The 69,258-nt window shown below is 46.1% G+C and overlaps 1 protein-coding gene and 3 long non-coding RNA genes across 9 annotated transcripts; 1 reads left to right on the top strand and 3 right to left on the bottom strand.

The window, feature by feature from the left end:
* Window positions 1-29,333: 29,333 nt before the first annotated feature.
* On the bottom strand, window positions 29,334-36,429 carry LOC123162094 (uncharacterized). Of its 3 annotated transcripts, none has more exons than XM_044579896.1 (2): window positions 32,567-36,429; window positions 29,334-29,583 (listed from the first exon to the last, which is right to left on the bottom strand). In XM_044579896.1, exon 1 carries the CDS (start codon window positions 34,781-34,783, stop codon window positions 33,755-33,757), a length of 1,029 nt encoding a protein of 342 aa, XP_044435831.1. In that variant the 5' UTR covers window positions 34,784-36,429; the 3' UTR covers window positions 29,334-29,583; window positions 32,567-33,754. The 3 variants fall into 3 exon arrangements, with proteins under 3 accessions (XP_044435831.1, XP_044435830.1, XP_044435832.1); XM_044579895.1 differs by lacking the exon at window positions 29,334-29,583 and adding an exon at window positions 31,063-31,167; XM_044579897.1 differs by lacking the exon at window positions 29,334-29,583 and adding an exon at window positions 31,106-31,163.
* A 6,686-nt stretch (window positions 36,430-43,115) lies between these two features.
* LOC123160429 (uncharacterized) lies at window positions 43,116-48,024 on the bottom strand. The gene is made up of 5 exons (XR_006480201.1): window positions 45,793-48,024; window positions 45,236-45,307; window positions 45,005-45,058; window positions 44,278-44,933; window positions 43,116-43,568 (listed from the first exon to the last, which is right to left on the bottom strand). It is a non-coding gene; the product is annotated as an uncharacterized lncRNA (long non-coding RNA).
* A 1,897-nt stretch (window positions 48,025-49,921) lies between these two features.
* LOC123156622 (uncharacterized) lies at window positions 49,922-55,567 on the top strand. Of its 4 annotated transcripts, XR_006478271.1 has the most exons (8): window positions 49,949-50,140; window positions 50,436-50,451; window positions 50,585-51,110; window positions 52,133-52,377; window positions 52,831-52,955; window positions 53,348-53,533; window positions 54,284-54,487; window positions 55,174-55,567. It is a non-coding gene; the product is annotated as an uncharacterized lncRNA (long non-coding RNA). The 4 variants fall into 4 exon arrangements; XR_006478268.1 differs by lacking the exon at window positions 50,436-50,451 and having other exon boundaries at window positions 49,922-50,140; XR_006478270.1 differs by lacking the exon at window positions 50,436-50,451 and having other exon boundaries at window positions 49,947-50,140; window positions 51,332-52,377.
* On the bottom strand, window positions 55,394-56,096 carry LOC123156624 (uncharacterized). Its single transcript, XR_006478272.1, has 2 exons — window positions 55,751-56,096; window positions 55,394-55,628 (listed from the first exon to the last, which is right to left on the bottom strand). It is a non-coding gene; the product is annotated as an uncharacterized lncRNA (long non-coding RNA).
* Between the last annotated feature and the right edge of the window lie 13,162 nt (window positions 56,097-69,258).

The raw sequence follows: 69,258 nt of genomic DNA, 5'->3' as shown, positions 1-69,258 counted from the left end.
TAATCTACGCGATCGCCCTCAACCCTCTTGATCTCGCTCACCTTGTCCACAATGGGTGCGACAAGGGTCTTGAGAGCTTCCAGATCAGCTTCCGGCGGCAAGGTCCTGAGGACGTTGGTGAGGTTGAGGCCTGGGTTGCGAAAGGCCACCTTTACCAACACCTTTTGAAGAGCTCCCGCGCAGATCTTGCGCGACTCGTCGGCCAGCTGCTTTGGGATCCTCTCCTGGAGCCGCTGGAGGGCCGTCACCACGCCTTTGAAGAACAAGCTAAGCTTGGCGCTGGGTTGGAGGTTCTCATAGGAGGGATACCCGAGGTCCTCCATCCCCAGCTGCGCCAGCTCCCTGTCGATGGATGTGGCAACTTCCACAAGACCCTCCGTCCAGTGCTCCACATTCTCCCTAAAAGTGTTCTGGGTCTCGGCAGCCCTCGCCAGCAGCGCCTCGTCGGCCTTGATCTCCTTTTTCAAGGCCACCTCCTGCTCCCTGGCGTCGTCCAGCGTCTTGGTCAAAGTACTCAGCTTCAACTCAAGATCTGCGTTGGACTCCTTGGCAGCGCTAAGCTCCTTGCCCTTCTCGGCGAGACGACCCTGCAGCTCGCCAAAGGTGTAGGCGTCCTTCTCGCGCTCACGCTTGAGCGCGGCAAGCTCTTCACCCCTCGCCTTGAGATCGGCTTCCAGCTGCGCCACCTTCGTCTCCAGCTCCTTCTTGGCGGCCTCAGCAGCTACGGCAGCATCCTTTGCTTCCTTGAGAGCCCCGCCGAATGTTTGTTCACGCGCAGCAAGTTCCTCCTCGTAGCTGTCAAGGTTGACCTTCCGCTGCGCCAACTCGCCCTCCCGTGCAGACAGCTCCTCGGCGGCAAGCTGCTGTTGCTCTTCAACTTTGGCCTTCTCAAGGAGGAAGGCTTTCCGCTCCTCGGCGAGTTGCTCCCGCTCCTCTGCCAGGGACCGGAGAGCTTCCTGGTTAAGACCCCGGAGCTCCTCCGCGCGCTTCTCGATGTCCACTCCCGCCTTCGCGACAAGCGCTTCTCGAGATTCCACCTTGGCCTGCCGAGCGCGGTAGAGCGACACCAGCTTCCGCAGCAGCCGCTCTTCCTCAGGCTCGCCGCTGCTGCTATTCGGCGCGTCAACCAGCGTCAGCCCAGCGGAGGCGAGAACTTCTCCATCAAAGATTTCTCCTTCGACCGGCGCCCTGGAGCTTGACGCCCAAAGGAGCTTGATGAAGACGTCATCGCCGGCCTTCAGATAGGCGCCGGGCTAGGGCTCTTCGGAGCCTGACGCTGCGGAAGTGGCGGAGGGATCGGCGGTCGGCGTAGCGCCTGACGCTCCTGCGGCCTCGGGGCCATCAGTGCGATTGCCAGACCCCTCGCCGGCTTCTGCGGCGGCAGCTTTGGCGGCCTCTTCGCCGGCGGGATCTTCAGCGCCGGCTGCTTCTTCGGTGGCAGCGGCGTCGTCGGTATTGTCGCGCGCGTTCTCCTCGCCAGCAACCTCGATCTCCATCGGCTCCGTGGCAGAGGGATCTGACGGCCCGAAAAGGGAGAAAAGTCAAGCAAATATCCAAAAAGAAAATCAGAAGAAGAAGAACCCAAGGGAAGTTTTCAAGCGAGAGGATTACCTGTACTGGGCTCTACAGTCACAGTCTCCGCCACCGGGGGGTTGCTGGTGTTGTCCCTTGCCGGAGAACTCTCCCTTGCCGGAGACTTCTCCCTTACCGGAAAATTCTCCCTTGCCGGAGAATGCTCCCTTGCCGGGGAATCCTCCCTTGGCGGTGTAGTCGAAGCAGATGGCATGTCGGGGGCGGCTTCCGGGCGCTCCTGGTGAGGCTGCTCTGCTCCTACACAAACCAATAGTCAGATATCAGCAAAGAAAGAACACCCATGCGCGCCTAACAACGGGGAGTAAACCATATACTTACGCTGGGGGCTGCTTTGGGGAATAGTTGTCGGGTCCGGCAAGGTGGTCTCGGACACGCCCCCTGCTGTCGCGGTGGGTTCGTCCTCGATGACAATCACCGGGACCTTGAATCTCTTCGCCGCTCTCTGGGTCAGAGTCCTGAAAAGGAATGGATTCGGAGTAAAGCAAATCAGATACAAGACAAAACAGCAAGAATTGAAGAACTACAAGTACAGCAAAGAACCTTACTCTTCTTCTTCCTCGTCAGAGCTGAGCGCGGAGAGGTCGAAGTCCGGCCCACCTCCGGCGCGACGAGGCGGAGGAGTAGTTTCCCTTGGCCGCTTGGCGGGGGCAGTGGCGGTGGTCTGAGACGACCCAGCTCCGGCCGCCGCCGCGGCGTGAGAAGCGGCAGGAGCAGAAGCGGTGGTCCGGGAGGACCCCGCTCTAGTTGCCGCATCGGTGTGAAGCGCTCCCGCGGCAACGGTGCTTGCCACGGTGGAGCGTGTCACGCGGTGCGGCGGCTGTTGACTCGTCTGCAGCTCTGCTACGTCCTCGGCCTTGCGGAGACGCCCTCTTGGTGGAGCTGGAGGCTCTGCTTGCGGCGAGCTGTCTGAAGATGAGGAGGAAGAGGAGTCGATCTTCAACGAGCCGCTCGCACCCTCGGCGGGCTCGCTCAACTCGACTTCAGGCCCGGCAAGCTCTCCTCGCCAGCAAGCCCCTCTCGCTCGGCAAGGCTTGCCGCCTCTCCTGCTTCTGCTGCCTCTGCCTCCTCCATGGTGAATCCAAACTCGCCCGCGGCAGCGGCTGCCGCCGCCTCTTCCAGCCTAGTGGCGATGCGCTTCATCTCCGCATCGGTGGTATCACGAGTAAGGCTTCTTTGTTCATCGGAGCGGATCAGCACTTCCACCAAGCCGTCAAAGAACGCCTGCACGACGTCATCTGCAGGCTCTTGCCAAGTTGGGACAATTCCATGCGAATCGCACAGCGGCATCATTGCCCGGATGCGGTCGAGCGAGGAGTTGTTGCACAGCGAAACGACACCCTTCGGCAACCTGAACACTTCGGGATGATCAGGGTCGTACTTGAACAGCTCCTGGAGCATCGCGGTAAGCTCTAGGACAGTGAAGTTGAAATTGAGGCCCGGGCACAGCCTCATGATGTCCGCAGCATTCTGGAACTCCCAGGCGGGTCTCCTCCTCTCCTGCAGGGGGGCGATGCGGCGGCGAAGAAAATCTGCGCCAACAGCGCCTACAGTGAGTCCGGCAAGCCTGAGGCGTTGGATCCGGGTGACGGCAATCTTCAGCCTATCGTCTTCCGGGGCCATGTTGCTCCAATCGTTGCCACGCACTACTGGAGCTTGGCGCTGGGCGGTAAACGGCTGCGGGTTCTCCTCGACGATCCAGCACCAGTTTGCTCTCCATTCCTCCCACTTGCCACGAAACTCTCCCTCCAGATAAGCCTCCTTCTTTCCAGCTCTCGAAATCCAGGCGATTCCGCCGGATAAAGGCTCTCCTCTCTCAACTCGGGGCATGAAGAAGTGGCGAAAAAGGGCTACATTTGGATAGACTCCGACAAAGTTTTCGCAGAGATGTGCGAAAACTGCCATGGTCAGAACGGCATTGGGGGTGAAGTCAAGGAGGCGGAACCCGTAGGTGTTCATTATGTCGCAGAAAAACTCAGAGAAAGGCGGGCAGAGCCCGCAGTTGAAGAACAACGCGAAGAAGGGATATCCATTCGGAGCCTTTTCCAAAGCGGCGGCTGAGAGTACCTTCGTGCGCGGATGCGCTCGCGTCTCCGTCGACCAGAAGAGGTAGTAATACTCCCTCAGCTCCTTCGCGGCGAGCTTGGGGGGAAGATTGCCCGCTCCTTTCGCAGTGCCGCGAGCCGCTGCGCCTCGGTCGACTTCACGCCCTTCCCCTTGTCGGCTTTCGGAGCCATGGCGGAGGTGGTGGGGGAGATCGACGGCGTTGGTGGTGCTGGTGGCGATGGGGGGCGGAGCGCTGCTCTCTCTCAGCTTTGGAAAGAAGGGGGAAGCGGCGGAGGTTTTTGAGATTGGAATAGCAACCGGCGAGATGGGCGAACTGCCCCTGTTTCCCCTGCTTATAAAGAGGGAGGGGCGGACGTTCCGCCTTTCCGAATAAAGAAACCACCCACGATCTCTCCCACGACGCCGCATTCGACGCGTGCCGTTCGGGGAGGGCGCGGTGGATACGGAGTAAGATACGGCGTAACCCAGGCCGCGCGTGCCCGTGCCCTGTTTTGGGCCTGACCCAACAGCGCTCGGCACCGTGTGTGGCCCAGGCCCGGGGGCTCCTGTCGGTGTACTAGAGTAGGGGTACCCTAGTATCCCGAACTTGTGCACGGGCAGTCGCAGCGCCCCGTGGCAAGGCTTGCCGGGTGACCGCCAAGGTCCTCCGTGGTTCCTTTCGAGCCATTCAAGAACAAAGTATTCAAGCCAAGGAGACAAGACCCCGGCAAGAGGAGCTTGCCGGGAAGGCTAACCAAGGCATCTCAAGGAACTTGTCGCGATGCGCCGCGCGTCCCGGCAAGGCCCGGTGAGCGACAAGCTTCCAGACGCGACAAGACAACAACCGCGGCAAGGCGCTTGCCGCGGCAAGCTACCACTCTGTACGCGCGCTCCAGCACATCCACCAACGTGTCGCCCTGGGACCTTTCCAGTCGCGCGTGGCAAGAGGCTGTGCAGCTAGCGATGCGCGGTGGCAAGCGGCGTTGACAAGATTACCATCGTGGCAAGCGGTGGCGTCCCTGACGGTCCCTTTTTGCACTGTTTGGGCGACACAGATGGGCATTTAATGCCTTTGTCCCCTGCCGTCAGGGTTAGGTATGATACACTGTACAGGTAGTTGTACCAACCGCAACACCTTTCCATTTTTACCCTTGTCTACGTTGCCACCTGTTGGTGACCCCTTGAGCATATAAAAGGAGGCCCATGCGCAACGTAGAGGAGGTTAGGAGGTTAGAAGGCAGAAAAACACTCACTCTCGGTCTCGTTAGCAGCTAGTGTGTACTGTAGCACTCAGCGCTCCCGAGCAAGAACTCAATACAATCAGACATGCAGCAGTAGGAGTATTATCTCTCCGGAGAGCTCCGAAGCTGGGTAAACCGCTCGTGTGCTTTGCCTCGATCTGCTCTTTGCGCGATCTCCGCCCCCCGCCGAACCGAAAGGGGCTCGGTCCGCCAGTCCCATAGGTGTTCGTGGATCAGCTTCCCCGACATTATGAGGTTATCTAGGTATGATCATGTATATAGGCATCACGTCCGTGACAAGTAGATCGAAACGATTCTGCATCTACTACTATTACTCCACTCATCGACCGCTATCCAACATGCATCTAGAGTATTAAGTTAAAAACAGAGTAACGCCTTGGGCAAGATGACATGATGTAGAGGAATAAATTCATGCAATATGATAAATACCCCATCTTGTTATCCTCGATGGCAACAATACAATACGTGCCTTGCAACTCTTTCTGTCACTGAGTAAGGACACCGCAAGATTGAACCCAAAGCCATGCACTTCTCCCATTGCAAGAACTACCAATCTAGTTGGCCAAACCAAACGGATAATTCGAAGAGACTTGCAAAGATAACTCAATCATACATAAAAGAATTCAGAGAAGATTCAAATATTATTCATAGATAAGCTGGATCATAAACCCACAATTCATCGGTCTCAACAAACACACCGCAAAAAGAAGATTACATCGAATAGATCTCCACGAGAGAGGGGGAGAACATTGTATTGAGATCCAAAAAGAGAGAAGAAGCCATCTAGCTACTAGCTATGGACCCGAAGGTCTGAAGTAAACTACTCACACTTCAGCGGAGGGGCTATGGTGTTGATGTAGAAGCCCTCCGTCGTGGATGCCCTCTCCAGCGGAGCTCCAGAACAGGCCCCAAGATGGGATCTCGTGGATACAGGAAGTTGCGGCGGTGGAATTAGGTTTTTGGCTCCGTATCTGGTCTATTGGGGGTATGTAGGTATATATAGGAGGAAGGAGTACGTCGGTGGAGCTCCGAGGGGCCCACGAGGCAGGGGGGCGCGCCCTCCACCCTCGTGACCTCCTCGGAAGCTTATTGGAGTAGGGTCCAAGTCTCCTGGATCACGTTCGGTGAGAAGATCACGTTCCCGAAGGTTTCATTCCGTTTGGACTCCGTTTGATATTTCGTTTCTTCGAAACACTAAAATAGGCAAAAAAACAGCAATTCTGGGCTGGGCCTCCGATTAATAGGTTAGTCCCAAAAATAATATAAAAGTGGAAAATAAAGCCTAATATAGTCCAAAACAGTAGATAAAGTAGCATGGAGCAATCAAAATTATAGATACGTTGGAGACGTATCAGGCATCCCCAAGCTTAATTCCTACTCGTCCTCGAGTAGGTAAATGATAAAAAGAAGAATTTTTGATGCAGAGTGATACTTTGGCATAATTTCAATGTAAATCTTCTTAATCATGGTATGAATATTCAGATCCGAAAGATTCAAGATAAAAGTTCATATTGACATAAAAATAATAATACTTCAAGCATACTAATCAAAGCAATCATGTCTTCTCAAAATATCATGGCAAAAGAAAGTTCATCCCTACAAAATCATATAGTTAGGCTATGCTTCATTTTCGTCACACAAAGATGTACCCAACTTCTATACCCCCGATGACAAGCCAAGCAATTGTTTCATACTCAAATAATCTCAAACTTTTTCAACCTTCACGCAATACATGAGCGCGAGCCATGGATATAGCACTATGGGTGGAATAGAATATGATGATGGGGATTGTGTGGAGAAGACAAAAAAGGAGAAAGTCTCATATTGACGAGGATAATCAACGGGCTATGGAGATGCCCATCAATTGATGTCAACATGAGGAGTAGGGATTGCCATGCAACGGATGCACTAGAGCTATGAATGCTCAACAAAAGAAAACTAGTGGGTGTGCATCCAACTTGCTTGCTCATGAAGACCTAGGGCATTTGAGGAAGCCCATCGTAGGAATATACAAGCCAAGTTCTATAATGAAAAATTCCCACTAGTATGAACAAGACAATATATGAGACTCACTATATGAAAAACATGGTGCTACTTTGAAGCACAGATATATGAGACTCACTACATGAAGAACAAGGTGCTACTTTGAAGCACAAGTGTGGTAAAAGGATAGTAACATTGCCCCTTCTCTCTTTTTCTCTCTTTTTTTGGGCCTTCTCCTTTTTTTTCATTTGGCCTTTCTTTCTTTTATTTTTCGTCCGGAGTCTCATCCCGACTTGTGGGGGAATCATAGTCTCCCTCATCCTTTTCCTCACTAGGGCAATGCTCTAATAATGATGATCATCACACTTTTATTTACTTACAACTTGATATTACAACTCGATATCTAGAACAAAGATATGACTATATGAATGCCTCCGGCGGTATACCGGGATGGTGCAATGAATCAAGAGTTACATGTATGAAAAATAATGTATGGTGGCTTTGCCACAAATACGATGTCAACTACATGATCATGCAATAGCAATATGACAAAAGTAAAGTATGTCATGATGAACGGAACGGTGGAAAGTTGCATGGCAATATATCTCGGAATGGCTATGGAAATGCCATAATAGGTAGGTATGGTGGCTGTTTTGAGGAAGATATAAGGAGGTTTATGTGTGAAAGAGCGTATCATATCACGGGGTTTGGATGCACCGGCGAAGTTCGCACCAACTCTCAATGTGAGAAAGGGCAATGCACGGTACCGAAGAGGCTAGCAAATGCGGAAAGGTAAAAGTGCGTATGATCCATGGACTCAACATTAGTCAAAAGAACTCATATACTTATTGCAAAAATTTAGAAGTCATCAAAAATCAAGTGCTACGCGCATGCTCCTAGGGGATAGATTGGTAGGAAAAGACCATCGCTCGTCCCCGACCGCCACTCATAAGGACGCACAGGCCAGGTACACTTCATGTTTCAAATTTGTTACACAACTTTAACCATACGTGCATGCTACGGGATTTGCTAACTTCAACACAAGTATTTCTCAAATTCACAACTACTCAACTAGCACGACTTTGATATTATCACCTCCATATCTCAAAATAATTATCAAGCATCAAACTTAATTTAATTCACTCTAAAAGAAAGTTTCACATATCTTGATCACTAAGTATATTAACATTGAGCAAATTACCATGCTATTAATGACTCTCAAAATAATCTAAGTGAAGCATGAGAGATCAAGTTTCTTTAAAACAAATCCACCACCGTGCTCTAAAAGATCTAAGTGAAGCACTAGAGCAAAAATTATCACGCTCAAAAAGATATAAGTGAAGCACTATGAGCAAAACTATCAAGCTCAAACGATATAAGTGAAGCACATAGAGTATTCTAACAAATTCCAAAACATGTAAGGCTCTCTCAAAAGGTGTGTACAGCAAGGATGATTGTGGTAGACTAACAAGTAAAGACACAAATAATACAAGACGCTCCAAGCAAAACACATATCATGTTGGTGAATAAAAATATAGCTCCAAGTAAATTACCGATGGAAGTGGACGAAAGAGGGGATGCCTTCCGGGGCATCCCCAAGCTTTGACTTTTTGGTGTCCTTGGATTATCTTGGGGGTGCCATGGGCATCCCCAAGCTTAGGCTCTTGCCACTCCTTGTTCCATAATCCATCAAAAGAATTCACCCAAAACTTGAAAACTTCACAACACAAAACTCAATAGAAATCTCGTGAGCTCCGTTAGAGGAAGAAAACAAAAGAATACTTTAAGGTACTCTAATGAAATCATTATTTATTTATATTGGTGTTAAACCTACTGTATTCCAACTTCTCTATGGATCATAAACTATTTTACTAGCCATAGATTCATCAAAATAAGCAAACAACACACACAAAACAGAATCTGTCAAAGACAGAACAGTCTATAATAATCTGTAACTAACGCAAACTTATGGAACCCAAAAAATTCTACCAAAATTAGACGACCTGGGAAATTTGTTTATTGATCAGCAGCAATTGGAATCACTATTTTATCACGTTCTGGTGATTTTTAACAATTCGGGCACTGATCGCAAAGATTCTGGAAATTACAGCAAGATCAAATAACTATCTTCCAAGAAGATCTAATAGGTTTAACTTGGCACAAACACTAATTAAAAGATAAAACCACATCTAAATAGAATCTAGATGGATTATTTATTCCTAAACAGAACCAAAAACAAAAAACAAAAAATAAAATTGGGTTGCCTCCCAACAAGCGCTATTGTTTAACGCCCCTAGCTAGGCATAAAAGCAAAGATAGATCTAGGTGTTGCCATAGTAATAAGATAGATCGGTGAAACTCATTTCATATTCTCTACGTTCGACAGCAAGTTTTCTTTGAAGCAAGCAAAAGTAATCAAAATGGCTAAATTTAATAGGACAAAAGTCCCCAAGATCAATTTTAGGAGGTATAGGTTCCTCTTTCGGCCCTTCATAATGCACAACCAATTCATCATTATAAGCGTTCTTCTGACAGAACCTTGTGAGTCTACACTCAAGAGAGTATCCTAACTCATTATTTTGAATAGCCAATCATCATTAAGCTCAGAGATTCTATCAATTAAAATATTGGTAGGCACTTTTTTTCTAAGATTTTCATTGAAAGCAACATAGTCGATAGATTGAAAATGCATTATTTCTTCTTGATAAAAAAGGATAGATTCTATGGGAGGACGGCCAGCGTCTACCCTATAATGCGCAAAGATTTCTTTGGCTTCTTTTATTATAAATCTGAATTCATGAGCCAAAAAGATAGTAGCGGCACGTTCAACAGAGGAGTGTTCAATATTAGAAAATTCTAGGAAAATTCTTTGTATAGAAGGGTGCATATGCATAAATTGCCTTTCAAGTTCAACGATAAGCATGGCAATAGCGTCCGCAAGACTACTAGTTCTATGGAGAATAGAACCACCCATAGAGGGCAAAGCACTAGCACAAGTAAAGAAATCTTGTATAACTCCTTTTCCAATAATATTACCACTACCGACTCGAAATCTTTTTGTGTGATAGTGTCACACCCTAGCTAGTTCATGCATTAGAGTGTTGCATCATGTTATTTCATTCAACATAAACCTGAAATGGGGATGACAGAACCCCCAGCCCCTCTGAATCCAACTAGGGTTTACTAAAATTATTTTCAATGAACCTGAAATGCCCTTCTAAAATGTCCATCATTTTTGCCTTGGTTCAGAACCTCTGCCAAAAGTGGTGCACAATTTCCTAGGTCATCTTAAGGTCTTTGAATTAAATCATAAGTATTTGAATTTGGGCATTTAAAATTTATAAAATATTTTAAATGTCCAAATAATCCTAAACTAAAATGTTCCATGTTGTTTATATTCTAAATAGTGGGCATGAGCAGTTTGGGAATTTTTGGAGCTGTTTAGCTATTTTAAATAAGTCCACAAAGTTACAGAAGAAAATAGAAAACAGAAAATAAAAGAGAGAGAGGGAACTGACCTGGCAGCCCACCAGCTGGCCCACCTAGCCGGCCCAGCCCAGCCCAGCCGCCGCTCCAGCGAGCAGCTTGGCCTCGCCAGGCAGGCAGCCAAGGTGCTCGTCGTCGGCACCGCAGCGCGCCACGCAGCTGCTCGCCGCCCTACTTGCTCCCCTCGCCGCTCTGCCGCCCTGAGACGATCGGCCACATCCCCCTCGAGCTCGCAGAGACGCTCTCTCCTCCCCAGCTTCTCTCCCTCGCTCGCCCGCGCCATGGCCGACGCCACCGTCGCCGTCCCGCCGCCGTAGTCGCGCCCACCGCCGTTCCTGTGCCGCACCACTGTGTCTAGCCGTTTCGCCATCGTCGACTACCCCAAGCAGGCCGAGCCCCGAGTGCTCACGAGCCCTGCTACGTCTTCTTCAACCTTGCTTTCACCGAGCCCCGCCGGAGATCACCTTCGACACCGCCGCCGCATCAGCTCGTCCCCGACCACGCCGTCTACCTCTACGCGACCGCCGTGAGCTGCTGCACCTCCCCATCCTCTCCGTTTGCCCTCTCGTGCACCGTAACAACTGCACGAAGCTCACTCGCACGCACCGCCGCGGAGCTCGTCGCTGACGTGACTCCGGCCAACCACCGGCCACCCCGCCGTGTCTAACGCACTCACCACGTCCCCAGGGGCCCAACGCACCTCACCACGTGCCTCGCCGTGCCCCGCAGCCTCGGATTCGTCTTCACCCGACTCCGGCGACCGCCAAAGTCGTCGCCGGCGACGTCTCCGGCCACCCTGAGCTCAACCACCTCCACCAGAAGCTGCGGCTCGTTCCCAGCTGCACGTAGATGCTCTTCGCCGCTCGAATGGTCGCCGGAATGCACAAAACCACTCACTCCGCCGTGTCTGGCCTCGCCGGCGGCTAGACGCCGGCGAGTTTGACCTCTAACTTTGACTGGGGTGGGTCCAGGTTGACTCCCCTGAGTCTATGACACGTGGGGCCCCCTGCTAATTAACCCAGATTAGCTCAACTAAATTTAGTTAGTTTATTTAACTGCTGACATGTGGGACCCACTGGTCAGTTTGACCTGGACCAGCTCCGCTGACCACTGACGTCATCCTGACGCATAGCTGACGCAATAAGTTAATTACTGGAATTATATTTACACAGGAAATTCCAGAAAATGCTACAAACTTCAAAAAATCATAGAAATTAATTTGTAGCTCCAAATGCAAAGTGTTATATATGAAAAATGATCAGAAAAATCCAATCTATCCATCTGTACTAGTTTCATGCATGAGTAAACAAGCTAACCTGCTGTTTATCACAGAACAAGATAAAGCACTTTAAATGGCCACATATGAGTTTGGAATTTGAATCTTTGATTCAAAATAGTTCAAACCCATCTGGTCTTAGTTGCATTAGCCCAATACACGCATTTTGCCATGTTTCATGCATGCATCATATTGTTGCATATTGATTGGTGATGATTGTGTATCGGTGCTCTCTACGGCAGGTTCTGCCCCCGAGGAGTACCGTGATTACCCCAACGAAGAACAATACCAGTGCACCGATCCATCAGGCAAGCAACCAACCATTTGATCATATCGATACAATCCCATGTTCTCGCTCCTGCTCTCTTTTACTGCATTAAGACAACGCGTTTCAAACTGCTGGGTGCTGCGGTAGTTGAACCCATTTCCTCTGCATGACCTGTCATTGCCACAGTAACTAGATGAAACCCACTAGCATGTGTAGGAGTTGATTGAGCCATATGATTGTGTTGTTCCTACCATGCTATGCCTGCTATGCTTAGAGTCGTGTCAGGTCTGGTTCATCTGGATGATGGGCTAGAGTGAAATGATCATGTCAGTATGAGAGTAATGTGTTGAACACGATTTGGTAAAGGTATCGATGAGAGGCCATGTAGGAGTACATGGTGGGTTGTTTCATTGAAGCTGTCCTTAAGCACTGAGATCTGTATGTGTGATTTAAGATTCAGTTACTACCATGCATTGGGCCCGAAACCAATGGACCCTCTCGGCTTCTTACTCTCCCTAGTTCTCTGTCCAGGAGTTGCAAGTAGTTTCTGGTGTTTGTAGCCTACTGGAGGTCGTGGACAGCGCTGACCATGGGGTGGGCTGTGTTGCGGTAGGTACGTGGCACGGTGTACCGGATACCCGTTAGGTATCTCGGGAACCCTGTTCACATCGTTCGGGGCCGTATGTGGAAACCTCGGCCGGACTCCCAGCGGATGGAATCTGAATAGGCGATAAACCTGGACTAGAGACTTAGGTGTTTAGGTAGGTCGTGGCCGACACCCACGTTGGGCTTTCGCTTGAAGGTTGCCAAGTACATGTCATGTAAACGGCGGTAAGTGGTGAGAGCGTGTATGAAGAAGTACACCCCTGCAGGGTTAACATCATCTATTCGAATAGCCGCGTCCGCGGTAAAGGACTACTTGGTTGCCTATACAGTTCATAGATAAGTAAATGGAAACTACTAAAAGCCTCAAGATAAGCATGAGTGTCGAGGATGGCTCTACCGTAGGAAGACGGAGGTGGATCCTCGGTGGTGTATTGAAGTGGTGAGTAGTGGACTCGAGTGCGCAAAACTATTTCAAGTTGGAGTCTCGTAGGATAGTTTAGCCAAGAGTCAAAGCTGGCTTGCTGCAATAACTCCACCAACCCTTCTTGATAATGTGCATGTATGTAGGATCTGATGTAAGTCTTGCTGAGTACCTTTGTACTCATGTTGCTTCAATTTATGTTTTACAGAAGATGCCACAACCCCTTCTGACGGGTTCTTCGTAGACGTTGACATCGATGAGTAGACTAAGGCCCAGGTGGTGATCCTGAGCATGTGAAGGACCATGTAGTATGGCTAGGCTTAACCAAGCCTCCTTTATTTTACTAGTTGTCTGTACTCAGACAAGTTACTTCCGCTGTTGGCTTGTATGTTTGTATGACTTGAATGTGGGTCGTGAGACTCGTACTTGTGTGTATGTTATGTATGGCTCTCTGAGCCTTTAAATAAAGTACTTGAGTTGTAGAGTTTTGTTGTGATGCCATGTTGTATGTACTCATATCGGGCATATTGTGTGTATGTTTGAAATGCTTGGTATGAGTGGGATCCGATAATCTAGTTGTTTATCCTTGGCAGCCTTTCATATGGGGAAATGTAGTCTAGTGCTTCTGAGCGATTGTAGTCCACTACAGCCCGGTTCACCGGAGTCCTGCTAGCCCAGCACTACTGCTCTGGACACTTGACTGGCCGGCATGTGATTCACTTCGTTCCTGTTTCTGTCCCTTCGGGGAAATGTCACGCGGTGGCATCCGGAGTCCTGCCTAGCCTGCTACAGCCCGGTTTACCGGAGTCCTGTTGGCCCAGTGCTATAGCCCGGATGTATACGTTGATGACCGACATGCTCGATGTGATTCATGTATGCCTGTCTCCATAGGTTAGCGCCGCTTTGGGTTCACGACTAGCCATGTCGGCCCGGATTCTCTGTCATATGGATGCTAGCAACACTATCATATACGTGAGCAAAAGGCACAAACGGTCCCGGGCCATGGTAAGGCGACACCCGTGGGTTACCGTGCGTGAGGCCGCAAAGTGATATGAGGTGTTACCGGCTGGATCGATGTGACTTGGAATCGGGGTCCTGACAGATAGGTAGGGGATTCTTTAGCAGAAGCTTCAGAATTTTCCATACTATTATCACCCATATCGGCGATAAATTCCCCAATTTCAGACATAGCGACAAGCAAGCAAACTAACACACGAGCAAACAAAAGGCAAAGGGTGAAGTGGGGGAGAGGAAAACGAGAGGCAAATGGCAAATAATGTAATGCGAGAGATAGGGATTGTGATGGGTACTTGGTATGTTGACTTTTGTGTAAGCCTCCCCGGCAACGGCGCCAGAAATCCTTCTTGCTACATCTCGAGCTTGCGTTGGTTTTCCCCGAAGAGGAGGGGGTGATGCAGCACAGTAGCGTAAGTATTTCCCTCAGTTTTTGAGAACCAAGGTATCAATCCAGTAGGAGGTCACGCGCAAGTCCCTCGTACCTGCACAAAACGATAGCAACTCGCAACCAACGCTTAGGGTTGTCAATCCCTTCATGGTCACTTACGAGAGTGAGATCTGATAGAGATAATATTTTTGGTATTTTTGGTATAAAGATGCAAAGTAAAAAGTAAAAGCAAAACAAGTAAATAAAGTGATGGAGATTGATATGATGAGAATAGACCCGGGGGCCATAGGTTTCACTAGTGGCTTCTCTCAAGAGCATAAGTATTCTACGGTGGGTGAACAAATTACTGTTGAGCAATTGATAGAATTGAGCATAGTTATGAGGTTATCTAGGTATGATCATGTATATAGGCATCATGTCCGTGACAAGTAGATCGAAACAATTCTGCATCTACTACTATTACTCCACTCATCGACCGCTATCCAGCATGCATCTAGAGTATTAAGTTAAAAACAGAGTAATGCCTTAAGCAAGATGACATGATGTAGAGGAATAAATTCATGCAATATGATAAATACCTCATCTTGTTATCCTCGATGGCAACAATACAATACGTGCCTTGCAACTCTTTCTGTCAATGAGTAAGGACACCGCAAGATTGAACCCAAAGCCATGCACTTCTCCCATTGCAAGAACTACCAATCTAGTTGGCCAAACCAAACGAATAATTCGAAGAGACTTGCAAAGATAACTCAATCATACATAAAAGAATTCAGAGAAGATTCAAATATTATTCATAGATAAGCTGGATCATAAACCCACAATTCATCGGTCTCAACAAACACACCGCAAAAAGAAGATTACATCGAATATATCTCCACGAGAGAGGGGGAGAACATTGTATTGAGATCCAAAAAGAGAGAAGAAGCCATCTAGCTACTAGCTATGGACCCGAAGGTCTGAAGTAAACTACTCACACTTCATCGGAGGGCTATGGTGTTGATGTAGAAGCCCTCCGTGGTGGATGCCCTCTCCGGCGGAGCTCCGGAACAGGCCCCAAGATGGGATCTCGTGGATACAGGAAGTTGCGGCGGTGGAATTAGGTTTTTGGCTCCGTATCTGGTCTATTGGGGGTACGTAGGTATATATAGGAGGAAGGAGTACGTCGGTGGAGCTCCGAGGGGCCCATGAGGCAGGGGGCGCGCCCAGGGGGGTGCGCCCTCCACCCTCATGACCTCCTCAGAAGCTTCTTGGAGTAGGGTCCAAGTCTCCTGGACCACGTTCGGTGAGAAGATCACGTTCCCGAAGGTTTCATTCCGTTTGGACTCCGTTTGATATTCCGTTTCTTCGAAACACTGAAATAGGCAAAAAATAGCAGTTCTGGGCTGGGCCTCCGGTTAATAGGTTAGTCCCAAAAATAATATGAAAGTGGAAAATAAAGCCCAACATAATCCAAAACAGTAGATAAAGTAGCATGGAGCAATCAAAAATTATAGATACATTGGAGACGTATCAGTTCACAACTCCTTTGGATGAGGCAAACTTTAAAGGATTAGTGACAAAGTGCCTCTTTGGTGTGACAATGAAAGTGCCATCAAGATTTCTCTCAACCGGGTGCAACACTTCAAGACGAAGCATATTGAGATTCGGTATCACTTCATCCGGGATCACATTAGGCGAGGGGAGATCGAGCTCAACTACGTCAACACTCATGATAACCTTGCAGATATTTTCACCAAGCCATTGGATGAAGCAAGATTTCGCGAGTTAAGGCATGAGCTAAATATCATTGATTCGAGCAATGTTGCTTGAACCCTTGCACACCCCACCATACTCAACTTGTTGTCTTGTTTAGATGTAGGCATGGACATAGGGGGAGTGTTGTTCGCTCAATGAACTCTCCCTCCCCCCATTATGCATAAATTGATCAATTCTTCCACATTAGCCATTTTTTATGGTACTTGTGCTTCAAAGACGAGTTTTGCTCATGGGCCCAAGGATAATTCTTCGTGGTGCCATACCAATTGACTCAAACATAGGTGGCTCCGGCCACCGCCCTCTCCTTGGAGAGGTTGTATCGCGTGGTTGATCCTTGTTGTCTCTTGCCTTTCTTTCTTCGTGCTGAGCGTGTTCTTGTGGTGTCTCGTTTGCTTGAAGTTTCCTTGCTGATGTGTACTATGCGACCTTCTTCTTGTAGACGTTGTTGGGCCTCCAAGTGCAGAGGTTTGTAGGACAGTAGCAAATTTCCCTCAAGGGGATGACCTAAGGTTTATCAATCTGTGGGAGGCGTAGGATGAAGATGGTCTCTCTCAAACAACCCTGCAACCAAATAACAAAGAGTCTCTTGTGTCCCCAACACACCCAATACAATGGTAAATTGTATAGGTGCACTAGTTCGGCGAAGAGATGGTGATGCAAGTGCAATATGGATGGTAGATATAGGTTTTTGTAATCTGAAAATATAAAAACAGCAAGGTAACTAATGATAAAAGTGAGCACAAACGGTATGGCAATGCGTTGAAACAAGGCCTAGGGTTCATACCTTCACTAGTGCAAGTTCTCTCAACAATAATAACATAATTGGATCATATAACTATCCCTCAACATGCAACAAAGAGTCACTCCAAAGACACTAATAGCGGAGAACAAACGAAGAGATTATGGTAGGGTACGAAACCACCTCAAAGTTATTCTTCCAATCAATCCATTGGGCTATTCCTATAAGTGTCACAAACAGCCCTAGAGTTCATACTAGAATAAAACCTTAAGACACAAATCAACCAAAACCCTAATGTCACCTAGATACTCCAATGTCACCTCAAGTATCTGTGGGTATGATTATACGATATGCATCACACAATCTCCGATTCATCTATTCAATCCAACACAAAGTACTTCAAAGAGTGCCCCAAAGTTTCTACCAGAGAATTAAGACGAAAATGTGTGCCAACCCCTATGCATAGGTTCATGGGCGGAACCCGCAAGTTGATCACCAAGACGTACATCAAGTGAATCACGTGATATCCCATTGTCACCACAGATACGCACGGCAAGACATACATCAAGTGTTCTCAAGTCATTAAAGACTCAATACGATAAGATTACTTCAAAGGGAAAACTCAATCCATTACAAGAGAGTAGAGGGGGAGAAGCAACATAAGATCCAACTATAATAGCAAAGCTCGCGATACATCAAGATTGAATCACTTCAAGAACACGAGAGAGAGAGAGATCAAACACATAGCTACTGGTACATACCCTCAGCCCCGAGGGTGAACTACTCCCTCCTCATCATGGAGAGCGCCGGGATGATGAAGATGGCCATCGGTGAGGGATCCCCCCTCCAGCAGGGTGCCGGAACAAGGTCCCGATTGGTTTTTGGTGGCTACAGAGGCTTGCGGCAGCGGAACTCCCAATCTATTATGTTCCCCGAAGTTTTTAGGGTATATGGGTATATATAGGAGGAAGAAGTACGTCAAGGGAGCCACGAGGGTGGAGGGCGCCCCTAGGGGGCGGGCGCGCCCCCCTGCCTCGTGCCTTCCTCATTGCTTTCTTGACGTGGACTCCAAGTCTCCCGGGTTGCTTTCTTTCCAAAAATAACTTCTCCAGAAGGTTTCATTCCGTTTCGACTCCGTTTGATATTCCTTTTCTTTGAAACACTGAAACAAGGGAAAAAACAGGAACTGGCACTGGGCTCTGGGTCAATAGGTTAGTCCCAAAAATAATATAAAAGTGTTCAATAAAGCCCATAAACATCCAAAACAGATAATATAATAGCATGGAACAATCAAAAATTATAGATACGTTGGAGACGTATCACTTGCGAAGACCATTTCTCTTGTGTTTGAAACGTGCATCTTCTTGAGCTCACGGTACTACCACGGCCTGCCATGAGACTACCGCATGTGGAGCGCACGGTACTACCGCACCCAGCGGGTCAGTAATTTTTTACTGCCGCCTGGGGGAGCGGTACTACCGCTTCAGTGCGGCACTTCCGCCCGAGCGGTACTACCGCGATGAGGCGCGGTACTACCGTGCTGACGAGTGCGCGTGGGGGTTAAGACCCGGGCAGGGAGAGTTCCAACTCCCACATACCCATTCGTTTGTCTCTCTCCCCGTCGCCTCTTTCTCTCTCCTGCTCAAGAACAGTGCCGAAGACCCTCACCGGATCTCCGTCTCTGGCCACTCTCCTCGGATTTCGACCGGTGGGATCGTTCCCCACCACTTACTCTTGCCATGGAACAAGGTTTCTCCGCAAATCCCTCTCTCTCTTGTTTGTTCTTTTGCCTCTAGGTTTTTGGGGAGATGCATGTGTTCTTGAGATTTTAGGCCAAATCTATGCAAGATAGGATGTAGGAGAGTAGTGTTGCGTAGAAATTATACTTGATAAGTTGTCCCGTGGTACATTTGATCAACTGTAGTACCACCGCATTTTCGCGGTTCTTCTCAGATTCAAAGTGGTTCGGAACTAACGCCGTGCGATACTAACGCACCTCTGGTGCGGTACTATCGCTGGTCCGGTACTACCGCACGTGCTGTGGTAATAAGGTCCTACTACCGCTCCGAGCCCCGGTACTACCGTGTCTTCACGCGGTACTACCGCGACTAGGAGCGGTACTAAAATTTTAGTACTGCGCGAACTGGCAGTACTACCGTTGTTGTCCAATCTTCTTCTTGGCCGTTACCACGTATGCTTCCTACATGTTTCCCTTGTTTTGCTGAGGTCTTTGCATTGATTCTTCTCGCTTGTCGTGTGTGTTTTGTGCTTTGTGTCTTAGGTGGTGGCTCTGGTGCTCCTGCTCGCCGTTCCAATCCCAGTCGTGACACTAGCTCCAAGCGTCTGCGCAATCAAGATGAAGCTCCAGAGGGCTCCAGTGCCCCCAAGCGCAATGTCAAGTCCTCCGCTAGCAAGTACAAGGAACCCGTAAAGGGAATGGATGAGATACCACTTTCTGAGTTTATCTCTCGAAGGCAGATCAACCTGTATGTGAATGCCCGTGCTTTTTGGACCAAGCAACAGACTCTCATTTATCTGGATGTGATCAAGGCCAAGAAAAACACCTATGTGGATGTCAAGTGGATTGACATGAATCATATGAGGCAGGACAAGCACCGTGATTACTTTGGAGAGGCTCTGGACTCGGTGGAGCAGTTTGGCATTGAAGATGTGATCTCCTTTACCTGGACTATGACCCGGAGATTATTTGCCAGTTCTTTGCCTCAGTTCACTTTCACTATGGGGAGGACCAAAGGATGATCTGGATGACCAATGGATGTCAGTTGACTGCTACCTGGAAGGACTTCATGGATCTGCTCCACGTACCTGATGAGGGGCTCAACACACCCGTTGGTGTTCGCCCTCATGCCAACCCTGAGTCAGCTAGCAAGAACAGGATACAGCAGTATTATGTTGCGAAGACGCTTCCGAGTGGCAAGACGACATGGGTGCTGAACCCATTTCTGGACATCATGCATCGCATTTTCCGCAACTCTCTTTTCCCTCGCATTGGTGACAAGGACAAGGTGTGTGCCTATCTGGTGGATATGATGCTCCTGTGCGAGGAGGAGCGTGTGTCTCGGTCTTAACCACTTGATGTCTCACATATCATGTGGTGTGAGCTTCGGTTCGCGGTGTTCAACTGCAAGGTACCCATCTATGGACCGTACTTGTTTCTATTGATCTCCAAGACTTGGGAGAAGCTGTTCTCCGGTGATGAGTTCCTTGCTCCAGACTAGATTCGTCATGAGTCCATCAGTCTCCGTGTCAAGCCCAAGTGGGCCAACACTACTACTCGTGCTGAGGCGACGACTGCTAAGAGGGCTGTTGATGGGGAGGAGGCTGAGGCGGAGCATGCTAGTGAGGACCGCGCTGCTGGGTTTGCCCCTCGCTCATCTGATCCCTCGTGGGCCAAGAAGCTGAAGGACAAGATGAAGACTCTGTTCTGCATGCAGGCAAAGGGACAGTACAGGACTCACATTGCCTCCAAGGAGAGTCGCCGCCGTGTAAGTGCATCTAGTGCCCCTTAGTGATTTTGGTGTATTGAAGACTTATAGGTTAAGTATCTAATGCGTTCATGAGTGTACACAGGTCTATAAGTCCATGAGGAGTTTGATATTTACAGAGAAAGTCGACCCCTAAAAATGAAGTTCTTCGACTGAAGACTTTGGTATTCTGAAGACTTTCTGAAGACTTTGAAAGTGAAGAAATTGGTGTGACCTTGAAGACTTAGTAGTCATTTGAGGAACATGAAGCGTGAATACTTTTGTTTTTGTAGTTTCGTTTTCTCTTTCTTGAGTCATAGGAAATACCGTACTGTTAAAGGGGGTCGAGGAAATACTAAGGAAAAATTTCCAAGTGATGCTCAACTCAAAATCCTACACCTATCAATCCCTAAGCCATTGGAAATCTCATACAGCTCAGTCAATTTCTTCAGTGACAGAGACGAAGTTCTTCTGGTCTCTGAGGAATTTGTCCTGACTGAGGAGTTAGGAATTCGCCAGTGCGGATTGCCTACACAGTGAGGAACATGATAGCCCTGAGGAATTTGAGCCTCAAATTTCTGACCGTTGCTGTGCTACGCGCCAGATGTCCCAAAATATCTTATCCACCTAACGGTCATATCATTGAAGGGCATTTATGTCTTATCATGTTGGGCTGCTCCCTAGGCTATAAATAGCCGCCACCTACAACCACTAGCTGGTTGGCTGCTCTGAGAGAAACTGACACTTGTCATTTGAGAGCAACCCATCCTCCGAGGACTTTGAGCGAAAATCATTGAGTGAGGAAAAACCCAAACCCAAACACCTACAAACCCAAAGTGATTGAGCATCACTGAAGAGATTTATCCTGCGTGGATCCGATGCTTGTTACCTTTGAAGACTGTGCTTCTTCCAGACGGTTAGGCGTCATGGTCTAGAGCATCCAAGAAGAATTGTGGATCACCGACTGACCGAGTTTGTGAAGGTTCGAAAGTCACCTGAAGACTTACCACGAGTGATTGGACGAGGTCTGTGTGACCTTAGTTCAAGGAGAATACGGTGAGGACTAAGTGTCTTGGACTGCGTGTTCAGGACTGGGTGTCCGGGACTGTGTGTCCTTGAGTTTAAATACTCAGCCGCTCCAACCAGATGTACAACTGAGACAACAGTTGGAACTGGTCTACCAAATCATTGTCTTCACCAAGCCAACTGGTTCTATTTCCTCAACTCTTTCATTTCATCATTACTGTGTTGTGTGCTTGTCATATCTGTGTTTGAAGACTTTGACTAAAGACTTTCTCAATTTCCTCAGTTCAATTTCTTCAGTCTGTTTGTCTTCATCCTTTGTTATCCTGTGATTACGCTTTCTATACTCTGTGCTTGTCTTCATTTCATCATGATGACCATGCTTGTGTTTAGTTATGTTTACTTCTGAGTATTTATTCCGCTGCTAGTAGTTCTTCGCTAAGGAATTTCCTCACTGGCAAATTTCTCAGTGAAGAATTCATGAAAATTGCCTATTCACCCCCCTCTAGTCGATATAACACACTTTCAATTGGTATCAGAGCAAGGTACTCCCTTGTTCTATGTGATTTTGGTTTAACCGCCTGGAGTTTTAGTTATGTCGACCGCAGGTATGATCAAGGTCTCTGCTGGGTGCCCTACCTTTGATGGGACATACTGCCCCTACTGGAAGAATAAGATGCGAATGCATCTTGAGGCAATTGATAACGATCTCTGGTATGTTGTGGAAAATGGTGTTCCCTCAGTCACACCTTCTCTGAATGCTGCTGATGTGAAGAGATTCAAGCAACTCGATTCTCAAGCGAAGAATATCATATGTGGCCATCTGAGCAAAGGACAGTATGGAAGAGTGAGTGCTTTGGAAACTGCTAAGCTTATCTGGGATAGGTTGTCCAAAGTCAATGAAGGAGTCTCAACACAGTGTGACTCTCGAGTTGATGTTCTTCGCAATCTCTTCAACCGCTTCAAAAGACTCGACAATGAAAATGTTCAGCAAACCTTCGATCGCCTCACTGACATCTCAAATGAGCTTCAAGCACTTGGTGCCACTGACATCACCGACCATGAGGCGGTGAAGAAATTGCTGAGATCGCTTGGTTCCTCATTTGATACTCTGGCATTGATGATACAAGAACATGCTGATTACAAGTCACTTGATCCTGATGATATCCTCGAGAGGCTAAATACTCATGAGTTCCAGCTTGTTGAAAAGATAGATCTCTATGGTTTGAGCTATGGCGGATCACGTGCACTGAAGGCCAAGGCAATATCTGAGTCCAAAGATGAAGACTCTGGTAGCAGCCTTGGTGACCCTGAAGAACTGAGCCATGAGCTAGCACTGCTCGTGAAGAAATTCCAGAAGTTCTCAAGATATGGTCGCTTTGGAAGACCCTCAAGGAGCAATGATTCCTCATCCAGTGACTACAAGAAGAGGCTCTGTCACAAATGCAAGAAACCTGGACACTACATTCAAGATTGTCCTCAGTGGGAAAAGGAATCAAAGAAGAAGAAATACAAGGATTACAGTTCTGATGATGCAAAGAAAAAGAAGAAATCCTCAAAATCTTCATCATCAAAATCCTCAAAGTCTTCATCTCACAAGAAGAACAGCTCCAAGAAGGCTCAGGCATTCATTGGCAAGGAAATGGACTCTGAGGCTAAATCTGAAGAAAATGAGGAAGAAGAGGCATCTGAGGACTCCGAGTCTGGTGTGGCGAGCCTAGCCCTCGCTACTGCTTTCGTCAGCAAGTCTATCTTCAACTCTGAAGAAAATGACCTCACCAACAAGGCCGATGAAGACAATTATGACTACGCTCCCACCTATTGCTTCATGGCAAAGGGTGCCAAGGTACTCAAATATGCCTCCTCTGAATCTAGTGAGGATGAATCTGATGAAAATCTTAAGCCCAGCTACTCTAAACTTGCTAAGATTGCTGTACAACAACAAAGGGCTTTTGAAAAGGTTCAAAACATGCTAGACAAAAGTGATGATATGTTGGGTGAAGAAATGGATCGCACTAAAACCTTGACTGAAAATACCTTCAAGGTCATCATAACACTCTCTTATCTGATCATGAGAAACTTTCTTATGAATTTCTTCAAAGAAAGCAAGATCTTGAGAAGCTAAGAGTGAGTTATGAAGATCTTCAGAAGGAGCGTGATTCATTACTTGCTCAACAAATCAACGCTGCTCAGGAAGAATTTGTTCCTCCATGTATGAAATGCATTGAACGTGAATCTGCTAATTCTTCACCTGAATGTTCAAATGCTTCTAATGTTACAAATTCTTCACCTGCCTCTGCTATCACTAATTCCTCATCTGAGGACATCGCTACTATTACTGACGATGCAGGGCTGAAGGAACTGTACATGACAGGCATGCACAAAAGACTCAAAGGGCATCAGACTCTTTGTGATGTGCTTAAAAAGCAGATCCTCAACAAGAACCCTAGGAAAGAGGGTATTGCCTTTGAGAGGAAACTCAATGCTGATGGTACATATTGGAAGCCTAAGCAGTACCCCAAAACCTCATGGGTTGCTGCAAAGGGACCTCTAGTTGATCCATCTAATTTATCTGGCTTTACATGTGAATCTTCTCATTCTTCTTATGAGTCATTTGACTCCAACTATAAACTGTTCAAAAATCAGAATGGTGAAGTATTTGCTAGATATGTTGGGACTAAACGGTTCCCCTATGAAGAAAATCTGGGTTCCCAAAAGGTGCCTTGAAAGTCTTCAGGTGAATGTCCTCATGACACCACCTGTGAAGAATAGGAACCCCAGATCAAGTTCTTCATATGGACCAAATTCTTCATATGGGTCCAAGTCCTCATACGGACCAAATTCCTCACGTGGATCAAATTCCTCAAAAGGATCAAAGTCCTCATATGAATATCATCGTGCTAACAACTCTGTTTCGCAGGGAAGAGACAAGGGCTATGAATATGAGCTTTATTCTTCTAACCATTATGTTCATAAGTCCTCGAAGAATTTCTCTGCTTATTCATATGCTTATCCTAACTCCTCTTATGTGAAACAAAATGGATTGGCTTCTATGCCACCTTTCTCGTATGGAGCTCGCAGAGTGATGAACTCTTTGCCACCCATTCAGATGTGGTGGTGAGGAAAAAGAACTAATCTCTTCTGCAGGGTCAGGTCTCCAGACGTGCGTAAACGTCTGAAGAATTTGCCGGAGACCTGAAAATGCATGAAAGGACGCACGCTAATCATGAAGAAATGAACTTTCATTTCTCACATCCTCATACTGCTTTATCCGTTCTATTACATGATGAAATTGATCTGATGAATTTGATGTCATATTCTTCACTGGTGAAGTATATGAAGTTCGTAAACTGCACTAATTCATCTGCAGGATGATCAACCAAAAGCCACTGAGTGGGTCCTCGATAGTGGATGTACAAATCACATGACTGGTGACAAGAATCTATTGATGGATGCTCGCTTATCACCATCGCATCTGAAGCATATCATCTTCGCTGACAAAGGCAGAAGTCAGGTATTGGGTCTAGGTAAGGTTGCGATCACAAAGGATCGACACATGGACAAAGTCATGCTTGTCGAGTCCTTAGGATACAACCTTATGTCTGTCTCAATGCTTTGTGATCTTGATATGGTTGTTGTCTTTGGCAAGTATTGTTGTGTTGTGGTTATGGAAGCTGACAATTCCAAAGTCTTCGAAGGCTTTAGGAGAGGAGACTTGTATATTGTTGATTTCTCTACAGGACTGCAACCAGCCATGTGCCTACTTGCAAAAGCTTCAGAAGGTTGGCTATGGCATCGACGACTTGGTCATGCAGGCATGAGGAATTTGCACACGCTTGCGAAGAAGAAGCATGTCATTGGCATTGAAAATGTCAAATTCCTCAAGGATCACTTATGCGGAGCCTGTGAAGCTGGAAAAATGACCAAGGCTAAGCATCCAGCGAAGACTATCATGACCACTACTCGACCATTTGAATTGCTCATATGGATCTCTTCGGTCCTAATCATTACTCAGCAGTCACTAACGATGCTTCTCTATATGGTCTTGTTATTGTTGATGATTACTCTCGTTACACATGGGTACACATTGTTACTTACAAACATGAAGTGCAGGAAGTCTTCAAACAATTTTCCTCGAGGGCTTCAACCAACTTTGGTGTGAAGATCAAGCACATCAGAAGTGACAATGGAACTGAGTTCAAGAATTCAGGTCTCGATGACTATCTTGATGAACTTGGTATTACTCATGAGTTATCTGCTCCTTATACTCCTCGGCAAAATGGCGTCGTGGAGCGCAAGAACAGAACTCTTGTTGAGATGGCTCGCACTATGCTTGATGAGTACAAGACGCCTCGTCACTTCTGGATTGAGGCAATTTATACTGCGTGCCACATCATCAACAGGGTATATCTTCACAAATTCTTCAAGAAGACTGCCTATGAACTCCTCACTGACAAGAAACCCAATGTGAGTTATTTCAAAGTCTTCAGTGCTAAATGTTGGATTAGAGATCCTCATCAAAATGCTAAATTTGCACCAAAAGCACATGAAGGTTTCATGCTTGGTTATGGAAAGGACTCGCACACCTATAGAGTCTTCAACAACATTCTTCACAAGGTTGTTGAAACTGTAGATGAGCGGTTCGATGAAACTAATGGCTCGCAAAAAGAGCACCTACCTTCTATGATAGATGAACCAGCACCTGAGGAATCTATCAAGTTCAAGGCTACTGAGGACGTCATTCCTACCGAAGAATCTACTGAAGAATTCGTTCCAGATCGTGAAGAACGTCGAGCTGATGCACCTGAGGAAAATGCTGAAGAAAGTGGTGCTGAAGAAATTGCCGATCAAATTCCTCGACGAAAACTAGCTCATCCTCGCGTTGCAAAAGATGTGCAAGTTGAAAAGATCATCGATGACATTGAAGCACCAGGTCCTCTCACACTCTCAAAAGCTTCACATTTATCTAACTTTTGTGGGCACTATGCTTTTGTCTCTATCACAGAGCCCACTAAGGTAGATGAAGCATTTCTGGAGCCTGAGTGGATTCAGGCCATGCAAGAAGAATTACATCAATTCGAGCTCAACAACGTCTGGGAATTGGTTAAACGTCCAGATCCTCGCAAGCACAATATCATTGGCACAAAGTGGATCTACCGCAACAAGCAAGATGAAAATGGCCTTGTGGTGAGGAATAAGGCACGACTTGTAGCTCAAGGCTACACACAGGTTGAAGGAATTGATTTCGATGAAACTTTTGCACATGTTGCTAGACTTGAGGCTATTCACATATTACTTGCTTGTGCTAACCATCATGACATCACTTTGTATCAAATGGATGTGAAAAGTGCATTCCTCAATGGTAAGTTTGAGGAAGAAGTATATGTTGCTCAACCCCCAGGTTTTGAAGATCCAAAGAATCCTGACAAAGTCTTCAGACTCAATAAGGCCCTCTATGGCCTCAAGCAGGCCCCTCGGGCGTGGTACGATACTTTGAAGGAATTCCTCATGAAGAATGGCTTCACACCCGGTTCACTCGATCCTACTCTCTTTACTAAATCTTATGATGGTGAACTGTTTGTGTGCCAAATATATGTTGATGATATTATCTTTGGCTGTACTGACCAATGTTATAGTGATGAATTTGCCTATATGATGAGTGAAGAATATCAAATGTCTATGATGGGAGAGTTGAAATTCTTCTTAGGTCTTCAAATTCATCAACAACGCAACGGCATATTCATATCTCAGGAGAAATACCTCAAGGATGTACTGAGGAAATTCGGCATGCAAGATTGCAAAGGAGTCAAAATTCCTATGCCCACAAATGGCAATCTGTGCACTAATGAAAATGGTATTGACTTCGATTGGTTCTTTATTGTATTTATGTGCATCTAGGCCAGATATAATGCTTAGTGTTTGCATGTGTGCCCGATTTCAAGCTACACCGAAGGAATCACACCATAAGGCTGTGAAGCATATTCTTCGAATGTTCTTTGAATAGGATACTCATCCTAACACTTATGCAAAATTGATGACTTAGATGTGCAACACATGAAGAAACGTTTTTTCTTCAATCAATGAAGAATAACACTCTAAGTGTGAAGAAATTAACGAATAATTTGATTCTCAAAACCCTATGACAATTGTACGCGGTGTCTGAAATCATCATTCTTATACGGTGGGTCACGCCACCACAAAAGTTGAAAATCTTCAATTTGAGTTTTTCCTCAGTTTTGAAATTCCTCAGTTGTTCATATTCTTCAACTTTGCATTTTCTTCACTGTTTCCGTCGTTTTTCTTCATTGGCTATATATATATGAGTTTATGTCCTCTACAACATTCACTTATGGCTAATTCTTCAAGTTGGTTTTTTTGCTAAGTGAATGTGATCGGACCCTTCCCCCTCTATGCTATACTCAATCCAATCTATTCACAAATTCTTCATGTGCGTTCTATTTGAAACTCGTTCAAAATCTTCACTGTGACCTTGTCAGCTGAAGAATTTGCGAACGGAACGTTAAAACTTATCTTATCCAAAACATTCATTTTGCCGCTCAAACCGTTCCGCTTCCCACGATATACTTATCTATTCACCCACGATCTAACACGATCTCCACTTTTCAGTACGTGGGTGACACATGTCATGCGAAGGAGAAGGGTCAGGGGCATGTTCGTCCTAATTCTTCGGGCGAACAGTTTTTCACCGTGGCTATAAATACCCCCTCTCCCCTTCCTCACTTCCTTTACTCCGCTCGAACTCTCTCTCTCGCTCGAGCTTCTCAAACCCTAGCGTCGCCGCTACTCCATCGTCGCCGGTGAGGAAGGGCTTCACTGCCTCGACCTCGTCGCCGTCGTACTCGCGCCGGCCGCGGAAATCTTCACTCCGCCGTCGCCGTAGACGTCTTCCTCCACCGAGTTAGGGCGTGGAAGATCTACACAGACGAACTTCACCTCTCCACCTCACTGTTCGTCGTGTTCTTCATCTAGGGTAAATTAAAAGTTACTTTTACTTCCCTCCTTGATTTGAATGTTTTCTACAAAATCTTCAAAGGTGTTTTTCTTCAAATCCTCACACACTAAACACCTCACAAGTCATCTGTTCTTGACTCGTAAGCATCATTTTTCTTCAAGATTCCTCAATTGTGTGGATCTTCGATCTATACAACTCTGGAACCTAAGACAAAGAACACTTAGTGAAATTCTTCAAGACTCATCTGGTCTAATTCCTCAAACTTGTTCTTTTTGAAAAACCTTCTGAGAACACATATGACCTCTCCAAATTCCTCGTAACTATACTCTGTTCACAGGTACTCATGTCCGCTGCTAAATCACTAGGTTCTCATCACCTTAACTCATTTGCAACATTCCTCGAAGAAAAGTTGCATACTTCTTCAGAGAATTCAATTGTTCAAATTCCTCAACTGAAGAATATGGCAGACGGAAAGAGGCCACAGAAAGGAGGAAGAAGCCTGAGGTCATGACTGCCTTTGAGATCCCTGATGATATATATAAAGAATATTGCACTCCTGATGAGGCCAAGTTTGGTAAGGAAAATAAAAATCAGCGCAAGGTGCGCATCTAGAGGATTGAAAGGAGATGGGCAAGAGAATGGAGGGAGTACAGGTATGTAACTCCAAAGTACATGAAGAAATTCGCTGTCAATCCTCCATGCCCAAGAGCTCCATTGGCACCTGGCCAAGTAGCAGATCCCACCAGCCTCAAGCGTGGTGAGGACTTTCCTGAAGAATGGGCCAAGCGCCAAGCCAAGTTGGCTAGACAAGCCAAAGAAGCAGTGAGAAAATTCAATGAAGACTCTGCTGCTGCTGCTGCCACTAAGGCCTTGTGACGCCCCCGATTCGACCGTACACTAATCATACACGCAAACGTGTACGATCAAGATCAGGGACTCACGGGAAGATATCACAACACAACTCTAGACACAAATGAAAGTCATACAAGCTTCATATTACAAGCCAGGGGCCTCGAGGGCTCGAATACATAGCTCGAAAGCACAAGAGTCAGCGGAAGCAACAATATCTGAGTACAGACATAAGTTAAACAAGTTTTGCCTTAAGAAGGCTAGCACAAACATCAACGATCGAAGAGGCAAGGCCTCCTGCCTGGGACCTCCTAACTACTCCTGGTCGTCAGCGGGCTCCACGTAGTAGTAGGCACCCTCGGGGTAGTAGTCGTAGTCGGCAGGGGTGGCATCTAACTCCTGGGGGCCACCATCTGGTTGCATTAACCGGAAAGGAGAAGGAAGGGGGAAAAGGGGGAACAAAGCAACCGTGAGTACTCATCCAAAGTACTCGCAAGCATCAGATCTACACTAAGTATGCATTGGTATCAAATGGAAGGGCTATATCTGTGGACTGAACTGCAGAATGCCAGAATAAGGGGGGAAGGCCTAGCCTATCGAAGACTAGCATCTTCAAGTAGCTCCAAGCATCTTGCAGCATGTAGAAGAGTAAAGAATAGCAGTTTAATTAACAAGCATGTTGTAACATTAAGGCCCAAAGATCCTTCCTCGACTCCCTGCGAGAAAGCAATCCCGGAGCCACATATCCATCATATATCAAGTATCCATTTCTAGTTGTATAAGATCAGGATATACGTCTAAACGTCCGTTACCGTGGACACGGCTATTAATAGATAATCTTCCCTGCAGGGGTGCACCACGTTTTCCAACACGCTCGATCACTCTGGCCGGACACACTTTCCTGGGTCATGCCCGGCCTCGGAAGATCAACACGTCGCAGCCCGACCTAGACTCAGCAGAGAGGTCCCCGCCGGTCTACATCCTAAGCACTCCGGGGTCTGGGCCCATCGCCCGGTGCACTCCGGGTCGTTACGTGCAGGGCGATACAGGCCACCTCCACTGGGGCGCCGACCGGGCCGTGCCGCAATGCTGAACTGGACGTCTGACAAAGCTTCGGCTGATACTACGACGTCGAGGCCCATAACTATTCTCGCGTGGTGGTTGGTGCGTAAAGGCCAAAGGCCAACTCAGAACAAATACCCAAACCTATTAGTGCATTATTAGAAGGAGTGACGGCTGTCGGGACAAGTCTGGAGCTATCACCCCCTCCCGGGTGATATCGCTAAACAGCCAGCCGCCACTGTCACATCGCACGGGTGCTCCCCGGGCCCGCTCGGCTTTCACAATGGTCTCTAGTAAATTCAAGGTAACTGTGCGTCCAGACATCAAGGGGAAAACCCAAGGAATCACCCTCGGAGGATTCCACTCGATGTAATCATCAAGGTGAATGTAAGAGGAACCACCCTCGAGGTTCACACTTGAGGTGTTGCACGACAGAGCCATATCGGGAATGGTGAAAGAGGAACCACCGTCGATGACCACACCGAATAGCTACAATACAGAATTAACATCAGGAGTGCGTTTAAGAGGGATCACCCTCGGCACTCAATAGTAGCTCTGCAGAGTCGAGCAACTAAAAGGGCGTGATGTGATGTGAGGTGTCAGGCTCTCGTCGTCGATCACGCTGATCGAGGCGTCGATGATGAAGCAGGGGCAACAAGGACAAGTGGGGGTCACTGATGGATCACTAACCAATCTATACTAAGCAGTTTAGGATAAACAGGTAGGTAACAATAAGAAGGTACAAAAGCAGGCTATGCATTAGAATAGGAGCAAACAATATCAGTAGCAAAATCTAATGCAAGCATGAGAGTATAGAATGGGCGATATTGGGATGATCAAAGGGGGGGCTTGCGTGGAAGCTCCGCTGAAACAGAAGAAGGGTCGTCGTCGACGTAGTCGATCACAGGGGCATCAGCAGCGGTCTCGGGGTCTACCTGAGAGAAGAGGGGGAAGAAACAGTAAATACAGGCAAACATATGCACAACGTGATTACAAGCGGGGCTAGAGGTGTTCTAACACAGTGCTAGGCTTTACTGGCGAAGGGAGAAACATCCGGGAAAGTTTTCTCGGTCCCGGACGTGAGTCAGACAGATGAACCGAAAGGGAAAGCTTGCAGGTTTGCTATGCTAGAGACGTGTGGCAAACGAACGGACTGCGTATTTGAATTCGTCTCGAAATTCTGAGCAACTTTCATGTAGAAAACTTTTTCATCCGAGCAACGGATTATTTTATATTAATTTCTAAAGTTTAAAGGATTTTTTTAATTTTTTTAATTCAAATTATAAACAGTGAAATGTTTTTTTAACGCAACAGGGGACTAGTCACACTCAATGACATGTGGTGTCAAGGAGCTGGGTTGACTCAGTCAACACCTTACTAGTCAACCAATAAACAGTGCACCGGGCCCTACTTGTCATTGGCACACACTATTAACTAGGCTTTTAAAAATAAGAGGCCACATGTCATCTGTACATAGACAATTCTAGCCATTAATTAACACCTAATAGTCTAAGCAAGGGCCGGCCACTACTCCGGCCACGTGCACGACGCACACACACAGGACACACAAGTTAGTAGGCTAGGAGTTATTAACATAAGATGTCATTTTGTGATTTTTGTAGGATTTAATCTATTCATCAGATGGATTTGGTCTAGTGAGGTAAAATGGAGTTTGTCAAGTAGACTACCTACTCATATTATCTTTACCCCTGTTAGCAGTTGTTTAACTGCTGATTATAGGCTGCCAAGGGGGTTACTCAATGTAAAATTCATAAAGCTAACCATACCTATAGTAATTACCAGCAGCAAGGCAACTACGGGCAGCAGCAACTAGCAGAAAATAGCAGCGGCAAGCAGTAGCAGAGCAGCAGACAACAACGACGCTAGGCAGGTCACGGGCGGGGAGCTACGGCAAGGCGGCGGCTGCAGCGAGATGTGGCGACCTGCAGGGGGCAGCGGCGTCGCGGGGCTGCGGTGGAGCAGCAGCAACGCTGCGGGCGGCTGCAGCCGCGGGTGCGGCATGCGGCACTTGGAGGCGAGGCCAGGGGCGGCCATGGCGCTCGGGCGTGGCTGCGGCGGCCGTGCGCGGTAGCAACAGCAGCAGTGACTATCGGCGGGAGCAACACCAGCAACGGCAAACGGCGAGCAGGGCGACGGCGGGGCTGACGACGGCGAGGCCATCGCGGGCGGACGGTGCGAGCGGCTCGGGGCCGGGGCTAACAGGGGCGGCCGGGAGCGGGGCAACGCGTTCATTCGAGGCGCAACCCGGCACGGGCAGAGTTCTACGGCGCTAGATATGGAGGGGTAGGAGGAGGGGGAGCACGCGGTGCTCACCGAGGAGCACAAGGAGGCTCGTTGTGAGGTTTAGGAGCAGCAGAGGGCGCCGGAATCGACGATGGCGCCGCGGTGGCCGGAGTGGAAGAAGATCTCGTTCCGCTCGACTCGGCGCGTTCCAGCTCGATTCGTGGACGTAGACGAAGTGGTGGACGATGAGGGAGAAGATGGACGAGGTCTCAGGTGCCGGAGAGCTCGGTGGGCACGAGGACGAGGTCGGCCATGGCGGGCGGTGGAAATCGCGGGCGGATCTGAACGATGAAGACCAGGGGGAGGGGAACGGGGTAGCTAGGGTTCGGGGGCGCGAGGGAGAGGTGTCGGGGCCGCCTTATAGCCCCGGGGAGACGGCAGATGGCCGCCACGGCGATGGTCGATGCCGTGGCGGGCATCGGTGCTGCTCACGATCCCCCCGTGAACAGGAAGGGGGGAGGCAGTGCGCTGGTGGGCTGGCTAGGGGCTAGTTGGCCCAAGGCCCAGAGGGAGGCACGGGAGTTTGCCCGTTTTTTTTTTTTGTGTGTGTGTTTTTCTTTATTTTTTTATTTCTCCTTTACTGTTTTATTTACTAGTAGCATATTGTAGTTTTATAAAATATGAGACCAACATCTAAATTAATGTTTTAGTTTAACCCTCAGCCACAAAAAGTTCAACTCCCAAATAAAAATAGTTTGCTAATTTTTATCTTAGGAAAGGCATTTAATTAAATATGATTATCACTGTCTTAATCACAAAGAGCATTTAAGTATTTTTACAAAAATGTTGGGTTAGCACCATAATTGGTTATGGAATATTTACCACACTTTGAACATTTTATTTTTGACATTTGAAAAACTTTCGTTGTTTGACTTTATTTTAAATTTGAAATTTGAATTGGTTTGAACCAACGTGGGACCTAGCAATAGTAAAAGTGATGACATGGTATCATTAGCATGGAATTACTGTAGCTTAATTATCCGGGCGTTACAAATCTCCTCCACTACAAGAAATCTCGTCCCGAGATTTAGGAGGTAGAAGGAAACAAAACGGGGTATTTAGCTCGAAGACGATCCTCGAGTTCCCAGGTGGCTTCATCTTCAGAAGGATTTGACCACTGAACCCTTTTAGAATTTTGAAAGCCCTCTGACGGTGCGACGTTCAGCTTGACTGAGAACGCGGACCGGACAGATACTTCAGGCTTCGAGGTAGTGTTTTTCACGCATCCAAGGAATAAATCCGTGCCTCGGCATTCCGAACAAGGTGAGCATGGTAGCTCACTATCTCACTTAGTAGATGCACGGTTTTAGTGGTGCAAATGATAGAAGCGGTATGTGTTTTCAACCATTCCATTCCTAGAATGAGGTCGATATTGGACGACTTCAAAACAATGGGGGAAACATGGAATTCCAGCCCTTCAATTTCAACAGGGACATTGAGGCTAACCATGGTGGTCCGACATTGGCCCGCGGGGGTGTGTACCACTAGCGGGTTGTTCATTACTGCGAATTTAAGGCCATGCATGGATGCAAAATCTTCAGAAATGAAAGAATGCGATGCTCCTGGATCGAATAAAACAGAAGCTGGTACTGAGTTAACAAGAAGAGTACCCAACACCGTAGCAGGCTGGTCTTGAGCTTCATTCAGATCAATGTGGTTGGCTTGACCACGACCATAAGGCCTGACATTGTTGTTGCGGGGCTGATTGTTACCACGGCTAGTTTGAGGAAGTGCAAGCCGGTACTGATTCTGAGAGCAGTCCCTGGCACAGTGTCCTGGTTGACCACACTTGAAGCATAGCCCATCATTGGGACGGGAAGCAGGAGCTTGAAGTCTCGGCTGTCCAGGTGGTGGAGGAGGAAGACGAGGTGCAGCATGGGTCTGTCTTGGTGCAGGGGCAGCTGGTGGATACATGCTGTGGGGGATCCATATCTTACGCTTCTGCGATGACGGGCCCGAAGATGAACCCGCATCACGGTTGCGCCTGAGGGATCCGAGGTGCTCCTGCAGACCAGTTTCGACCTGAATGGCCTTGTTCGCCAAGGTGGCGAAATCAGCAAAGTCATGCATGAGGAGCGCTAGTTTGATATCAGCTTGAAGTCCATCACGAAACTTTTCTTGTTTACATGCATCAGTGGCAATGTCATCTTCAGCATAGCGGGACAGGTCAAGGAACTCCCGCTGATAAGCATCCACAGTCTTGTTACCTTGGGTGAGGTTGCGGAACTCGCGCTTCTTCCTGTCCATAGTTCCTTGAGGAATGAAGCGGGCATGGAAAGCAGCTTGGAAATCTGGCCAAGTGATGACCGTTCCAGCGGGTAAAGAGCGTCTGTGGTTGTCCCACCATTGAGCAGCGGGACCCTTCAGATAATATGCCGCAAAGGTGACATAGCTGGCAGGGGCTACACCAGCAGACTCTAGCTCAAAAGTGATGTCACGTAGCTAGTCGTCAGCATCAAGTGGCTGAGTTGAGCTGCAGTAGATGCTTGTGTTGAGATGTGCAAAGTCGTTCAGTGTCACAGTTGCTGGCTGCTGGTTCAAGTTGGGGCGAGGAAACTGAGCTATCACTCCTTCCATGAATTGGCGGTTCAGCTCAAACTGTTGGATCATACCAGCCATGTATTCAGACGGTGGTGGGGCGTTGCCACCACGACCACGACCAGCGGGTCTAACCATCCTGCTAACATGTAACATGGGTAGTTCAGCATGAAGAAATTTGCAAAGATAATGATCCATTCACGACGAAACATGCATACTGAAAGAAGTTCGATAGATACTACATAGTAGCCAAACACGACATACAGATCCATACATAAGTTCGGTTACAAGCCATAAGTAGTAGTTCAAAAAGGAAAGGTAGTCTAGACCAACTAGGCGGCGCACAGGCACGTGGTGGAGGGATACAACAACGCGACATAGCGATATGCTACATCAACGTCGGGGAAAACCTCTGAAGTCTGGCAGCTGTCGATGAAGAAAAGCCTGGCGGTGCTCGAGGGAAGGAGGCTGCATGCCGTGGCGGCTCTGGTGTACCAGCTGATCTCCAGGCGGAAGAGGAGGTCCACGAGCAGGAGTATCACCCCCAACCTCAGGCCACACAAGACCTGGTGGCATCTCCGTCCTGCGCGGGTAAGGAATGAACGAAGGAAGAACCGCTGCCGTACCCAGTGGACGCATCCGCTCCAGAGTGTCGTTGTGGCGCGCATGCGTGGCGTACAACTCAACAGTCAGAGCTCGAACAGTGCGATCCAGAACCTCAATGTATCAAACCATATACTGAGGGTCGTACCGACGGCTCACGTAGGGGGTACACACAGCAGTGTACCACCTAGTATCATCCCCAGCTGGTGGGTACAGAAAGTATCTAAACCCAGTCTCCTCCAAGCGTGGATGCTCTCTACGGAGGCTGGTGATAGCAACATAGGCAACCTCCTGTACTGCCATCTCGACAGTCACTCCAATACCCTCAAAGGTATGCAAATCGTGGGTGGAGTTGTTCTGCCGATCATAGATATCAACCTTAGCGTGATACATCTCCTGGTTGAACTCGCGGTAGATCTCGTACACAGTGTACTGAGGATACCAGCGATATCCCAGCAGGGTCAAGAGGTCGACCAGAATGGCCGGGAACCCAGGCGTGTCGACCGCCATAGTCTGGCGGACGATCTGTGTTGCGGGACGCATCTGATATAAGGAAGTTCAAGGATGTCAAATGATGATGTGAGTATTATTCAAAATACAATTCAAGGGAATAGTTGTAGATAATCCAGCTCTCCGTGTGAATATGATTACGAGATCCTAATGTTGGGGTTAGTAAAATCATTTAACCCGAGTAGAAGAGAGGTCAGAGTCCCAGAGTATAGACGAGGAGTAAAAGATCCTAATACCACCCATTGGCGACGTGGGCCCGTAAGCCACACAGCCATGTTAGTAAAACAGTTCTTTCAAAGACTAGACTCAACTTCGGCCAAGGAGCTGGAAAGGGGGATTCCTACAGGCAGTCGGCTCTGATACCAACTTGTGACGCCCCCGATTCGACCGTACACTAATCATACACGCAAACGTGTACGATCAAGATCAGGGACTCACGGGAAGATATCACAACACAACTCTAGACACAAATGAAAGTCATACAAGCTTCATATTACAAGCCAGGGGCCTCGAGGGCTCGAATACATAGCTCGAAAGCACAAGAGTCAGCGGAAGCAACAATATCTGAGTACAGACATAAGTTAAACAAGTTTTGCCTTAAGAAGGCTAGCACAAACATCAACGATCGAAGAGGCAAGGCCTCCTGCCTGGGACCTCCTAACTACTCCTGGTCGTCGGTGGGCTCCACGTAGTAGTAGGCACCCTCAGGGTAGTAGTCGTAGTTGGCAGGGGTGGCATCTAACTCCTGGGGGCCACCATCTGGTTGCATCAACCGGAAAGGAGAAGGAAGGGGGAAAAGGGGGAACAAAGCAACCGTGAGTACTCATCCAAAGTACTCGCAAGCATCAGATCTACACTAAGTATGCATTGGTATCAAATGGAAGGGCTGTATCTGTGGACTGAACTGCAGAATGCCAGAATAAGGGGGGAAGGCCTAGCCTATTGAAGACTAGCATCTTCAAGCAACTCCAAGCATCTTGCAGCATGTAGAAGAGTAAAGAATAGCAGTTTAATTAACAAGCATGTTGTAACATTAAGGCCCAGAGATCCTTCCTCGACTCCTTGCGAGAAAGCAATCCCGGAGCCACATATCCATCATATATCAAGTATCCATTTCTAGTTGTATAAGATCAGGATATACGTCTGAACGTCCGTTACCGTGGACACGGCTATTAATAGATAATCTTCCCTGCAGGGGTGCACCACGTTTTCCAACACGCTCGATCACTCTGGCCGGACACACTTTCCTGGGTCATGCCCAGCCTCGGAAGATCAACACGTCGCAGCCCGACCTAGACTCAGCAGAGAGGTCCCCGCCGGTCTACATCCTAAGAACTCCGGGGTCTGGGCCCATCGCCCGGTGCACTCCGGGTCGTTACGTGCAGGGCGATACAGGCCACCTCCACTGGGGCGCCGACCGGGCCGTGCCTCAATGCTGAACTGGACGTCTGACAAAGCTTCGGCTGATACTGCGACGTCGAGGCCCATAACTATTCTCGCGTGGTGGTTGGTGCCTAAAGGCCAGAGGCCAACTCAGAACAAATACCCAAACATGTTAGTGCATTATTAAAAGGAGTGACGGCTGTCGGGACAAGTCCGGAGCTATCACCCCCTCCCGGGTGATACCGCTAAACAGCCAGCCGCCACTGTCACATCGCACGGGTGCTCCCCGGGCCCGCCCGACTTTCACAATGGTCTCTAGTAAAGTCAAGGTAACTGTGCATCCAGACATCAAGGGGAAAACCCAAGGAATCACCCTCGGAGGATTCCACTCGATGTAATCATCAAGGTGAACGTAAGAGGAACCACCCTCGAGGTTCACACTTGAGGTGTTGCACGACAGAGTCGTATCGAAAATGGTGAAAGAGGAACCACCCTCGATGACCACACCGAATAGCTACACTACAGAATTATCATTAGGAGTGCGTTTAAGAGGGATCACCCTCGGCACTCAATAGTAGCTCTGCAGAGTCGAGCAACTAAAAGGGCGTGATGTGATGTGAGGTGTCAGGCTCTCGTCGTCGATCACGCTGATCGAGGCGTCGATGATGAAGCAGGGGCAACAAGGACAAGTGGGGGTCACTGATGGATCACTAACCAATCTATACTAAGCAGTTTAGGATAAACAGGTAGGTAACAATAAGAAGGTACAAAAGCAGGCTATGCATTAGAATAGGAGCAAACAATATCAGTAGCAAAATCTAATGCAAGCATGAGAGTATAGAATGGGCGATATCGGGATGATCATAGGGGGGCTTGCCTGGAAGCTCCGCTGAAACAGAAGAAGGGTCGTCGTCGACGTAGTCGATCACAGGGGCATCAGCAGCGGTCTCGGGGTCTACCGGAGAGAAGAGGGGAAAGAAACAGTAAATACAGGCAAACATATGCACAACGTGATTACAAGCGGGGCTAGAGGTGTTCTAACACAGTGCTAGGCTTTACCGGCGAAGGAAGAAACATCTGGGAAAGTTTTCCCGGTCCCGGACGTTAGTCAGACAGATGAACCGAAAGGGAAAGTTTGCAGGTTTGCTATGCTAGAGACGTGTGGCAGACGAACGGACCGCGTACTCGAATTCGTCTCGAAATTCTGAGCAACTTTCATGTAGAAAACTTTTTCATCCGAGCTACGGATTATTTTATATTAATTTCTAAAGTTTAAAGGATTTTTTAATTTATTTAATTCAAATTATAAACAGTGAAATGTTTTTTTAACTCAATAGGGGACTAGTCACACTCAATGACATGTGGGGTCAAGGAGCTGGGTTGACTCACTCAACACCTTACTAGTCAACCAATGAACAGTGCACTAGGCCCTACTTGTCATTGGCACACACTATTAACTAGGCTTTTAAAATTAAGAGGCCACATGTCATCTGTACATAGACAATTCTAGCCATTAATTAACACCTAATAGTCTAAGCAAGGGCCGGCCACTACTCCAGCCACGTGCACGACGCACACACACAGGACACACAAGTTAGTAGGCTAGGAGTTATTAACATAAGATGTCATTTTGTGATTTTTGTAGGATTTAATCTATTCATCAGATGGATTTGGTCCAGTGAGGTAAAATGGAGTTTGTCAAGTAGACTACCTACTCATATAATCTTTATCCCTGTTAGCAGTTGTTTAACTGCTAATTATAGGCTGCCAAGGGGGTTACTCAATGTAAAATTCATAAAGCTAACCATACCTACAGTAATTACCAGCAGCAAGGCAACTACGGGCAGCAGCAACTAGCAGAAAATAGCAACGGCAAGCAGTAGCAGAGCAGCAGACAACAACGACGCTAGGCAGGTCACGGGCGGGGAGCTACGGCAAGGCGGCGGCTGCAGCGAGACGTGGCGACCTGCAGGGGGCAGCGGCGTCGCGGGGCTGCGGTGGAGCAGCAGCAACGCTGCGGGCGGCTGCAGCCGCGGGTGCGGCATGCGGCACTTGGAGGCGAGGCCAGGGGCGGCCATGGCGCTCGGGCGTGGCTGCGGCGGCCGTGCGCGGTAGCAACAACAGCAGTGACTATCGGCGGGAGCAACACCAGCAACGGCAAACAGCGAGCAGGGCGACGGCGGGGCTGACGACGGCGAGGCCATCGCGGGCGGACGGTGCGAGCGGCTCGGGGCCGAGGCTAACAAGGGCGGCCGGGAGCGGGGCAACGCGTTCGTTCGAGGCGCAACCCGGCACGGGCAGAGTTCTACGGCGCTAGAGGAGGGGTAGGAGGAGGGGGAGCACGCGGTGCTCACCGAGGAGCACAAGGAGGCTCGTTGTGAGGTTTAGGAGCAGCAGAGGGCGCCGGAATCGACGATGGCGCCGCGGTGGCCGGAGTGGAAGAAGATCTCGTTCCGCTCGACTCGGCGCGTTCCAGCTCGATTCGTGGACGTAGACGAAGTGGTGGAGGACGACGGAGAAGATGGACGAGGTCTCAGGTGCCGGAGAGCTCGGTGGGCACGAGGACGAGGTCGGCCATGGCGGGCGGTGGAAATCACGGGCGGATCTGAACGATGAAGACCAGGGGGAGGGGAACGGGGTAGCTAGGGTTCGGGGGCGCGAGGGAGAGGCGTCGGGGTCGCCTTATAGCCCCGGGGAGACGGCAGATGGCCGCCACGGGATGGTCGGTGCCGTGGCGGGCATCGGTGCTGCCCACGATCCCCCCCCCCCCCCCCCCCGTGAACAGGGAGGGGGAGGCAGTGCGCTGGTGGGCTGGCTAGGGGCCAGTTGGCCCAAGGCCCAGAGGGAAGCACGGGGGTTTGCCCCTTTTTTGTGTGTGTGTGGGTGTGTGTGTTTTTCTTTATTTTTTTATTTCTCCTTTACTATTTTATTTACTAGTAGCATATTGTAGTTTTATAAAATATGAGACCAACATATGAAATGTTTTAGTTTAACCCTCAGCCACAAAAAGTTCAACTCCCAAATAAAAATAGTTTGCTAATTTTTATCTTAGGAAAGGCATTTAATTAAATATGATTATCACTGTCTTAATCACAAAGAGCATTTTTAAGTATTTTTACAAAAACGTTGGGTCAGCACCATAATTGGTTAGGGAATATTTGCCACACTTTGAACATTTTATTTTTGGGGACATTTACATCTGTGCCCCTAACTCGAACCCACTACTCAGATATGCCCCTAATTTTGAAGCATGCTCAAATTTGCCCCTCCGCTGTTAAGTCACTACTCAGAAATGCCCTTCCGTACAGTACTGTAGCACTTTCTGTCCAATACTGTAGCACTTTCCATCTGCTATAGTACACGTGGGCCTTTGACGGTCAAAGGCCTTTGACTGGACGGAAGGGCATTTCTGAGTAGTGACTTAACGACAGAGGGGCAAATTTGAGCATGCTTTGAAATTAGGGGCAAATCTGAGTAGGTGGTTCGAGTTAGGGGCAGAAATGCAAATGGCCCTTATTTTTGACATTTGAAAAACTTTCGTTGTTTGACTTTATTTTAAATTTGAAATTTGAATTGGTTTGAACCAACGTGGGACCTAGCAACAGTAAAAGTGATGACATGGTATCATTAGCATGTAATTACTGTAGCTTAATTATCCGGGCGTTACAGGCCTCTGTCAAGCCTAAGAAATCTATGGCAAAGAAGCCTGCACGCAAGCCAAGTGCTTCACCAACAGTGCCCTCAAGGCCAAGTTCCTCAGCTATGCCCTCTCGGCCAAAATCTTCAAGGTCCTCAAGGCCAATTCCTCATGCTGCTCCTGCTCCTCCAAAATCCTTAGCTCCTCCAAAGCCTCAGCTGTTCCGACAAAGTCCTCAGCACCTGTGCATCTTGCCATGTGCCAAAGGACTACAGGCATCTCCATTGCCTCCGGTGTCTCCGCTGGTTCCTCAGCTGCTCCAAGTTCCTCAGCTGTCCCCTCTCTGCTGAAGACAAAGGCAACTGCTGGACGAGGTCCTCGCCCTAGTCCTAAGAAGAAGCAGGTCGCCTTCCAAGTACCGTCTGATGAAGACGAAGCTGATGATGATGAACTTGCAGAAATCATCAGAGACAGGCAAGCCAAGGCCGCTAGTGCCAAAGGAAGCAACGTGCCACTACTTTTGGATCCAAGGTTGATCCTGGATTTCATTGATCTATGGCACAAAGATCCCAACACCCCTTTGCCGGAGATGAACCTCACTCCTGGTCAAAGTCATGTCTTAATTGCTTTCATTGAAGAAGAAAAATGGAAGTATGAGAAGGCCAGACAAATCAAGAAATCATAGTACAGAAAAGAGAAACTGCTGAAGAAAAATGTTGTCAAAATGACAACTGAAGAACTCGTCAAGATGCAGGCTGACATCAAAACCCTCTGTGATGAATTTGATACTTATTATGCTGATTGGAAAGGAGCCAAAGTCAGGTTTGTTAAACTGACTGAGAATATCACCAATGTTGCAGCTCCATCGCAACAAGAAATTCCTCAGGCTGCAGCATCTGCTCAGCCTACTGAAGAATATGCCAGCACCGCCGATGACTTTCAGGTTGCTGAAGAAAATGTGAGTTCCAGGGCTGATGACTTCATTCCAGCCGCTAAAGAAACTGCCAGGGCACCCACTAGTGGTGCGCCTGAAGAAACTGAAGAAGTCAGGGCAACTGCATCAGTTGCTCCTGAAGAATCTTCAATAAGATGTCCATTTCAGCAACATTGGCACCTTCAGGCCTCCTTTGATTTGAAGGATTTTTCATAGGAAAAACGCAGGAATGCTCATTCCATAGGATTTGCTATTGTAGCGCCGTTTGATTTGCAGGAACCAGTCCGGAGGAATACTGTTGCGAGCCAGAGGAACACTGTTGGTTTCCCTGTGATTTTGCATGAAGTGAAACATTGAGTCATACCTCTTTTTTACACAATGACCTAGGCAAGACGGACATGGCTGCATACCAAATTCCTCTCGTGACTCAACCAATGCTTTCCGTGAGCGCGTTCCAGTGAAAGGGGTTGTGCAAGTACAGAGCATGTGTGAGTTTGGTGCATGGCTTGTGTCTAGCCCAGTTTGGAGTGGTGCATGGTTTCTCTACTAAATAATGCATTCCATCAATTCCAGTTCCTGCATTTCAAATGTTCCATTTGTTTCACATTCCTCTACTTTTTCACCGTTTTTAATTCCTCTGTTTTACACCTGCAATCCTATAGTTTTCCTGTATTTTTCCTGTTCCAGCGTTTTTACAATCCTGTGACTCAAAGAGGCCCTCAATTTGTGGAGCTTCGCCGCATCTCTCCTTGTGTTCATCCTCAACCTCCATGCCACATCTTCATCTTCTCGATCTATTGTTCTCTGCATCTATTAATCTCACCCGCAGAAAAAAATGATATCTGTTAGTATACACCTATACCTATGTGTAACTAGTAAACATGTACGTGCAATGCACGTCTCAATCAAACCACATCAAATTTATGTGGGTATAAGTTTTTTTAATCCATTCTTTAGGAAGACCCCTTATTTATGAACAAAACGAGAAGTACAATCCCATCAATTATCTTTTGAGGATGCCATGTGTAGTTCAAGAAGACCATGACGAAATCATAACTATATAAAAAATGTCCCAAATCAATGGCAATCGACTGGATGAACACCTCCAGTGCTCATATAAGGGCGTAGCCTATTTAGTCTATTGTATAGTAAAAATGGAATCAAATATCCGATGAACATTCCAGAATGCTTATTTTCTTGGGTGAACTTCAAAGAGCATAGAAACATTGTCCACATGAACGTGGTGTCTATGAAAAGTTGGAACAAAGATACCAAAAAATAGCAATCTTTGAAGAACTGAATTAGTTTCCCTCTTGGATTTGGGCTGCTTGTTATCTTCATAATTTGAAGGCTCGACGGTGGCCGTAAAACCACCCATGGGAGTAATAATGACTGAGCCGAAAGAGTCGGACAGTTTTCAGTCTCTCCTGGAGTGAAACTACAGTTTAGACATACATTATCTATTGTGTATATAGTTGCAGAACATCTAGAAGCTAAAAAAAATCAATAAAGCGTTAGATTCACGGTAAGGAATGGAGAGAGGGAATTTAACATTTTCTCTATGACATGGATGTCATGCAAGCAACCCTTTCTCTACCCTAAGCTTAGTTCTGACATGAGTTAAACATGTCACCATGCTTCAACATCTTAGCAATGCAGAAAGGCTACTATTCTAGAATGGTTAGAATATAAGGAAATTGGGCATGAGCACATAAAGGGCTATAAAAATTATTGTTTCACAAAGCTAACCAGGACTGAAAAAGAACAAACACAAAATTTAGGATGACCAAAGCCATACAAAGACCTTCCTAACTTTGATGAATATACCCTCAGGAGAAGAAACCACACTAAATTAACAACGGATATATAAATAAGTTTAAAAGGCTAAAATGAAGGAAATGCCTAATGTCATGGCGCCTTTAGTTATTCATGTGCATATCCAATAGTAAGGATGATCTAATGAGAGAAGAAAAGTTTCAAAGTTATCAGTTGATACAAAATGTGCAGCAAGAATATATATATTTGATAAACTATTCAACAGTAAGTATGATGCATCTTATTAGAGGAAAAGCAACTAAAAAAATCCTGGTAAATTTAAGAAGAGAGATGTAACTAAGCTGTGTAGAAAGATCTTACCAGCGCTTGCAAAGGACTCGATTACAGTAGCAGTTGCGTAAGAGATGATGCACTGATGATCTCCATCTGCTCATGACTTGAAACCAGCGGCAGAGTATTACGGATGAAGTTATCATCAAAGCATGGTTTCATAACTTGACTACAAGAAAAAGGAAGTGATAAGAAATCCATACTAACTGAGCAACAGTATTCTTCCTGTAGTCATTGCTATCTGACGATGCGCCGCTTCTTCCCGCCGCCGCCGCCTCCCCGGCCGAACCCACAACCATTCATATCCCCTTTTCACATTAATTATCCCTGATGTTGTTCTACAAAGATGACCACAAATTCTGAATATCCCTTCCCCCACTACAGTAATTAAGCGCAAATCAATTATTTCTTCTCATAACTTTTTAGAAATACAACAAAATCCGAGAACGGTTAATATTGAATACATAGAAATCACCAAAGAACACAAGAGTGGCAGAAGGGGGGTGATGTAACCTTCCATCCGATGGAGAAGCCGAGGCACGTGGCAACGGTGGCGCTGCCGCCCCAGCAGAGGGCGCAGAGCGTTACCACTTCTCCTCACACGCTCATAGCGACCTATCTTATTGGCGCTCCTCCTCTTCGCCTCCATCATTGCTGGAGCAGGCAAGGGAGAAGGGGCTGGGTTCCTACCGCCGCCACCATTAGGACTTAAAAGTTCAGAGAAAAGCACTCAAGCATTAAAATGAAAGAGGCTCACCTGGCATAAAATTCACAAACATCTGCTTTGAAGGCTGCATATTCTACCAACTTCCTGTTAGAAGAAAAACAATAGTTTGATATGAGGGAAACTTTGTATGAAATATTTCCAGTATATGTTTACGGAAATCACGTGGCCAAAATAAATCTTAGCTTTCTTACACGACGAATAACATATCCAGAAACAACATGAGGGAGAGGAGTTTATCCTTCACTATGTCATATATATTACCTTGATTCACCTCATATGCAGCCTTCCTAGATTTCCCGTCAAACACCCTTGTCGACATGACACATAAAACATCTTCAGAAACAACATGAGAGAGAGAGAGAGAGGTGGTTAAGTTAGCAAATGGTAATAAGAAGGGTAAATCAAGAATCAATGTAGATGAACTGCAGCAGCATCAATCGTTCTGCTTTAACATTACAGTCAACAAAAACAAAAGACGAACTCAAGAATCCTATTTACCTTCCTATGAGCATGCTTCTACATAGGAAGTTAGTAGAATATGCAGCCTTCAAAGCAGATGGAAATAAACATGCAGATTTTGAACAAATCATGCAAAGTACACTCTGGAACTATGTCACACTGAAATCTACAACTGCATATGGAAATAAGGTCACTCTAATCAGAGTACCGAATTTTGACATCGACACACCATAAATGGACAAAGTACCTTCACAGGAGTACTTTCAGTGAACATGCATCTGTCGTATAATAATGTGAACAAAAGCAATTTTAGTGATCAAATGATGAAAGACCCATAACAGGGTCCGGTGCAACATTACCTCTGAACCGTAGGCGCTGTGAGTAGATCGTAGTGGAGAAGGTGTCTTCGTGCTCGGGCAATACATCGCTTCTGGTTGTATTCCGCTCTCTTCTCATCAGACATTCGTGCAAACCAATTTTGACCACTTTTTGGTATTTGTTCTTGCAGTTTTTCACCCGCTTGATTTGCATTCACATGAGTATGCGTATTTGTCAGACCTTTAAACGGGGAACGTTCCCCTGATCCTAATGGGGATGCAGGCGGATGATGATCCTTCATCCGTGGCATGTCAAAAAAATAGGGAACATTTTAAATCAGTACAAGCACATAATGATGCTACACCTCTGGATAAATTTAATACAAAGGGATGTGACTGAATTCTTAAATGTTGGAGAAAGTACACATGGATCTTAACTGAAGGTATGCTAAGTTCTCATCTAATATTGAGAAGCTGAATTTTTAAATTTTGCAAACAAGTAACCCTAAAATCTCAAGTCTTGCTTGGATTCAGTGCAAAAAGTAAACTCTCAAGTCTTGCCTGGATTCAGTGAAACAAGAAAGGTTTTTGTGTATAAAAAGGTACATCTAAAAGGTGACAAAAAGGACCTTAGCTGCAGGAAATGTCGATGACTGCCAATTGTCTAAACTAGTAGAAATAAACTATCTGTTGTTAGGGAGAAGGCAAATAAAGAACATATGAATAATCTTAGTGAGATTGCCTGAATTTCAGATATTAGTAGATCATTGAAAACATCCTCGAAAAGTTCAAAGGTATTTTTCTTGCCACTTGAGCAGTCCGTTGTGGCATTGCGGGAAAGTGCAGATTCCAGACAACATTTAAAAGGCAATTTCAACAACACAATGAATTTTGTCAACTATATTAAGAGCTTATTAAAAATAACTCAAAAATCAGACTGTAACCCTTTTAATGCTGCGTTTGGCATTGTCGTGGATCATGATAATTCACCTTTTACTGCTAGTTCCATGGCTATTATCCCACAACAATGCTACTTTGGCATTGCGGTGTATGCAGAACATCATGCACTAAGATGACCACTCTCGGCCATGAACTATATGATTATACAGAAAGAGAAGAATCACACGCATCAATTTGTCTTGCGTGGAAGGATCATATACTGGGCCTCATATACCAGGTACTAAATTGACTTTCCTAATGTTACGGACACATTGACGTTATGATTATTTTTGTACACACACTATCTTCTATATCATTGTGTAGTCATTTCATGAAACAAAAATGTAGAAGTAGATTGTATTAGCTTTGTCTCATTGCATTAATGACATGTATCTGTATGTGCGTAGGTATCAAATCAACCGATCTCTGATTGCATAAGTAACAAACTTGTGGAATGCACGTGTAGCCTAATATAAGCTAGTTCGGCTAGCTCTCTACTGACCCGAATTTAGCAGAAGTTATGATCACACAAAAAACATTTTAGAGTCCGAACAAAAACAATAAGCGACCCAATGCTAATCTGATGGCTAAGGCAAGCGTAAGTAGAGTCTGAATCTGAAAATCTAATCCAACTTACCATTACCAATTAAATCAAAAGAACGAAGAATGAGACATTGCACACGCAAGAATGGTTGGTTCCAGAATCTACAAATGTAGACATATATGGAAAGGAAAGCTGCTAGCACAAAGCAACGCTGGTGAAAATTTCATACCCATATTCAAAGAGTGGAAATTTCTATTAAAATTCAGACCTATATCCAAAGAGTGGAAATTTCTTATAATCAAGTCAGCAATGAATTTTTCTTGTGTGGAAGGAACATATAATGGACCTCATGAGATACCGAGAGAACAAATCACAAGCATCAATTTGGAGGATCAGAGAGATACAGAGAGGGTGAAATTTGCCTGGCTTGATGGCGAGGGCCTCACCGTATAGATGGCCAGCGTAGAAGTGGGGGATAAGAGAGTCGATGGCGACGGAAGCCGAGTTGAGCAGCGCCGGCGGAGGAGCGGAGGGTCGGCGGCAGATGCCGACTCGACGGGCGGCGACGGGCGATTGGAGCGGCGGCAGAGTGGAGGATCGGTGGGTGGCGACGGCAGCCCATGCTGGCACATTCCTTGGGCAGCACAGAAGGAGTGGGCGGCAGAGGCTTACTGGAGCGGGCGGCGACGGGCGACTGGAGCGGCGGCGGAGTGGAGTATCGACAGGCGGTGGCGGCAGCTCGTGTTGGCGCAGCCGTTCGGCAGCACAGAAGGAGCGGGCGGCTCACAAGAGGAGAGGACGGCGGAGTGCCGGCGGCCAAGCTCCGGCTCCGGAGGCGGCGAAGGGCGCGGCGTGGCGGCTCCCGCGGCTGGGGAGGCGGCGACCAGCGGCGGGGGCGGGCTCCCGGCGACCTGCGGCGGCTTCCCGTGGCTTCGGCGGCGCGAGGCGGCGGTGAAGGGCGCGGCTTCCCGTGGCTCGGCACGAGGCTGCGGGAGGAGGAGGAGGTCGTGCGGGAGGAGAAGGTGGAGGTCGTGCGGTCGACCGGTTGCGGGGTAGATTAGCGATCGATTGATTCTCGTGGTTCTTTAGCGTTAAACACGGAAGGATTAAGGGTCATTAGATTTTGATGATAGATGGATGTGATTGTTTGGATCTGCTCCTTTCTTTCTTTAATAGTGGTAGTAGATAATAAAATCATTAATGCTTCTGACTGTACGTCACATAAATTGCCCTCAAGTTACAAAATATTGCAGAGCGATGCTAAGTGACAAAAAAAACGTTTCACACAGGGGAATCCTCCACTTAGGCCGGCTCACGGAGCAGGGAGCTTCTATACTGCGCTCAGCGTGCTGGGAGAGGACGCAGCGCGCCCGTTTGGTCTGGCCCATGTGCGAGCGGCCTGTTTTGAAATTTCTTTTTTCTTTTTTCTTTTTTTCCTCCTTTAAATAATTTGGCACTTCAAATAATTTAAAAAGAGAATTTTTAAATAAAATGCTCAATAAATCATAAAATGTTTGTGGATTAAAAAAATGTTTGTAATTTTATTAAAAAATTCCATATCAAGAAAATGTTTTCAAATTTGAAAACAAATGTTTGAAAAATCAAACCATGTTCATGATTTTTTTTTAAAGTTTGTGTATTAAAAAATGTTAATAAAATTGAACAGAATGTTCGCGAAAATGTTATCGGTGATGCAGCAAAATGTTGCTATGGCCTTTGGAGATTATGATTTTTTTTCTGCTGTTGTAACGCACAGACCCTTTTGCTAGTTTTTTCTAAGATCGATGAGATTGTTGCAGCATTATTGAACAAGAACTGATGTGCTTATGTCTGCACTGGTTTGATACTCCCTCTATAAGAAATATAACTGCGTTTAGATCACTAGAGTAGTTTAGTGATTTAAACGCTCTTATACATATCAAGATGAGCCATGCCTTTTGTAACGACGAACAAGTCGACAAATTAATGGGAAAAAATATAGAAGATCAAGTCGAAACGGGTAAAAGAGAGCGAAGAAGCCCAAGTGAAGATTAAAGCGCAAAGATGAGAAGTCCACCATGGTGAAAGGATGAGAGAGATTGGTACATAGACAAATCCTATTATGCACTTTGGGATAGGATGTTATGCCGCAAAGGGTGACGGGCCGACCCACATTGCAGTTATATAGGGCTCTTTTTTGTGTGCCCTTCGGCTACTTACCAGTATCAACTTATTTTTTTTGCTATTTCTCAAATATTGAAGCATGTGGACATTTAAAAAAATTGTGAACATCTTTTGAAATATTTGTTTAATCCGCGAACCGTTGTAAGCCATTGTTTTTTAATAAAATTGCTAACTTTTAAACCCGCCAATTTCCTTGAGCAGCCTTCCTCGTTTGGCTCTCACCAAACCTCAAAAACAGAAAAAGAAAAAATAGCAGCTGCGCTAATTGTTTTAGAAATGCAAGCCCATATGCCGGATGACATTTTCTTGAAGATATTTATTCATTCATGAACAAGCTCATATAATAAGTAAATAAATAAATAGAAAAATATGAAAAATTTTATGTCTTAAAAAAAGTCCGCCGCAGTTTTTTTTAACCAAAAAAAAAGGTCCGCCGTAGTGGGCATCGAAATTCTTATCTGGAGCGGCCCACCAAACCAGACATAGGTGTGCGCGGCCCAATGCCCAACCCAACCCAACCCATATGCTCATAGTTCGTTTCTTCTTGTGTTTTCCCCTCCCTGTTGCTGAGTCCCAATCCGCACCAACCCTAGCCGCCATGCACAACTCCTTTGGCCATCCGCACCAACCCTAAGCCGCCATGGACATCTCCTTTGGCCACATCTCGGTCTACGGAGTTGTGATGGGTGTCAATTTGTCTTGCTCCTCAATCTTAGCAGATGATGAATTTGCCTGTTGTGATTGGTGAGTGAATTTCCTGGCCTCCCCCACGGACTGCAATTCGCCTGCTGGATCTTGCAAATTTCCTCGGCCTTTGTCTCAATCTCCTGAATCTACTACTTATTTAGGTTTTTTCCCACCCCACGAGTGTCACCTCGTTTGTCTGGCCGATAAAGATTGAATCTTTCTCACTGTATGGTTCATGTTGGTGCGCCAGTAAATCTCTCTTCTTTTCTCAATCCGTTAGACAGACCCGGTTGTTTTGGTGAATTTCCGTCCCTTTTGTGATGTTTGTGTATCTTCTTTTGCCCTCTATCAGGGTGTAGATGAGACTGGTGAGTCTGCTCATTATGCTGCCACCAACTTATTTTGGCCATGAAACTCTACCTTATAAGTAATCAAGCAATTCTTCCCTGCACACTTCTTTGTTACTGCGATATAATGTCTTCATTTCCCCCCTTGTACCAGGGAGCAAGGCATGTCGGGTGGGGGAGCCAGGCCGAGGTTGCAACCAAGCACCTCACTTCATCAGAACAACAGAGTCAACAGGGAGCAGATCAACTCTGAAACTACTGAAAAGTTCCAAGTTTTCAGTTCCAAATTTTAGCATTGGAAGCCTCAAGGCTCACATCGTACTAGAGATCATGCCGGTAGGCAAGTAGAGTGAATGAAGGCAGATGTTTTTAGCAGTTATGTTCGCTACCAACGTGTTATCATCTACTGACACTAGTGTAGTGTAAAAAACGTTCTTATATTATGGGACGGAGGGAGTACTCCTTTTTTTGTGTGCCTACCACTTGCAGAAAAGACTGATTGTACATCATCGATTCCATCTGGATTATGCCTAGGGCACTCTGGCCCCACATTCTCCATGAGCAAATAGGTGAGGAAGCCTGAGTGAGATCCCATCCTCGTCGCCCTAGTGAAGAAACCTTTGCAGGAAACCTGGTATTCCCTCTCGCCTATCTGCTACGCCGACCCGTGTGCAAGGAAGGTATGTCATGATTCTAGCCTTCTAGGGCTATCATTTTGGTTTAATATTAATTATCAGAATTGAATGTGTGAAAAATATATTATTTGAATTGTAGAAGGTAAAATTTCATATAATCAAGTGTAGCAGCAGCAAGATAATGGCCGATTTTGATTTATTTAATACAGTATGAAACAAGCCAGTTTCTTCTACCAACTAGAGGAGAAATAATTTTTTTGTCGCAGAGTTCTAATACTCATCTTGATTCGGAAAACAAGCTTATTGGACAGAAATGTAGAAGGTATATGTGTGATAATATTTTGCAGTTCATCCTTATATAACTGAGAGCCGTGCCATAATGACCACCTAGCTTCATAATTAGCGGGGGAAATATAAAAAGCTGAACATCCACTGTCACATTTTATTCATTCGGTAACAGATGCAGATGGACTTCAAATGCAGTGTATAGTTCATCTCCTACTCGGAGTGCCAAACCCAACTAAAGAACTGCTATCTGAACTTGGTTGGCATAACGAATGCCAACATGCAGAAATAACACAAAACAATATATTACGACACAAATGTATAAAATAGCCAATTGGTATACCAGTCATAGCACTAGAGGCTTAACTATTTTTGCTCACATCAATAGGACACAATTCATTTGTTTTAGCCTTATCATTCTTCCTCGGTACGGAGTTGCACAAGCATGCTAGGAATGTTTTTTCTTCCTGAAATTATGGTATTTTGCACATACACACCAAGATTATGGTATTTTGGACAATACATACCAGTAACAGTGCAACACTTCATATGCATGCACTTCTTGGACAGACAAATGCCAAACTGTCATGAGATGAGTATATAAATGCTATGTGCAATACATGTTATAGGGACGGACAATCACAAATGTAATAATTAGACTCAATATATGTTGATGGAAGATATTTGTAGTAGTTGTGTTCACTACCATTGCATTTTTATTATCATCTACTCCCTTTTTTTGGCACTACTTCTTATACTAGTGTAAATTGGGGTGGATCTAGGCCCTAGACTGGCGAGGCTACATCTTGTGACTTGCATAAAAGATTGATTGATACATTATCAAATGCATCTGGATTTGCCCAGGGCACTCTGGCCCATAGCCGACACTTTCACCATGAGCAAAGAGGAAGCACGAGCAAGATGCCATCCTCATTGCCCTACTGAAGAAACCTTGGGAGGAAACACTCGTACGATGCACCTGGCATTCTCTCTCGCCTGTCTGCTACGCCGACCCATGTGCAAGGAGGTATGTCATGATTCTAGGACTATCATTTTGGATTAATTCTTATTATCAGAATTTGCATATGTGAAAATAGTTGATATGAATTATAAAAGGTGAAATTTCATATAATCAGGTGTAGCAGCAGCAAGATAATACCTGATTCTGATTTATTAAAGATGAGACAAGCCAGTTTCTGCTACAGGGGGAAGAGAAATAAATTTGATGTCATAGAATTCTAAATATTCATTTTGATACTGCTAATGCCCCATCTGTACAGACGGCTGAAGCCCCATTTGTACCTATTCCCGCTCCCTATTCAATAAGATGCTACTAACTTATATTTTGGCCATGAAGCTTTATTAGCTTATTTACATGCACACAAGTAATCAAGCAATTCTTCCCTGATTTTCTTGTCTGTACACTTCTTTTTTACTGCCTGTATGGTAATATAATGTCCTTTCCCCCCTCTCTTACCAGGGAGCGAGGCCATGTCGAGTGAAGGAACTGGGCGGAGGTTGCAATGGGAACAGCTTCGCTGACATAATAACTAGATGATTTGAGGCTGAGGAGATGGTACGACAATAGATGAGGATGATGAGATGGTACGACACACACTGCTGCCTGTGAGATCCAGCACAGGTGGCTGAAGCCCCATCTGCAGCCATTTTTCCGTCCTATTCATTAATATATGCAACTAGCTTATTTTTGCCATGAAACACTAGCTTATTTACATGCATATAAGTAATCAAGCAGTTATTTCTTGAATTTCTGGAGCCTACACTCCTTTTACTGCCTGTAAGTGATAAATGCTGCTGATGTTTTGTTTTTAAAACTAGCAAGACTCGGTGCCATTGTTGATGGAAGATATCTCTAGCAGTTCTGTTCACTACCATTGTATTATCATCTACCTATTTTTTGTGCCTACTACTTACTAGTGTAGATTGGGGCGGGTCTAAGGTGCTAGGCTGATGAGGTTACATCGTGTGACTTGCAGAATAGATTGATTGTGCATTACCGATTGGCACTCTAGCCCAAAGCTGACGTGTTCTCTACGAGCAAAGAGCTGAGGAAGCCCAAGCGGGATGCCATCCTCGTTGCCTAGTGAAGAAACTCTGGGAGGAAACACTGTGATGCACCTGCATTCCCTCTCGCCTATCTGCTAGCCCAACCCATGTGCAAGGTATGCCATGATTCTAGTACTATCATTTTGGATTAATTTCAATTATGAGAATTTGAATATGTGAAAGCTAAGATGATTTGAACTGTAAATGGTGAAATTTTGTATAATCAAGTGTAGCAGCAGCAAGATAATAGCTGATTTTGATTTATCAAATATGAAACAAACCAGTTTCTCCTACAATGAGAGAAGAAATATATTTGATGTCGTAGAGTTCTACATATTCATTCTGATTTGAGAACAAGCTTATCGTGTAACAGATAAATAGCAGAGCTGACATGTATAGTGCATAGTTCATCTTCGACTCAGAGGTCCAAACTCAAGTAAACAACTATCTGAAATTGGTTGGAATAAAGGATGCCACAGGAAAATTCACTTTAATTTTCTTTTCTTCTACAACGTGTAGAAATAAGACGACAATATATCCTGACCACACATGTATAACAATAGCCAATTGCTATATCACAGTTATAGGCACTAAAGGCGTAACTGTTTTTGCTCACGTCAATAGGACACAATTCATTTGGTATAGCTTTATCATTTTTCCTTGGTGCCAAGTTGCACAAGCATGCTAGGAATGTTTTTGTACCTAAGATTATGATATTTTGCAGATATACACCAAAATTATGATATTGTGCGCATATACACTAGCAACAATGCAACTCTTGAGCTATATACAATGCATGTTATAGGTACGATCAGAAATAGCAGGTGAACACAGGGGCTGATGAGGTTACATCTTGTGACTTGCAGAAAAGATTGATTGTACATTACCGATTGCATCTGGATCTTCCTAGGGCATTCTGGCCCACAGCCGACGTGTTCTCTGCGAACAAAGAGCTGAGGAAGCCCAAGCGGGATGCCATCCTCATTGCCCTAGTGAAGAAACCCGGGAGGAAACACTCAGACGCACCTGCATTCCCTCTCACCTCTCTGCTACCCCAACCCATGTGCAAGGTATGTCATGATCCTAGTACTACCATTTTGGATTGATTTTAATTAGCAGAATTTGAATATGTGAAAAGTAAGATGATTTGAACTGTAAATGCTGAAATTTCTCCTACAAGGAGGGACGAAATAAATTTGATGTCGTAGAGTTCTACACACTCATTTTGATTTGGAAAACAAGCTTATTGGGTAACAGATAAATAGCAGACTTCACATGTATAGTGCATAGTTCATCAAAAAGTCAGTCATAGTTCATCTCCTACTCAGAGGTCCAAACCCAAGTAAACAACTATCTGAACTTGTTTGGCATAACGGACGCCACAGGAAAATTCACGATAAATTTCTTCTACAACGTCTAGAAATAAGACAACAATATATGGGATATAACAATAGCCAATTGGTATATCACAGTTATAGCACTAGAGGCATAACTGTTTTTTGCTCGCGTCATTAGGACGCAATTCATTTGTTCTACCTTGTGATTTTTCTTCGGTGCTGAGTTGCACAAGCATGCTAGGAATGTTTTTGTACCTAAGATTATGATATTTTGCAGATACATACCAAAATTATGATATTGTGCACATATACACCAGCAACAATGCAACACTTGAGCTATATATGCAATGCATGTTATATGTACGATCAGAAATGGCAGTGAACACGGGGAGTGATGAGGTTACTCTTGTGACTTGCAGAAAAGATCGACTGTACATTACCCATTGCATCTGGATATGCTCAGGGCACCCTGGCCCACAGCCGATGCATTCTCCACGTGCAAAGAGCCGAGGAAGCATGTCTTCATTGCCTTGGGAGGAACCCCCTGCCGTTCCCCTGCCTATGTGCAAACTGTGATGATTCTATACCATCATTTTGTATGAACTTCGATATGCAAAAATAGATGGTAGTACAAGCGAGTGTTGTAACAGCAAGATAGTGCTGATTTCGATTTGTCAAAGCTGGAACAAGCCAGTTCCCCATTTGTCCATGCAGAGTTCCAGAGACAATTTGTATGAGAAACGTAGCAGAAACAAGACACGTTTGTATGATAACAAAGAATACGACGAATGTCTGATTTCGATCTACTTCAAACGCTGTTCTTTATGTGCACTTCGATTAGTCCTGGCAGATCCCCTGTCTACCAGTTGCGGGCCTGCAAGAATCAGAAAAGGAGAAGAGACTATTAGGCTGGGGTCGTCAATTCGCCGAACAGCTGCCGCGCGTCATTCTGCCGAACACCTGGAGTTCAACGATTCGTCGTTGTTGCATGCGTACCTGCTTCTAGGATCCATACGTAACTAGCGGCCGCCTCTGGCGCGGCGTCGTCCGCCTCTGCGCCGGCGGCGAGCTGGTGCCTCTGCCGCCGCCTGATCTGCCGCCGCTGCCGCTGCAGCTGCTGCCCGCTCATCCGCCCTCACATGTCGGCCTATGTGCTTCTCGATGAAGCTCGGCAGATAGTGGTCGGCGGGCAGGCCGCAAGCCCACCCGCAGTCGAAGTACTCGCGGCCGAAAGCATCGACGTCCGCCATGCTTGCTCCTGGGGCTCTGCAGGGGGTGGAGGCGAGGAGGAGAGAGGTCGGTTGCTCCCCAAACATATACTGATGCACTTTTCTCGGTTGGTTGGTCGCTTCGGTGATAGTTTTTTTTCCCTCTGTTCGCGAATATACCTCCTGTATATCTGTTTGAGCGACAAGTAATTTCAGACCAAAAAAGTATATGATATTCCAGTATGGACTACAGAATGAAATAAGTACATAAAAAACATGTCTATATATATCCGATTCAGAGAGAATCCATAACATCTTATTATAATCGTAAACAAAGGGAGTAATAAATAGTCAACCCCCAACAACAACAATAAAACCTTTAGTCTCAAACTAGTTGAGATAGGCTAGAGCTGAAACTCATAAGATCTCGCAACCAACTCATACTTCTACCACATGGATAGCTAACTTCCACGCACCCCGTTCATGGCTAGTTCTCTAGTGACATTCCAGTCTTCACATCTCACTTTACGGACTCCTCCCATGTCAAGCTTGGCCTACCTTGACCTCTATTGACATTATTAGTACGCCTTAGCCATCCGCTATGCACATGAGCTTCTGGAGGCATGTGCTGAATATGCACAAACCATCTCAGACAATATTGGACAAGTTTCTCTTCAATCGGTGCTACTCCAACTCTATCCATATATCATCATTCCGGACCCGATCCTTCCTTGTGTGGCCACACATCTATCTCAACAAGCACATCTCTGCTACATCTAACTGTTGAACATGCTGCCTTTTTCTCCACTGACACTCAACACCATACAACATAGCGAGTCAAATCGTCATCCAATAGAACCTGCCTTTTAGCGTTTTGGCAATGTCTTGTCATAGAGAATGCCAGAAGCTTGGTGCCACTTCATCCATCTAGCTTTGATTCGATGGTTTACATCTTCATCGATATCCCCATCCTTCTGCAGCACTGACCCCAAATATCAAAAGGTGTCCTTCGGAGTCACCACCTGCCCATCAAGACTAACCCCCTTCCCCTCGTGCCTAGTAGACTGAAACCGCACCTCATGTACTCAGTTTTAGTTCTACTAAGTCTAAAACCCTTTGATTCCATGGTTTGTCTCCATAGCTCCAACTTTCTATTAACCTCCATCCGATTATCATCGACTAGCACCACATCATCCGCAAAGAGCATACACCACAAGATATCTTCTCGTATATCCCTTGTAACCTCATCCATCACCAAAGCGGAAAGATATGGGCTCAAAGCTGGCCCTTGGTGTAGTTCAATTTTAATCGGGAAGTCATTAGTGTCGCCGTCACTTATTCAAACACTTGTCACAACATTATCGTACATGTCCTTGATGAGGTTAATGTACTTCATTGGGACTTTGTGTTTCTCCAAGGCCCATCACATGACATTTGGTGGTATCTTATCCAAGTCAATGAACACCATATGCATGTCCTTCTTTTGCTCCATGTATCTCTTCATAAGTTGTCATACCAAGAAAATGGCTTCCATGTTCAAACTCCTAGGCATGAAACCAAACTGATTTTTGGTCACGCCCGTCATTCTTCTTAAGTAGTGCTCAATGACTCTCTCCCATATATTCATTATATGGCTCATCAGCTTGATTCCACGGTAATTAGTACAACTTTGAACACCCCCCTTGTTCTTGAAGATAGGTACTAATATATTGCAACTCCATTCTTTTGGCATCTTTTTTTGCCCGAAAAATGAGGTTGAAAAGCTTAGTTAGCCATACTATTGCTATGTCCTAGGCCTCTCCACACCTCAATGAGGATACAATCAGGGCCTATCACCTTGCCTCATTTCATCTTTTTTAAGGCCTCCCTAACGTCAGACTCCTGGATTCGGCGCACAAAGCATCTGCTGGTATCATCAAAGGAGTCGTCCAGTTCAATGATAGAGCTCACATTCTCTCCATTGAATAGCTTGTCTAAGTACTCCCACCACCTATGCTTAATCTCCTCGTCCTTCACCATGAGTTGATCTGCTCCGTCCTTGATGCAATTGACTTGGTCGACATCCCTCGTCTTTCTTTCTCGTATCTTGGCCATCTTATAGATGTCCCTTTCGTCTTCCTTCGCGTCTAAGCGCTGGTGGAGGTCCTCATATATCTGACCCCTTGCATCACTTACACCTCGCTTCCCGGCCTTTGCCACCTTGTACTTCTCTATGTCAAGGCATCCCCTCTTTCTTCTTTAACAATTATTGGTATGTCTCAGTTGAACCTAAGTTTTTATTTGTTCACATATTATGTGCTTTGCTTGGAGCGTCATTTGCTTTTGCTTTTGTTTTGGTTTTGTTTGTTGGTCTTCACAATCACTATGTTCCGATTGCACACCCTGAGAGACACACAATGGTCTCTCTATATAAAATTGCTCTTTATGTTGGGGAACATAGTAATTTCAAAAAAATTCCTACGCACACGCAAGATCATGGTGATATATAGCAACGAGAGGGGAGAGTGTTGTCCACGTACCCTCGTAGACCGAAAGCGGAAGTGTTAACACAACGCGGTTGATGTAGTCGTACGTTTTCATGATCCGATCGATCAAGTACCGAACGTACGACACCTCCGAGTTCAGCACACGTTCAGCCCGATGACGTCCCTCGAACTTCGATCCAGCCGAGTGTTGAGGGAGAGTTTCGTCAGCACGACGGCGTGGTGACGATGTTGATGTTCTACCAATGCAGGGCTTCGCCTAAGCACCGCTACAATAATATCGAGGTGGAATATGGTGGAGGGGGGCACCACACACGGCTAAGAGATCAATGATCAATTGTTGTGTCTCTAGGGAGCCCCTGTCCCCGTATATAAAGGAGCAAGGGGGGAGGCCGGCCGACCCTTGCTAGGCGCGCCAGGAGGAGGAGTCCTCCTCCTAGTAGGAGTAGGACTCCCCTCTTTCCTACTCCTACTAGGAGGGGGAAAGGAAGGGGGAGAGGGAGAAGGAAAAGGGGGCGCCGCCCCCCCTCTCCTAGTCCAATTCAGACCAGAGGGGGAAGGGGCGTGATAACCCACAAGTATAGGGGATCGCAACAGTTTTCGAGGGTAGAGTATTCAACCCAAATTTGTTGATTCGACACAAGGGGAGCCAAAGAATATTCTCAAGTATTAGCAGCTGAGTTGTCAATTCAACCACACCTGGAAACTTAGTATCTGCAGCAAAGTGTTTAGTAGCAAAGTAATATGATAGTGGTGGTAACGGTAACAAAGGTAAAGACAGCAAAAGTAATGTTTTTGGTATTTTTGTAGTGATTGTAACAGTAGCAACGGAAAAGTAAATAAGTGTAAACCAGTATATGGAAAACTCGTAGGTACCGGATCAGTGATGGATAATTATGCCGGATGTGGTTCATCATGTAACAGTCATAACATAGGGTGACACAGAACTAGCTCCAGTTCATCAATGTAATGTAGGCATGTATTCCGTAAATAGTCATACGTGCTTATGGAAAAGAACTTGCATGACATCTTTTGTCCTACCCTCCCGTGGTAGCGGGGTCCTATTGGAAACTAAGGGATATTAAGGCCTCCTTTTAATAGAGAACCGGAACAAAGCATTAGCACATAGTGAATACATGAACTCCTCAAACTATGGTCATCACCGGGAGTGGTCCCGATTATTGTCACTTCGGGGTTGCCGGATCATAACACATAGTAGGTGACTATACACTTGCAAGATAGGATCAAGAACACACATATATTCATGAAAACATAATAGGTTCAGATCTGAAATCATGGCACTCGGGCCCTAGTGACAAGCATTAAGCATAGCAAAGTCATAGCAACATCAATCTCAGAACATAGTGGATACTAGGGATCAAACCCTAACAAAACTAACTCGATTACATGATAAATCTCATCCAACCCAACACCGTCCAGCAAGCCTACGATGCAATTACTCACGCACGGCGGTGAGCATCATGAAATTGGTGATGGAGGATGGTTGATGATGACAACGGCGACGAATCCCCCTCTCCGGAGCCCCGAACGGACTCCAGATCAGCCCTCCCGAGAGAGATTAGGGCTTGGCGGCGGCTCCGTATCGTAAAACGCGATGAAACTTTCTCTCTGATTTTTTTCTCCCTGAAAGCCAATATATGGAGTTGGAGTTGGCGTCGGAGGGCCACCAGGGGGCCCATGAGGTAGGGGGCGCGCCAGGGGGGAGGGGCGCGCCCCCCACCCTCGTGGACAGGGTGTGGGACCCCTAGTCTTCATCTTTGGAAAAGGTCTTGATAACCCACAAGTATAGGGGATCGCAACAGTTTTCGAGGGTAGAGTATTCAACCCAAATTTGTTGATTCGACACAAGGGAAGCCAAAGAATATTCTCAAGTATTAGCAGCTGAGTTGTCAATTCAACCACACCTGGAAACTTAGTATCTGCAGCAAAGTGTTTAGTAGCAAAGTAATATGATAGTGGTGGTAACGGTAACAAAGGTAAAGACAACAAAAGTAATGTTTTTGGTATTTTTGTAGTGATTGTAACAGTAGCAACGGAAAAGTAAATAAGTGTAAACCAGTATATGGAAAACTCGTAGGTACCGGATCAGTGATGGATAATTATGCCGGATGTGGTTCATCATGTAACAGTCATAACATAGGGTGACACAGAACTAGCTCCAGTACATCAATGTATTGTAGGCATGTATTCCGTAAATAGTCATACATGCTTATGGAAAAGAACTTGCATGACATCTTTTGTCCTACCCTCCCGTGGCAGCGGGGTCCTATTGGAAACTAAGGGATATTAAGGCCTCCTTTTAATAGAGAACCGGAACAAAGCATTAGCGCATAGTGAATACATGAACTCATCAAACTATGGTCATCATCGGGAGTGGTCCCGATTATTGTCACTTCGGGGTTGCCGGATCATAACACATAGTAGGTAACTATAGACTTGCAAGATAGGATCAAGAACACACATATATTCATGAAAACATAATAGGTTCAGATCTGAAATCATGGCACTCGGGCCCTAGTGACAAGCATTAAGCATAGCAAAGTCATAGCAACATCAATCTCAGAACATAGTGGATACTAGGGATCAAACCCTTACAAAACTAACTCGATTACATGATAAATCTCACCCAACCCATCACCGTCCAACAAGCCTATGATGCAATTACTCACGCACGGCGGTGAGCATCATGAAATTGGTGATGGAGGATGATTAATGATGACGACGACGACGAATCCCCCTCTTCGGAGCCTCGAACGGACTCCAGATCAGCCCTCCCGAGAGAGATTAGGGCTTGGCGGCGGCTCCGTATCATAAAACGCGATGAAACTTTCTCTCTGATTTTTTTCTCCCCGAAAGCCAATATATGGAGTTGGAGTTGGCGTCGGAGGGCCACCAGGGGGCCCACGAGGTAGGGGGGCGCGCCCAGGGGGGAGGGGCGCGCCCCCACCCTCGTGGACAGGGTGTGGGCCCCCTGGTCTTCATCTTTGGCGAGGATTTTTCATTATTTATTCTAAGATATTCCGTGGAGTTTCAGGTCATTCCGAGAACTTTTGTTTTCTGCACATAAAACAACACCATGGCAATTCTGCTGAAAACAGCGTCAGTCCGGGTTAGTTCCATTCAAATCATACAAGTTAGAGTCCAAAACAAGGGCAAAAGTGTTTGGAAAAGTAGATATGACGGAGATGTATCAGGGCGTGCGGCCCACCCTGGCTGCCCCTCTCTCTCTCCACTAAGGCCCATAAGGCCCATTACTTCTCCCGGGGGGGGGGGGAGGGTTCCGGTAACCCTCCGGCACTCCGGTTTTCTCCAAAATCACCCGGAACACTTCCGGTGTCCGAATATAGTCGTCCAATATATCAATCTTTATGTCTCGACCATTTCGAGACTCCTCGTCATGTCTGTGATCACATCCGGGACTCCGAACAACCTTCGGTACATCAAAACATATAAACTCATAATATAACTGTCATCGTAACGTTAAGCGTGCGGACCCTATAGGTTCGAGAACTATGTAGACATGACCGAGACACGTCTCCGGTCAATAACCAATAGCGGAACCTGGATGCTCATATTGGCTCCTACATATTCTATGAAGATATTTATCGGTCAGACCGCATAACAACATACGTTGTTCCCTTTGTCATCAGTATGTTACTTGCCCGAGATTCGATCGTCGGTATCTCAATACCTAGTTCAATCTCGTTACCGGCAAGTCTCTTTACTCGTTCCGTAATACATCATCCCGCAACTAACTCATTAGTTGCAATGCTTGCAAGGCTTAAATGATGTGCATTACCGAGAGGGCCCAGAGATACCTCTCCGACAATCGGAGTGACAAATCCTAGTCTCGAAATACGCCAACCCAACAAGTACCTTCGGAGACACCTGTAGAGCACCTTTATAATCACCCAGTTACGTTGTGACATTTGGTAGCACACAAAGTGTTCCTCCGGTAAACAGGAGTTGCATAATCTCATAGTCATAAGAACATGTATAAGTCATGAAGAAAGCAATAGCAACATACTAAACGATCGGGTGCTAAGCTAGCGGAATGGGTCATGTCAATCACATCATTCTCCTAATGATGTGATCTCGTTAATCAAATGACAACTCATGTCTATGGTTAGGAAAATTAACCATCTTTGATCAACGAGCTAGTCTAGTAGAGGCATACTAGTGACACTCTGTTTGTCTATGTATTCACACATGTATTATGTTTCTGGTTAATACAATTCTAGCATGAATAATAAACATTTATCATCATATACGGAAATAAATAATAACTTTATTATTGCCTCTAGGGCATATTTCCTTCACTTTATGTTTCACTATATCTTTCAAGTAGAGGTACTTATAGAATTGCTCTTGCACTTCACTTATACATATTAGAGCACGGTGAAATGGCATGCTTTTATAGAAAATATTAGGTGATACCACCTGATGCGAGCACGGCCTCGGACGCGACGCTAATTTGGCCTGATCTTTCACGATGCAACAACTGTGACTAAATTTCACTGATTAAGTTCCCAATTATGCGAGCGGTACATGCAACCTGAAACTGTGGTAACTGTTGGGGAACGTAGTAATTCAAAAAATTTCCTATGATCACGCAAGATCTATCTGGGAGATGCATAGCAACAAGACGGAGAGTGTGTCTACGTACCCTCGTAGACCGAAAGCGGAAGCGTTTAGTAACGCGGTTGATGTAGTCGAACGTCTTCACGATCCAACAGATCCAAGTACCGAACGTACATCACCTCCGTGTTCAGCACACGTTTAGCACGATGACGTCCCTCGAGCTCTTGATCCAGATGAGGGCGAGGGAGATTTTTGTCAACAAGACAGCGTGGTGACGGTGATGATGAAGTTACCGGCGCAGGACTTCGCCTAAGCACTACGACGATATGACCGAGGTGTGTAACTGTGGAGGGGGGCACCGCACATGGCTAAGACAAATCTTGGAGTGCCTTTGGGGTGCCCCCTGCCCACGTATATAAAGGAGGGAGGGAGAGAGGCCGGCCCTCCTAGGGGCGTGCCAAGCATATGGAGTCCTATTAGGACTTCTAAGTCCTAGTAGGAATCCTTTTTCCTTTTCGGAGCAAGGGAGAAGGAAAGAGGGAAAGAGAGAGGGAGTATGAAAGGGCAAGGGGGCGCCGCCCCCTTCCCCTAGTCCAATTCGGACCCATGAGGGGCGCCACCTCCCCTTTGGCCTGCCTCCTATTTTCCCGTATGGCCCAATAAGGCCCATTACTTCTCCCGGTGAATTCCCGTAACTCCCCGGTACTCTGAAAAATACCCGAATCACTCGGAACCTTTCCGATGTCCGAATATAGCCTTCCAATATATGAATCTTTATGTCTCGACCATTTCGAGACTCCTCGTCATGTCCGTGATCTCATCTGGGACTCCGAACAAACTTCGGTCATGAAATCACATAACTCATAATACAAAACATCATCGAACGTTAAGCGTGCGGACCCTACGGGTTCGAGAATTATGTAGACATGACCGAGACACATCTCCGGTCAATAACCAATAGCGGAACCTGGATGCTCATATTGGCTCCTACATATTCTATGAAGATCTTTATCGGTCAAACCGCATAACAACATACGTTATTCCCTTTGTCATCGGTTTGTTACTTGCCCGAGATTCGATCGTCGGTATCATCATACCTAGTTCAATCTCGTTACCGGCAAGTCTCTTTACTCGTTCCATAATGCATCATCCTATAACTAAATCATTAGTCACATTGATTGCAAGGCTTATAGTGATGTGCATTACCGAGAGGGCCCAGAGATACCTCTCCGATACTCGGAATGACAAATCCTAATCTCGATCTATGCCAACCCAACAAACACCTTCGGAGACACCTGTAGAGCATCTTTATAATCGCCCAGTTACGTTGTGACGTTTGATAGCACACAAGGTGTTCCTCCGGTATCCAGGAGTTGCATAATCTCATAGTCAGAGGAATATGTATAAGTCATGAAGAAAGCAATATCAATAAAACTAAACGATCATAATGCTAAGATAACAGATGGGTCTTGTCCATCACATCATTCTCTAATGATGTGATCCCATTGTTCAAATAACAACACATGTCTATGGTTAGGAAACATAACCATCTTTGATTAACAAGCTAGTCTAGTAGAGGCTAACTAGGGACATACTGTTTGTCTATGTATTCACACATGTACTAAGTTTTCGATTAATACAATTCTAGCATGAATAATAAACATTTATCATGGTATAAGGAAATATAAATAACAACTTTATTATTGCCTCTAGGGCATATTTCCTTCAGTCTCCCACTTGCACTAGAGTCAATAATCTAGTTCACATCGCCATGTGATTTAACACCCATAGTTCATATCGTCATGTGACCAATACCAAAAGGGTTTACTAGAGTCAACAATCTAGTTCACATCGCCATGTGATTAACACCCAAAGGGTTATAAGGTGTTATCATGTTTTGCTTGTGAGAGATGTTTAGTCAACGGGTCTATCATATTCAGAGCCATATGTATTTTGCAAATTTTCTATGTCTACAATGCTCTGCATGGAGCTACTCTAGCTAATTGCTCCCACTTTCAATATGTATCCAGATTGAGACTCAGAGTCATCTAGATCGGTGTTTAAAGCTTGCATCGACGTAACTATTTACGATGAACTCTTTATCACCTCCATAACCGAGAAATATTTCCTTATTCTACTAAGGATAATTTTGACTGTTGTCCAGTGATCCACTCCTGGATCACTATTGTACCCTCTTGCCAAAACTCATGATGAGGTACACAATAGGTCTGGTACATAGCATAACATACTTTATAGAACCTATCTGAGGCATAGGGAATGACTTTCATTCTTTTTCTATTTTTTGCCGTGGTCGGGTTTTGAGTCTTACTCAACTTCACACCTTGCAACACAAACAAGAACTCCTTCTCTGACTGTTCCATTTTGAACTACTTCAAAATCTTGTCAAGGTCTGTACTCATTGAAAAATCTTATCAAGCGTCTTGATCTATCTCTATAGATCTTGATGCTCAATGTGTAAGCAGCTTCACCGAGGTCTTTCATTGAAAAACTCCTTTCAAACACTCCTTTATGCTTTCCAGAAAATTCTACATCATTTCCGTCACCCACATATACTTATCAGAAAGGCTGTAGTGCTCCCACTCACTTTCTTGTAAATACAGGCTTCACCATAAGTCTATATAAAACTATATGCTTTGATCAACTCATCAAAGCGTATATTACAACTCCGAGATGCTTGCACCAGTCCATAGATGGATCGCTGGAGCTTGCACATTTTGTTAGCACCTTCAGGATTGACAAAACCTTCTTGTCGTGGAATTGTCATGGCAGATGTCCTAGCAGAAGGACTTAGTTGTGGAGCCATCGCAACAGGGTTAGCTTAGAGGGGTTAAACGGGACAAAGGACACAAGGAGTTTATACTGGTTCGGCCGCTTGCGGTGAAGGTAAAGGCCTAATTCAGTTGAGGTGGTATTGCTTATGTTTCGATTACCAGGGATTGAATACGCTTGACCTAGCTTTCGATCTCTTGTTTCTTGTCCTAAGTCGCCACCGGGTCGTCCCTTTATATACACAGGTTGATGCCCAGCGGCTCATGGAGTCCCAGCCAGCTCATAAACAACATGTCCGGCCCGGTGACTAATCGTACATGCCTTACAATACAGGTCATACATATACAACGGTTTACACTTATTGGGCCTTAAGTCACCTTTGGGCTTTGAGCTCTCAATGAGTCCGCATAGTGAACCGCCCTCTTCAGTATCTTCATGGGCTTTGTTTTGATAAACCGCCATGAGCATAACCCGGCCCCTCCTGGGCGGGTTACACTCAATAGTTATCTCCCCAACATTAGGACCCAGGTTGATTTGAAGTTGTTCATATCAATCTTCAACACTTCGAAAAAAATCCTCCTTCATTATCTTTGTGAAGCCTTGTAACTCGCCGTGACGTCATCTCCTTGGATCATGGTAACCCACCGTGACGTCATCTGTTATTAATACTTCACAAAGCCTAGATCTTAATATATATCCTTTGTTTTAATGAGTCTCCGAAAATTGAGGCGTTTGCGTTGTCACATCCATTTTTTGGCCTCCTCAATTCCCGCGCATGTCACTTATCCTTTCATCTCATAAATAGGGCCGGGGGTCACTTTCACTTTCCCCCCTTGCCTCTTCGTCTTTGTCTTCCACCTCGCGACGCCCTAACACTCGAGGTTTGATTGGACTTGGCGGCTTAGAGATAGCCAGCTCAACATCCACATGAAGCTTCATGGTCTTCCGGAGGTGAGTTGTCAATGGTGGCTTCTACAGTTGGATGAGGAGACTCTGGTTGTTTCTCTGGCTCAGACAGATTGAGATCGTCGGCCGGCTTATTTAGCTTGGCTTTCTTGCTGGGCTTGGCTTGGCCCCTGAAAATAAGAAGTGTAAAGAGGTCAGTATAATGATCAAGCATAAGGTGTGAATGGTTAAAATGTATCCTTACCCAGGTACAGTTTTGAAAACCGGGATTTGTGTCCCTGATGACTTGCCAGAGGAGGAAAGAAGTCAACTTTCCTCATGCCAAGCCGCATAGTCACCCCAAAGACTAGAACCAAACTTGGTTCTAGTGTCAAGATACATCTCCAGCCGGTGAGAATCCTCTGCCGGGTTATCGTGAACACTGACTTAGCAGCACACATCCACTCACCCAACGGCTTAATGCGAAGGAATGGGCCAAATACGCACCAGCGTTCTCAAAGCTCAGGGCTTTTATGGACAATGGCTTAACTGGCGTCGATTTTGTACGTTGCTAGCTGTCTTGGAGTATCTTGCCATTAAGCCGTCGCCCTGGCTTAATGTGCGAATACGCTGTTGAGGTGACAGATCCCCAGCGCCACTGTGACATTCAGCTGTCTGATGCGGAAATTACTGAAGCTACCAAGAAACTGCTGAATAAACCTATGAAGGAGTGTAGCAAAACGGGACTTAGTCCTTTCTGTACATTAAACAAGCCGCCAGCTGTAAGAACTGCACACCTTCTGCTCAATCCATATTTTCAATAATTATGCCTACTTACGATATTTTCAACCTCAATAGGCCGACTCTCCATTTGGGAAGAAGAAAACACAGGATAAACCGGCCAAACTGGCTCGTGTCAAAACCAAGGCCACCAAGAAGTCTACCAAGAAGACTACTGAGTCCGCTGATGATAATCAGGATAATGAGTCAGAGGTAGAACTTGACTCTCTTGGCTCCTTTTTTATACATCTCATTGACAATGATTGTTATCAGGACGACGCAGGGGCCAGCCGTGCAGGTGACACAGAGGTAATTACTCTTCCTTTCGGCTCAGAACCTCTGCCAACACAGAAAACCCGACAAGCAAGCTGGAAAGTAAGCTTTTCTCACCCTCTAGCTCACTTGGATCCCAACTTTCTTTTGAAGAAACAACAACACGAAGCTCGCCGAGTCACCAGGCATAGTGGTTGGCAGATCATTTCTTCCGGCTTACCAAATACGTCGGTTCACAAAATCCGCCTAGAGGTCTTTCATATTTCTGATATACTTTATCCCAAGGGAGGTCATTTCCGACAACCTCTTAACCCGTCTGATTCGAACAATCAGGGGACTTCTCATTCCTCCTCTGGCGAGTCATCAGGGACACAAATCCCGGTTTTCAAAACTGTACTTGGGTAAGGATACATTTTAACCATTCACACCTTATGCTTGATCATTATACTGACCTCTTTACACTTCTTATTTTCAGGGGCCAAGCCAAGCCCAGCAAGAAAGCCAAGCTAAATAAGCCGGCCGACGATCTCAACCTGTCTGAGCCACAGAAACAACCAGAGTCTCCTCATCCAACTGTAGAAGCCACCATTGACAACTCACCTCTGGAAGACCATGAAGCTTCATGTGGATGTTGAGCTGGATATCTCTAAGCCGCCAAGTCCAATCAAACCTGCCAAGGAGAAGACTGATGAAGTTGTTGTCACCGGCTTTGGATTCACAGCTCCGGGTCAACCTACAATGTTATCTAAGCACAACGCTAAAGAAGAAATTTCTGCTGAAGATACAGGCAAGTGGAAAGCAGACTTAGAGAGCTATACTCATCTCAGTGCTCAAGACCTCCACTCTTGTTACTTAAACCGTCTGTACACCAGCCGTGACTTTTAAGCCGACTTAGTGAACCTATTGAAGGAGCGTTATGAGGTAAACAATGCAACTCCTTGTTACATGAATATTCTTCCCCTTAGCCACCAAGTTTATTGGACATGATAGAATAACATGTGCTTTAAACTTCAATAGCTGCATAGATCAACTCCAGTAGCCCCCAAGAGCCGGTTTATACTTGCAATATGAACTGGGACTTTATAATACCAACGCCTCAACTTTGCATCTGTAGCCCCCAAGGGCCAGCTTAATAAATATGTTAAGCTGAGACTTTAACTCAGCAAGAATCAACATTGCGTCCGTAGCCAGCAAGGGTCATCTTAACAAATATGTTAAGTCAAAACTAATCATCTTCTAGAAATCCATAATCCCATTCATAGCCTTCGTAAACGGGATCACCACCATTTGTCCAGGTCAGCAAATAAATTCATCTTTGACAAGAGCAATATGTATTAGCCCCCAAGTGCCAAGTATAATACTTGTATTGTACTTGGGACTTCACAATATTTTAAGAAGCAATAGACATTAGCCCCCAAGTGCCAAGTATAATACTTGTATTGTGCTTGGGACTTCAAATAAATTCATTGCCATCTCATTTATT

This window comes from Triticum aestivum, chromosome 7B (assembly GCF_018294505.1).
Source record: "Triticum aestivum cultivar Chinese Spring chromosome 7B, IWGSC CS RefSeq v2.1, whole genome shotgun sequence".
In the NCBI taxonomy this organism is placed as follows: Eukaryota; Viridiplantae; Streptophyta; class Magnoliopsida; order Poales; family Poaceae; genus Triticum; species Triticum aestivum.
The sequence above is the reverse complement of the archived record's forward strand: the minus strand, read 5'-3'. Positions and strand labels throughout refer to the sequence as shown.

Bases quoted from the DNA above. Each gene is read 5' to 3' on its own strand.
- LOC123162094 (XM_044579896.1), bottom strand. From the start codon at position 34,783: ATGGACAGGAAGAAGCGCGAGTTCCGCAACCTCACCCAAGGTAACAAG.